At 39.5% G+C, this 60,948-nt stretch overlaps 1 protein-coding gene across 1 annotated transcript; it reads left to right on the top strand.

Annotated features, from left to right (window-relative positions):
• Positions 1 to 28,011: 28,011 nt before the first annotated feature.
• Positions 28,012 to 55,499, top strand: LOC121514189 (soluble guanylate cyclase 88E-like). The gene is made up of 18 exons (XM_041794290.1): positions 28,012 to 28,032; positions 28,411 to 28,467; positions 28,552 to 28,726; positions 31,102 to 31,234; positions 32,889 to 33,063; positions 33,392 to 33,483; positions 36,613 to 36,870; positions 36,950 to 37,094; positions 37,770 to 37,895; positions 39,380 to 39,500; positions 40,915 to 41,044; positions 41,439 to 41,585; positions 44,427 to 44,573; positions 45,040 to 45,196; positions 48,623 to 48,732; positions 49,577 to 49,666; positions 52,401 to 52,519; positions 55,130 to 55,499. The coding sequence occupies exons 3-18, from the start codon at positions 28,599 to 28,601 to the stop codon at positions 55,497 to 55,499; spliced, it is 2,448 nt and encodes an 815-aa protein (XP_041650224.1). The 5' UTR covers positions 28,012 to 28,032; positions 28,411 to 28,467; positions 28,552 to 28,598.
• The last annotated feature ends 5,449 nt before the right edge of the window (positions 55,500 to 60,948 follow it).

Genomic DNA, 60,948 nt, shown 5'->3' on the forward strand with positions numbered 1-60,948 from the left:
AGTACCAGATTTCCATACAGCCACCACAGAGTCACACCGCTGCTTGTGTCATCAAAATGCGAAGCATGGAGGCAAAAATAAACAAAGGCAGCAGCACTATCTCAGACTCTGCTCCACGATTAATATGGCATCTTCGTATGATCACTCAGAGGAATTTTATGAAAAGGTCAGTGATGATCCAGGTGAGAAAAATCTTACCTTTTTGTGTAAACTTTGCCCACCGGGTTTCAAGAAGGATATCATTTCTGAGAATATACTGTAGGGGTGAAAGCTGCAGCTGGCGACTAGTATGGACTGAATGGGTGGCAACAATAGGGAAATGCCAGTATTCTAAGGGTAATAGCTCGCAGCAACATATTAAAAAAAAAAAAAAAACTATGAATTAGTTCATTTTTGGAACTATGAACTTAGTTCAAAATTTTGAATTATGAACTGTGAACTGAACTAGTTCACTTAAAAATTTGTGAACTGAACTTTGAAGTAGTTGATGTAGAAACTGAACTTTCCCAACACTGTCCACGTTAATGTCTTCCGCCATAACTGCACCGGCCACTTGTTTACATCACGACTCCGCCCTGCCTGAAAGTACTGCCCTTCGTCGCCGATAGTTCCTGTCACTTTCTAACCGGGCCCAAATGGTTCATACAAAGACTTTGCAAGACGGATTCGCCAGTGAGAAACACAGAAACAGGCGTATCCATCTGCTTCGCAAAGTCAGACATATAAGGGTCTGAAACAAATATTAAACATAAAACTTCCTGGGTTAGAAAATCAAAGAATGTTCTTGCCTTTAAAATAAATTGATTAGGTTATGATGACCATTACACTGAATCCTGCCATAAAAACTCAATGACTTCATGCTTTGCAGGTGTTAAGGTGACCGTTTTAAGACTTAAATACTATGATCTGTGGCTTCTTTAGTGTTTCCTTTGGTGCTCATTTTCTCATTGAACCCACTAAAACTACCACTAAAAACCCACATTCGATGTTCTACTTTTCTGAAGTAATAACAGAGGAGCAAGCAGAGCCCGTTATTACCCACAAAGCATTTCATTACCATCATCATCGACCCAGTAGTAAGAATTCTCTGGTTTCAGGCTGTGAGAAGTGACAGTTTGTGACGAATGTGCTTAAAAGTGAGAGTGAAGTTCATCTGTTATTTCAGCGTAAACAATACCTCAGCCATGATCTCAAAGACTGCTACGTTGTTGTGTGAATGATGAACGATACACAATGCTGGCTGAACGGCTTCACCGCTGAGGGATTGTGTTTTTGTAACAATATAGCACACAACCACACTCATAATCCGGCCTACCACAGCCTCGCCACGACCCCGGTTTAAATTACCGCCTTCTGATGAAATTGCCTCCTGTGCTGCGGAGGGCGACTTTGGTTTTTTATTTCACCATCATTTGTTTTTCTGTGTGCGTTTTCTCTGGAGTTTCCTCACAAAGACGTCATGACCTTGTCTCCTATTTAGACATCAGCACCCGACTGTGCAAAAACGCACCCAGAGAGCAGGAGGGGGTCGCAATTGGGAACAATTCCCGGCTGAAAGTGGGAATAAGATGAGGAAATGGGATGTTCACTGATGTGTTGAAGGATGTGTGCAAGCATGCGAGTCGGATATATGAGTGTGTGTGCATGAGAAGAAATGCCTCCTTATGCACAATAACAACATGCAAAACAAACCAGGATAAACCATGACCCCTAGTCTGCAGCCCCAAATCCAAAAAAGTTGGGGCGCTGGGAAAAATGTAAATAAGAACAGAATGCAATGAGTGTCAGATATCCCCAACCCATGTTTTATTTACAGTAAAGCATAAACAAACAGACATTTTATAATTTCATAAAACTATTAGCTCTTTTTGAATTTGATGGCATTCAAAAAAGCAGGGACAAGGTCATGGTTACCATTAAGTAGCTTCCCCAGTTCTTTAAGAAACAGTATGCAAATGTCTGAAAAGTGAGGAAACCAGTTGTTGGAGTTTTAGGAGGCGAATGTTGCTGAAAGGTCTGGACCACAAGCAGGCCAGTTCAGCTCCCAGACTCCTCTACTGTGAAGCCATGCTGCTGTGATGGATGTGGTATGTGGTTTAGCACCATCTTGGTGAAATAGACAAGGCTGGATGGGAATATACGTACATACATAAAACCTCTATCTACTTTTCAACATTGATAGTGCCTTTCCTGGAGTGCAAGCTCACGACACAGGCATGGGGTGTCCAAACTATGGCTTGAGTGCAAAATGTGGGCTATGAGCCATTTTTGCCTGGCCCTCAACAAATTCTTAAAATCAAATTAAACATAGTTCACATAGGAGCATGAAGTTTATGCTAGACTGTTATTATTCTTCTTCATTTTGGCACAAGCGCTACCATGTTAATTCTATAATTAAACATTTTGACAAGATGTTACTTGTTTTTCATGACTAAACTGAGACCGTAGATGGTGAATACTGTATATTGGCAACCAAAATAATAGCAATATCTTGATTTATAAAATCCTGATAGATCATGGCAGCAAATAGCAGCCCCAGTGACACTCCAGGGGCAGAGCCAGTGGTATCCAGGGCTGACCTGAGCCCCTGAAGTCTGATTGGTCACTCCAAACTCCATTAAATAGCCATTTTTGTATGCCTAATCACTAAGCATACCTTAACCTACGTTAGATTCATTTTACTAACACTAATATCCTCAAGATGATGTATATGAAAGTGGCCCCACCATCCTTACATATTACTACGGGCCAATCAGAGCAACAAAACATGTGCGCGTGCGCAGCTACCGAGGAATCACGCGAAACATGGTGACTATAGACATGTAAGTACTCGACTGTTGAGATGGGAGAGCTACAGCTTAGCTAAGATGCTAACGCTAACGTAGCACAAACAGATCTGAAACATAAAAAATTTATTTTGTCAAAATTCGGATAAGTCTTAAGCTGATGTGTGGTAAACCTCCCATAGACTGAGTTTGGGAAAGGGCAGAGCCTTTGAAAAAAAACTCAGAGGCTGATTGGATGCACGTTCTGTCTTTCACATCTTTACGGACCAATCAGACGTCGTAGCCCCAAACCGAGGTGCGCCGCTACCGAGGAGTAAACTCCGTAACTCCAAACAGCATAACATGAGCCATGGCAATGGTAGGCCTGTCAGTACATGACTTTTGTCGTTTTTGAAAGAAAACAACTCACTGCTGTTCTTCATTCTTCTTTTAATGAACAATTGTTGTCACGTTCTGATAAAACTTACGCTTTAGCAGCATCCACGCTAAACTCTTCCACCACAATTGCACCGGCCTCTTGCTGCTGCTTGTTTACGTCACGACTCTGCCGTGCCTGAAAGTACTACCCCTAGTCACTAATTGGTCCTGTCACTTTCTAACCGGGCCCAAATGGTTCAGATGGGAGCTTAACAAAATGGATTCATCTGTAAAAAACAAGGAAATGGGCGTATCCATCTGCTTTGCAGGGTTAATAAGCCATTGAAGTGGCTCTGATAACAAGTTGAATGGTCCTCTTTAGTCCACAGGACACGGCATCCATGGTTTACCGGAAGAATTTCAAATTTTGATTCATCTGACCAAAGAACAGTTTTCCATTTTGCCTCAGACCATTTAAAAAAAAGTGTTACGGCCGCCGCCGTCTGGGAATCTTTACCTCCCTATTTGAGTGTGTGTGTGTGAGTGTTCTTGTTTGCCTGGTACTCTGCAGCTCTCAGGTTGCCCCTGCTGCATAGGCTTATTGCAGTGATTCCATACACCTGTGTAGAAGAAGCCTGATTGGCCTGGAGGTTCTGCAGCCTAATCCACCAACCAGAAGAGAGTGCAGAGGATAAAAGGAGCCAGCCACCAAAAGACAGCAGCAAGCTGTAACCAGCCATGCTCACGTGCCTCTTGCTAGTTGACATTATTGTTAAACTATTGTATCTCTGTAACTTTGTTGAGGCACTAGTCTTTTGTGGTTTTTGTATAGCCTAATTAGTTATCTCATACACACACTCTGTTTATCTGTTAGTTTGAGTGCTGTTTTGTGATTCTTTTGTTAATTAGGGTAGTTAGGTTTTTGGTTTCTCTTGTGTTGCTAAAAGTTTGTTTAATAACTCTAAGTTAGAGTCTCTTTTTGTTCTCGTTTTTCCATTTTGCACAGCACCTTTTTGTCCTTAGTTGCCTCACTTTTGTTTGTCAAACCAACTTTACTTTTGTTAATAAATAACTTTATTTAAACCTTGAACATCTAGGTTTTTTTTATGTTACTTCCCTTTCCCCTAGCGAGCTGGTTGTAACAAAAAGCTTTGGCCCAGAGGGGATGGCAACGTTTCTGGATCCTGTTCACATATGGCTACTTTTTTGCATGATTCAGTGTTAACTTGCTTTTGTGGATGGCATGGCCAACCATGTTGCCTGACAATGATTTCAGGAAGGGCTCCTGAGCCCATGCAGTGATTTTCAGTGCAGAATCATGCCTGTTTTTAATACAGTGCTACCTAAGGGTCCAAAGATCACAAGCATCCAATTTTGGCCTTCAACCTTGTCCCTTATGTAAAGAGACTTCTCCAGATTCTCTGAATGAATCATTTATTTTAGATGTTTGGATGTTCAAAGCTGATACAATTTTAAGCTGAGGGACTTTTTTTCTGATATTGTTCCAACATTTTTAGATGCATTCTTCCACATATTAGTAAACCTCTGCCCATCTTTACTTCTTAGATACCCTGCCTCTATAAAATGTTCCTTTTATACTCAGTCATGTTACTGACCTGTTGCTAATTAACCTAATTTTTCATTAGTACCATTTACTTTTCCAGCTTTTTTTTTTTTTTTTAGCCGTTTCTACTTTTTTGAGATGTGTTGCAGCCATAAAATTGAGACTGAGCTAATATTATTTATAACATGGTAAAATATCTCAGCATTTGACAGTTATGATCTATTGTGAATAAAACGTGGGTTTATGAAATCTGTAAATCATATTCTGGTTTTAATCTACATTTTACACGGTGCCCCATTTTTTTGGAATTGGGCGCTTTTGTTTTTTTGTGACTCACAAATAAGGTCAGTCTGTGTCAGACACTGGTCTGATGCAAACCTAATTTCCACAGATGAAGGTTGTGAAATCCTTTATGTAAGTCATCTTGTATGCACAGCTCCAAAAAGTTGTCATTTCTGAATTATATAATATGACATTACATCCTGATTGGAGCATAAAATCACAACAGAATAGTTGCCAGCACGGGCATAATTATCTGCTGTTTGGTTTCTTTCAGTCCAGTGTGGGCTGTTTGGCCCATAACAATCAGTGTGGGCAGATGGCAGATCAGTAAATTACATTTAAAATGCCAGTTAATGCTGAGTCCTGCTGACAGGACGCTGATAAAAGGAGCAGATGAATAAAGTAGTGATAGTCGTTATTACAATTCATTTATCACTTATGTAACTGGCTTCACTGTCCTCACTTCACCCGCCGTGTGAAACGTCTCCTGCCTGCTAATAACACCGCCAAGGTGTGAAATCAACACAGAGCCAAAGCATCTGTTAGCAGCCTCCACTTACTCAGACAATGAAAACAGTTCTGAAAGCTAGAAATACTATCGTAGCAACTTTTATTAGTCTTTTCTACAGGGCCTGGAGATATTTATCTGCCACCAACACTGTTTCAATTACTGCAATGTTTCTGACTGTATGAACAAACACTATAGTTTATTTTAACTCCTTCTTTTCAATCAGTGCCTTCCACAGCTGATGGTAGTCACCTTTAATAATCTGTTGGCCATTATGAAGGTATACAAGAATTAAATATTTCACCAGGATGAGACAGAAAGCTGGCCATCACAGCAATTAAAGAGCCAGATAACAACCAAGAAAATCTACTTTGGCATCTGTACTTTATTATTTTGTTTTCGGTAAAGTTTAATGTCACTACACTGTATAAGAAGGACAAGAAAGCTCTGATGAGACTATGCCCTTCACATGAAAAATACACTTTATTTTTCAAAAGCAGCATAAAAGCAAAGTTTAAATACTGCAAAAGCATTCAAACAATAATGAGTTTGGGAGAGATCGTTCTCTCCAATCCTGTGTTCTGAATATTGATCATGAGAGCTTGTTTACATTTGCAGTTTATCTTTAAAGACACTGTCTGGTTTTATAATTGTTTGGGTTGGTTTTTTTTGGTTCATTTTAAGCCGCTAGAGTGACATTTTTAAAACATAAAGGGCAGACATCAGTCTTTTGTGAGTCTGAGTTAAAAATAAAAACAACGGGTGTTTTTCTGAATATTCTATGATTGATTTAGATTTTATAATTCTACAAGAACAATAATTAAACAGAGATAAATACACCACAGATAAAGCACTTAACTAAGTTTACCAAAAACAGTTGCTCCAAGTGATAGTCTGTAGGGAGTAAAGCCTGATAAGTACTTCTGTGCTGAATCTATGTACGCCATTAATCCAAGTAGTCTTGAATTCCGTGCATGCAACCGTCGTACACCTCCCATTGTCTAGCATAGGGGTTCTCAACCCTCTCAGCCCCACAGCCCCTAAAATAAAGGTGCCGGAGACGGGGGACCCCTACTGGACCTTAAGGTGGTTTAACAGCCATGCACAATCAGACAAGGCCGCCTATAATGGGGGATAACTGGGAGAGCTTTCTGGAACCCAGCCAGACTGAGGGACCATAGAAGTCAGAAAAATCATGGACCATTTTAAAGTTAAGCTGTGACATCAATATTTCATATTTAACCTGAATAATAACCACTCTTACCAAGCAACAAATATCTTTGTTTAATTCTTTTGTGTCTTACTAAATAGCCTTCTTAAAAATTTAAATCCCTTTTCTTAAAAACACAATTAACATGGGGTAAAAATTGGCTAAACCTGGTTGAAAGGTGGTGCAATGGGATTTTGAAAGTCGTAGAAATAGGTTAGAGGTGGAAAAAATTAGATACAAGTGGCAAAAATGAGCAAAAATGGGTGGGAATTTGGTGAACTGGGATAAAATGTGGTGGTTTTGGTTTGCACTATTTTATTTTGAAAGGTCTGGTTTCCGTTTGTACTGCTGGTGTCTAACTTTGCTTCTCCTGAGGCCTTCCCTTCCCCCCTACGGTGCTGAGGTTAATGGACTGCACCCGTAGCTGCACCTCAAGCGCTTTACTTCTCAGCAGCAGACTGATGCCTCTGCACCAGAGTATTGTTTGCCACGCAAAGCGGTACAACGGCTCCTCTGCTACCTACCAGTGACACTCCTCGTATGATTGCAAATTTTCTTGTGCTTCCTGTGAACTCGCTTTTTTGACCATTTCTTGTGTCTCCTTTTTTCCAGTGCCTCCCTCTCGCCTCAAGCCAGCCCATAACCCAGCACTCTCTCTGAAGACTCGTTCCCACTCTCACTCCTCCTGTGGATCTCCTCACTCCCTGGACCTGTGGATTCCCCCTCCTGAATTGCACTGTAACCAATAAATCTGTTAAACCTTTGCAACTTCTGATCTGCATTCTGGGTCCACAACACTACTAACCATAATAGAAAATTTGTTTAAACAGGCAAAAATGGGTTAAGTGAAGCTGAAAAAATAGGCAGAAATTGGCAGAAATGGCTCAAACTGGCATAAATGGACATAATAGAAAGGTGAAATGTGGTTAAAATGGACAAACATGAGCGTAAAAAGCGGTTAATAGTGGCAATAACAAGTCAACAGAGGCAACAGTAGGCTGAAAGTGACAAGAATTGGTTTAAAAGTGGCAAAAACAGGCAGAAAAAAAATGGTGGGATGGGTTTCAATGGAAAAAGTAGCTTTAAGAGGCAAAAATGTGTTGAAATTAGTGGGGGAAAAATGATGAAAACAGGTTAAGATTTGGAAAATTGGTATAAAGTGGCAAAAGTCTTACATAAAAGAAAATATTCTTGTTGGATCCTCCTCTCTCTCCCTCTCTCTGGACTCAGTGATCTGATCCCAGGTCAAGTGATATAATCCCGGGCTTGGTTCGGACATTGTGGACAACAGGTTTCTATTTTATGGTTTTATTTTATCAGGTTTCTCTGCAGGTAAAATCCTGTCTAAACTAGCTTAGTAACATTTTATGCAGCGCTAATCAAGTGATACACGCATCTAATATTGACTCATTTATAAGGATAAATATTCCTGCAGCCAATTTAACTGTCTTTGATGTTGCTAAAAAGTAGTTTAGCCCACAGGACATCTCACTGGAGCAAATCCTGCCCCCTTTCCAAAATGAGTTTGACACCCCTGGCCAGGAGTGAAATAAAAAGCTGAAGACAGTGATGCAAGTAGTAACTTGTTAACATTCAGAAATATCAGACGAGTGTCTCTTCATCCTTTTCTCTCTTACCTTCAAAATCCACATAGTCCTCCGGTTCTGTGGTCCAGGTACGCTTTGCTCCAACCTATAGTGGGTCACCATGCACACTGGAAGCTCCCTGGAGTAAAGTCTTGGACCGTGTCGCACAAGTAAAAATAAACACAATGCAGGTGGGTGGCAGGTGACTACTATAAAAAAAAGATAAAGTATAATGCTTTATGACAATGATTACTTCCCTTGAAGCTTTGAGATAATTTTAGGCACATTTTTCCTCAGTGTTACATCACTATTATATCATATGAGCACTTATTCTTTGGCAAATACACTGTAGGAGCCTGAGGAAATTACTCTCAAAGTGCCTTTGTCATGCACTGTTGTAAGTTTTATTCTTTTGCAGTCTGTGGTTATACGAGTCATCGTTTTGACAGAAGCATGTATTCACTGGTGTGTGCAAGTGTGTGTAGGTGTGTGTTTATGTGAAAGAAAAGGTGCGGCTGTGAGCTTATTGACCATAACATGCACGAGTGTGTGAATATCAGGGAATGTGCAGTTCTGTACTTACTGTACAGACATTGTGCAGCAACGGAAAAATAAAGCACTTTAATTGAAAGTGAGTGGCTGTATGTATATGTTGTGTTTAATCACAGGTCAGGGTGGGCTCTATTATTAACGGGCCCAGGTGGATCTGGGTATTATTCCATGATCACCTTTCTTTCCTCCAGTGGGTGAATACAAGAGGCAGTTAGAAGGTTCATGTTTTCTTCAAAAAAAGATTGGTTTAAAATGAAATCCTGTGGTTTTTCACCTCAAAATTAAATTTTCTTCATTTACGGCACTGCTTTGTGACCCACTGACTTCCTGGTGACTTAGCCTGTGAAACAGGATGAGAAGTGATGATGATAGAGTGATGATTTGCAATCAGGACTCCATGTGTTGTGTTATTTGAAGCTGACCGGATTCTTAGCATGCTATTCCTGCTGTTTGGATCAATCTGGATTGACATGGATGGCAGTGGCCAAATAGACCTGGGGACAATACAGCGGTGTGGCGCTTTTGGGACATACCGTAGGTGGACCTAAGCACATGAAGTTGACTTGCATGTGTTGTTCAAAAACTCACTGAACAACACCGTGAGGGTGTGCTCCAAAATAATTGGGGTGCAGCTGGAGGACTTGCCCTCTCTTTGGGAAAAAAGGGTGGCCAAGAAAGCGAGGGTCATCATGGAGCAACATGACCACGTCCTAGCTGCGAACTTTCAGCTTCTGCCTTCAGGAAGGTGTTTTAAAGCTCCACTTAGGAAAACAAATTGTTATTCCAGATCTTTTATCCCCTCTGCCATTAGACTTTTAAATTTAGATCAGTCACTTGGGAATGAGCCCCAGATTTCTTATATATTTTAACCACTACAATTTTGTCCATTTTCTTTATGCATGGCAGTTGTTTTTGTGCATCCTTGGGAGACATAGAGAATACCTGTGTGTTATCTCTGACAGTGTCATTGTTGAGTGTATTGTTGAGTGTTGTGTGTTGGCTGCTGCATGTGCACTGTGTATTGCTGCCAAACTGAATTGCCTTTGTGACACATAAAGTTGTATTGAATTGAATCGCTAATGGGTTGTTTCCACTGAGCGGTCCGGTTCAGTTCCGTACGGCAGGGATTTTAGGTGTTTCCATATGGCAAAGTTAGAAAGGGTCCCAAAGAACTGACTCATACTGTCCCACTTTTTTGGCACCCTTCCCTAGGGATACCAGTCTTCCCTACCAGTCCTAAAAAAGGTGGAGCTACACACAACAGTAGGGGTTTGCACTGATGTCACGTCATCTTGCATCACGACTGCCCGGCTCTGGGCTGCAAAACACGCAAGTCTGCTCTGTGGGGAGCGAAAATGGGAGAAAAACAGACTAATATCTGTTTAAATATGGGATATTCAGACTTGACAGAGATCCACACTGATTCCTAGTCCATGGATATTGATATATGGGCACAAACTGAGATTCCCGATGTTTATCTGGACCTGATTTGAAGGACACAAATCAGGTCCAGATAGGTCCAGCCTGGTTTATCTGTGATGGATATGAAACTGAGTTAATGCTGAAGTTTTGTGATTTTTTTCTGATTCTTTGTGGACAGGCCAGGGGCACATATTTTTGCTAGAAAAGCCTAGAAAGTGTGTTTTGCATAATATGTGACCTTTAACAAAGGTGTATTAACCTGGCTTAATAGAACAGACTTGCATGCTCTTTTATCACTATACAGACAGTTGTTTTCAATTACACTCAAAAGAAATGAACAGAAACTCAAAATTTGGAACACGGAGGTTCCACTTTGACCTAAGGAAGACATCCATGAGTGTGCAGTAGTTTGTCTTGGCTTCTGGTGGTGAATATTTCTCAGCAGTCATCAGAAAGCAGACAGAAACATTGTTCGTACTGGTAGACGGTTTCTTGCGTGCAGCCATGTGTTGATATGTTCGGGTTTTATGTGTGAACTGTACTGTGCAGGACCATATGTGTGCAGAGCGGTTATGTCCAGGTACTGTACGTGACCTTTGGAAGTGTTCACACATCGCTTGTGTGGTCAGGTGTGAGAGTGCACACGGGAGGGGATGGAATCAGTACACAAAAACCACGTTAGAGCTGTCACAAGCCGAGCTGAAATTGGATTAGTGTCAGCCGTGATAAGGCGGAGGGGCGAAAGAGGGAAGAGGAGAAAATTGGAAGAAAGGAAACGGCTATTTCACCACCACTACCTCGCTCTCCACCTCTGCCATAATTTCATTTTAAATTCCAGGCACTGAATGCATAACCGCACTGCTATGCCGTTATGGAGCCGGCTGAAGTTAATGGAATATTTATATGCAGACTGTGGAACCCTGAATATCCTTTCTTTTCCGAACAGCGTGTAACCCCCCCCTCCTCTACCTTCCCGCTATCGCTCACAGTAGAACTGCCTTTGTTAGGATTTGACACTATTTTTACACCTCCAAGAGCACTGTATTTCCATCTGCTGCTGCTCAGAGGGCCCGTGGAGAGATAGAGTGAATGTGAGCGGCTTTTTGGTCAGGTACCATTAGCTTCATCACACTAGGCACAAAGAAATTAATGTAGAAGGAGTAAAAATGGACCACCCACATTCACATCTCTTTTAAATGTTAGTGCAAGGTTAAAATAGAACAAGAAGGGGGGGGGAATTATGTGACAAGTCATCAGGTTTGAGGAAAAGTATACTAAAGTTGTTCAGCAAATTCCCCATGCAGTTCAAGAAGTTTAATAACTTTTTTGCTTAGTTTTGTTAAACAGAAACTAAGAGTTAAGACAGGGTTTTATAGATAAACCTGAAAAAGTCATTAAAAAAGTATAAAGACCTCCTTCTCTTTTATTCAGCTTTATGTTGCAGCAGATGCTTGAGTCCTATAAATTCTTTATTTCTCATTAATCTACTCTTAGTACCCCATAATGACAAAGTGAAAACAGAACTCCAAATGTTTTAAAAAGAAAAAACTGAAATATCACACTGATGCAAGTATTCAGATCCTTTAATCAGTCCTTAGTTGCTGCTGAAAAACACCCCAACAGTATGATGCTGCCACCACCATGCTTCATTGTTGGGATGGTATTGTACAGGTGATAAGTGGTACTTTGTTTAAGAGCTTTTCATTCCGAAAACTTGCACAGTTTTTGTCTACTGTATTGAATGACGTAGCTGACTTGCCTCTGGCAACATGGTAACGACGTTGACGTCTGACCAGCCAATCTCCCATTGCATATTATGTCTGTGCTCAGTGATGCTTGAATTTGGATCATAAATCGACTCATTAAAATTAATGTTATGTTATCGCTGAAAATCATTTTTCATCTACTTGTACTTCCTTATGTGGCGGACTTACCTCTATTAAATCGATGGCGACACACAAATAAAACAATAAAGATGTTCAGTTCAAGTGACTTCTGGTTTTAGAAGTCGAGATATGGATATGCAATTTCCCGACTTCCGGTGTGAAGTTGAGGTCCTCGGCTACATCCAGGTACTCTTGCTTTCTAAGGCCCTTCTACCCCGATTGTTTGGTTGTGGGAGTCCAGCCTTTGGAAGAGTGCTGGTTCTGCTAGGCTTCCTCCTTTTGAGAATAATCAGGGTTTCTAATCCTGGCTCAGATTGAGGCAGAGGTGGTACCAATCTGGTCATGCGCACTGTCACCTTTCTAGGGGGGTCTTGGGGCTTGCTCCCCTGAGAGAAAAAAGTGTTCATTTTAAAGTTAATAACATCAAATGAGTGCACTTTAAGAGGCTAAATGTATAAAAAAGTTTTTGTCAATGTCATGCTCTTAGAGCTACTTAAACCAGAGATGCAACAATTCAAATTCAATTGACCAATTCTAATTTCTGTTTCCTGGTCTGACCTCCTGATAAAATTTTGGATGATAACAGTCCTTAAAAAAAACTTTTGTTTAAATGTAGGTCCTGTGACCATCTCTGATTTTAACTGATACTTATTTCCATCAGAAAATTGTGTCACACTCTATTTTATTTTACTTTTATCCCCTGATTAATCCTGGAATTGTTTTTTAAGTTTGATTTTAAATTATCTGTTAATTTCTATTAGATTATTCTTTTGAATAATGTGATTTAATTTCTCAGTTTAGTTCGCATTGGATTGACAGTCGGTTTATTCTTCTTTTTAGATATTACTCTTTGATATATAAAATAAATGACATTGAGAACTTTCCTGCAGCTGCAGGAAATATAGAATATATGACAAATAACTAGTTTATCTTTTGCTTCACATTGTTTACCTGACCTCCTCTCTTCTTCTCTGCCTCCTTAAACAGGGTTGTTAGGTGCAACAAGGCCTTATGTTTTAAAGCTGCTAATTAATAAAAGATAATAAGATATTCCTTTATCAGTCCCATAATCACAGTCCACACACTGCCTGTATGAACGCAGCAGCCCGGCACTCCATCACTAGCAGCAAAACAAAGATCTACACTTACACCAGAACTGACAGCGTGCCCATGGACTTTACATCTTTCCTGATGGAGATTATCCAGAGAATGGGGCACTCAGAGACTGACAGGAGGAGGAGGTGGAGCAGCACAACATCTACAGCAGGTGGGGAGGAGGCAACGATGGCATTGTGCAAGAAGGCGAACAAGCCGTTGCACACTTGGCTAAGAGCGGCTCCACACAAAGCTGTCGTACTGAGCATCTTTCTCCCGAATGCCCGCTCCCTCACTAGCAGGATGGATGATGTGAGGCTGCAGATTTCTAACCACCGCTTGGACAACTGTGTTTGCTGCTACAGAGGAGACAAACATAATTTCTTTGCCTTTTTACAATGCAATGACAATAAACGACTATCTATCTACAAGGGGAAATTCCAATTTACATCAGCAAAAAGTAGTATAGACAAAGCAGGTCACTGGCGACAATAACACGATAGAAATAGAGGACAAATAAAGGTAGTGTACACAAGAGCATTAATAAACACAAAAATATTATTAACATCTATCTATATTTCCTTTCAGATGATGCATCTGATTGATGCCCAACCTTTGTAATCACCTGCTTATGCAGAGGTTTCATAATTTAAGAAAAGGATAGTACAGAAATATTGATTAAATAAGCGTACTATGCTAAACAGCAGAGACAGCGGCAGTGCGTGCAGATATAGGGGCAGCGTGCTTTCATACATTGATTCTACAGTATTAACTGGAGGGAGAAAAGCAGAAAAAGTCTCCTCTAGTTTATGTGCATCTTGAGCTTCTGTGCTCTGCTCTTTGTGTCTTTAGCTCACGCACACACAGCAGAGAGTTCCTCTGTGCTATGTTCGTCTGAGACATCTGCTGTAGGAAAGAAAATTTAGGAAACCCTTGAATCCTTTCTTCCTCTTTGGAACTTTTGACAGCAACAAGGTGTGCTGTTTCTGATAGAGCGTCGCCACATCGGCGTAATCCCCCTCCACCAAACTTCACACTTGCCACAATGCAATCAGACAAGTACTGTTCTCCTGGAAACCGCCAAACCCAGGCTCGTCCATCAGATTGCTGGAAAGAAAAGCGCGATTGTTCACTCCAGAGAATGCGTCTCCACTGCTCTAGAGTCCAGTGGCGGTGTGCTGTACACCACTGCATCCGACACTTTGCATTGCAAACGCACTGTTCTTGAGCTAATCTGAAGGCCACATGAAGTTTGCAGAAAGTTGGCCACCTCTGCGCACTATGTGCCTGACCCCGCTCCATCATTTTACGTGGCCTATCACTTTGTGGCTGAGTTGCTGTAGTTCCCAATGGCTTCCACTTTGTTATAATACCACTGACAGTTGACTTTGGAATATTTAAGAGCGAGGAATACTGGACTTGTTGCACAGGTGACATCCTATCGTAATACCACGCTGGAATTCACTGAGCTCCTGAGAGCGACCCATTCTTTCTCAAATGTTTGTAGGAACAGTCTGCATGCCTAGGTGCTTGATTTTATACACCTGTGGTCATGGAAGTGATTGCAACAACTGATTTCAATTATTTGGAGGGGTGAGTGAATACTTTTGGCAATATATTGTATGAAGTAGGGATCACTCTTTATCAGAAACTCAATTGGGGGCATTTATACTTTTTAAATTATACGTAGATCTTTTTATATTTCTTACGCATTTATGAATTGTATAACGTGTCTGTAAAAAAACATAAAAGTAGTCATGAAATGACTGTGAAATTTTCTTAAGCAAAGTTTTCCAGTCTAGATTTTTCCCTGCTGTAGTGCAGCAGGTTCAAACTTTTCTTTCCAGTGTGAAGTATTCTGCTGCTTTCACCCCAGCGCTGATCAAGTGGCCTCCCCAACAGTGATCTGGCTCTAATAGCTTCATCACACTAAAAATGTAGGACTCAGAATGGTAGACACACATGCTTTTAAACATTTGTGGGAGATTCAATTAAGACTAATGCTGGGAGAGAGGCAGGAAGGAAGGATGAGGCTGCACAGCAGGTGACAAACTCCAACAATAATGTGCACCATTATCCCTAAAATGCAGCATTAAATAACACTGGAGCTGGCATTACCGGAGATTGGGAGCAGTAGTGAGAAGTGAAAAGTTGCAGGTGAAGTGAAAGATATCTCAGGAAAGATACGGATGCTGACAGGTGAAAGTGAATGGAAACAGAACGAGAGGAAGCATGGAGGCAGGGGAGAGAGGCAGAACTCACAGAGGAGCTATAAATACAGCCTGTGAGAGGGCCCTCGCTCCTGCATAAACCCACAATAAGATGCCCCCGCATTATTAGCATTCAGAAAGTGTAGCATTATAGCCCAGCTCCCACTGTGTCTACAGTAAAACCAATAAGAGGGAGGTATCATGGGATTGTGCTTTAGAAATATGGCACATTCTTCTTGCAGCAGAGCAGAGGGAGGCTGGGTGCAGAGGGGTGGGGGATTCAGAGATAGCAGGGCTCAGATACAGATAGACTCCCATTAAGTATTCAACCAGGAGGTCACAGCAGTTACAGCTCCTCCACAGAGGCTGAGATTTCCATTTTGCCATGTTAGAATTCATCCCTGTAGCTTTTGTGCAGTCACAGTCGTGCTACAGCGAGGGGATTTACAGTTTGTATCCAGAGGGCTGCTGCTTGTAAACAATAAGGAGCAGTTTATGGTGGGTGTTTGTCACCCAATAACTTCACAGTGGTCTGACTCAGCCAAAACACTCCTATAACCCATCTGTGTTTGGTACTGAAGCTTGGATCGCTGCCCCGAATACAGAAGAGTTAGCTCTTTTATCCTGCTTTGATGTTACAAAGTGATTTCACAAAACCATTATCTAATTCTGCCTCATTCTTATGGAGCAGGATTAACAGGGAACTAACTACTTCTAATGGTGACACAGAAAATTTTCTATTTATGATGTCTTTTAAACATTACAAAGCCAGGAGAGCAAGGCGGTAGCTACAGGTGGGGTTAGTTGTACTATGAACTGGTAAACCATGACCACGCCCACCCACAGACCTGGCTGGGCCCCTGGAAAATCCCCTGAATGGGCCCTCCCAAGGTTTGATTTGTTGATGATATAGATGCATGTGTGTTGGATCAGTAGCATTAGTGCTAGCATTCTGGCTAACAGTTACCTCATTTTGGAGCTGAAGGTGTGTCAAGCTATTATTCAGTTCTGATGTTGGAATTATTTATTTGTGGTACTTTTTAACCATTTCCACCACTTTTTTCCATCCATTATTCCCATATCTTTTTGCCAATTTTAACCAATTTGGCTGCTTTGTGCCAACTTGTGTAACATTATTGCCACTTTTATCCCATTTTTGCTGCTTTTTTGTCCGTTTCTGCCACTTTTTTAAGCATGTTTTGCCAATGTATGCATATTTTTTTTCCACTCTTTGTCTACGTTTGCCACTTTAATCCAGTTTTTGCCCCTTTTCACACATTTCTGTCCCTTTTTTTAATTTTGACACTTGCAACTTTTCACCTTTTCTGAAACATTTGTTTGCAACTTTTTGCCTTTAGCTGCTTTTTGGCACTTTCTGCCCATTTTGCCAGTTTTTGCTAACCTTGCCAAGCAGATGGATATGCCCATTTCCTTGTTTTTTCAATGGCAAATCCATCTTGTTAAATTCCCATCTGAAACATTTGGGCCCGGTTAGAAAGTGACAGGACCAATCAGCGACGAGGGGCAGTACTTTCAGTCGTGACATAAACAAGCAGCAGCAAGAGCTGGTGCAATTATGGAGGAAGAGATTAGCGTGGATGCTGCTAAAGCGCCAGTTTTATCAGAACTTGACGACATTTCTTCGTTAAAAGAACAAAGAACAGCAGTGAGTTTTCTTTTCAAAAACCACAAAAGTCGAGTACTTACATATCTTTAGTCACCATGGTTTACGTTATTGCACATGCGCAACTCGATAGCTGCTACGTCACGTGTTTTGTTGCACATTACAAGTTTTTTTCAAAGCCTCTGCCTTTTCTCAAACATTTCCTATTGAAGCTTTCATAGATGGATGTGTGAAGCAAATCCATCTGGCGTGTCAGGTTAAGTTATTTCTGCATGTAACCCATTTTGCTGCTTTTTGCCCAGTTTTGCCACTTGCTGTTCATTTCTTGCAACTTATAGCCATTTTTTGCCACTTTTGTGCCCATATTTGCACATTTTTTTGTGTGTTTTATTTTGCCACTTTTGCCCATTTCTTCAACATTTTTTCCCAACTTTATGCCGACTTTCACTGCCTTTGGCCATTTTTTGCTACTCTTTGTCTACTGTTACCACTTTTTACCAATTTTTTGCCACTTTTTCCAGTGTTTGCCGCTTTCACCCATTTTTGTTTTTAAATCTAAAATGAAAGACATGGAAGCAGATTCTATAGGATGTTGATGTTTTAGCTCAGCTGTTTTAGCAATTGATTCCCAGATATGACTCATAGATGGTTTAAATCCAAAATGTTGTAGTTTGTCTCTCTTTGTATTTGTATTTGTGTTTTTGCTGCTGCCTGTCTTGGCCAGGTCTCCCTTGAAAAAGAGGTTTTTAATCTCAATGGGACCAACCTGGTTAAATAAAGGTAAAATAAAATAAATTAAAAAATAAAATCTGTCTCCTTTTTAACCGCTTTTTAAACCTTTTTCACCCATTTCTGAAACAACACAAACCTTTTGCCTATTTTAGCAGCTTTACCACTTTTTATGCATTTTTTTTTAACTACATTTAACCCATTTTTGCAGTTTTTGCCACTTGCTGTTCATTCCTTGCCACTTTTTGCCACTTCTGTTCATTTTTTGCTACTTTGAGCCCATTTAAGGCCACCTTTTGCTAGTTTTTGCCCCTTTTTAGCCACTTTTAACCCATTTATGTCTCTTGATTATTTCATTTGCTATATTTCAAAAAAGGTGTCTCAATTTCCTCTAATTATTTTCTGGCTTCCTAACATTTGTGCACATCATGTCCTAGTTATAAATCCTGACAATACTCTTCCAATAGCTCCGTGTTTCCATCCACATTGTTAACTTTACCAATAAAAAGGTTATTCTGTTTGAATAACAGGGTTTTACATTTTGAAAAGAGCTTTATTTTACAAAAGAATTAATACATGAAATGTTTTGTTTCTTTGATAAGAGTGGTCTTTATTCAGGTTAAAACTAAAATATGGATATCACAGCTTAACCTTACAACTGACCCTGATTTGCTGACCTCCATGGGCCCCCCAGTTTGGCTGGGCCCCAGGAAGTTCTCCCCTTTATACTTCCTTATGGACAGCCTTTACCTAGTGACTGGATATGCTTGGATGCAGCTAAAGTGGCAGTTTTCATCAGAACTGGGCAATTTCCTGTATTTAAAGAAGAGCTAAGAACCACACTGAAAAGATGTTTTTGCTCTTTTCCTGACCAGCCTTGGTACTAGTTTGTGGTTCAGCTGCCTGCTGATGGAGGGATCAGAGCCTGAAAAAATCAAAAGAAATGTAAAGAACTGCACTGAAAGCTCCTCTTGGTTTAGAAGATGTCATGTCAACCAACTGGTTTTAGCACGGCTCTTCTCCCAAGCTGAAGTTATTTTGCCCTCCCGTATTTTTCCATATTTTGCTGCATTGATTTTACCCTCTACCTTTACAAGCCTTCCTGGGCCAGCTGCTGAGAAGCATCCCCACAGCATGATGCTGCCACCAATGTGCTTCACAGTGAGAATAGTGTGTTTGTGGTGATGTCAGTGTTTGGCATCTTGTCTGATGGCCAAAAGGCACTATTTTAGTCTCATCAGACCAAAGAACTTTCTTCTACTTGACCATAGAGTCTCCCACATGCCTTTTGGTGAACTCTAGTGGAGATGTAATCTGAGTTTTCTTCAGCAGTAACTTGGCTGGACCCTTGTTGAGTTAGGTCTAAAAAAGGGGTGAATATTTATGCAGTCACTTTCACGTTACATATTTTCATTTGATTGACATTACTTTGTAGAATTTTGTTTTCACTTTGACATTAACACATTTTTTTGAATATTTTATGCCTTTAAAACCAAATTACGTTCCCATGATTGATGTATAAAATCAATAAAATCAATAAAAGAGCTGCTGTACCTCACAGGACTATTCTTTGTGTAATAATGCTTAAATAATGTATAGAATAAAGAGGATAGACGTATCTCTGTGTGTTGGAGCTGAATGTGTCTGTCTCTGCTTGGTTTCCTCCACTGACCCCGATACTCCCCGGAGATTGGATCATCCCTCTGTTAGGCTGGCTGAGCCTGATAACTCCTTTAGCCGATAACAAGCCGGGACAGACGGGAGACATACAAGTGGGAGAGAAGAAGACCCACCTTCATGTGTGGTGGAGGAACGAGAATATTTGTGTTTAATTTGTGCTGATGTGTCTGTGTGTGCGTGTTTGTGTTGTTCACATCAAACAATGGGAGGGAGGTGTTCCTTGGCTCCCTGTTTGCGTTTGAAAAATGACATGAATGGACGCCTTTAGAAGCAGCGGCTCCTCTCTCTTTGTGGGAAGAAAGGGAAAGCAGGGTGTAATATTGGCGGAGTGAAAAGAAGATGAGTCATGTCGTCTTTAATGAAAGCACCCCCGGCATCTGTGTGGAGTTGTGGTTGGCACCATCAGCACATTGTTATCTCCCTCTGTTCCCCGACTAAGAGGCAGCGGCCGACCTCCTGGGGCCGACGTGTGGCACAGTCGCACTAGAGGCCATTAAAGACAGGCGACAGCACCTGGCAAATAGGAGGAACGGCAGAGAGACGGAGGAAATGGGAAGGAAAAAGGAGCCAGAAAGCCACATGAGAAAGAGAAGAGAGAGCAGCTCATTATCGCACAGAGAGCTTGTATCACAGGCTGCCTGTCGGCCATGAAATGGTTCCCTGGTGGAGAGGACGTGTGGGGAGGATGGAAAATTTCAGTCCGGCTCAGAGTGGTTTCCTAATTAGATTTAGACACGATAGGTGTGAGCCTCCTGACCTGCCAGGTCAAAATTATCCTGGTGTCACATGGACCTAGAATAATTGAAAATATGAATTTTTATTGAGGAAATTCAACGTGAATGCCCCCTGGAGTCAGAAAAGTGTGGGATTAATTTTGGGCTTTGAGTCTTTATTTGTATGTTAGATGTAAGGAGACAGGAAGCAAGAGAGAGAGAGATGCACGTAACTGTGTGAGACTGGAGTCAGATCAATGACCAGTGGAAGAGGACTAAAGGCTTTTGCACACTGAGTCAGTTTTTTGCATGTTAAAAAAGAAAATCGATCTTGTGTTCTAATTTTTTTACACACTGATGCTGAAACGTTTGTCCATTATAATTTTTTTCGGAATTGGTTTTGATTGAATGCACATTTTCTCCATTCATATTAATGGAGTATGATGATCCAGATCAGAGCCTGCTGCTTCCTGCTTGCTCACTCACAGTCCTCCCTGTCTCTTTCCCTCCCGACAGTTGTGTAAAGATAGAGGAGATCTTAACGTCAAAGGCCCAGGTGCATTGGTCGTAGAGCCCTGGATTGGTAAAAATGAAGCATGAATCAGTCTTGTATTGAGACATGTTTTTATTTTACTGTTTTTAATATTGTTGTAACCCCTTGTTCTCCTGTACTAACAGACATACAGAGCTCTGACTATCCAAATCTCCTTTGGATTTTTAAATTAGCTTTAACTTGTGCTTCTTGGGCAAATTTGATATTTTGTTTTTACTGTTATAGGATTAATAATGCCAATGAAGTTACAAGTACAGAAGGACAAAAATGTATGTACTAGTAAAAACTCACTTTAATATTAATCTTCAAACTATCAAAGTGAGACACCTTGGCATACGTGTGATGAAAACTCTCTTAAACATAATTTCATAAGGTTTGTACAGGAGGCCTGAGATTTAGTCTCTTTTATAAATAAGCTCAAATATGCTTATTATGAAACAATCTTGTTTTCCCCTTATCTAATTTTTGTTAGAGCATAAAGTTATTCTGATTCCATAATCAGATTGTACCAGATTGAATCATTCTGTATTTTAATAAATTGTCAGTGCATCGAATCGTAGCCTTCAGTTAGCCTGGGTTTGGAGGCCATATTTAGTGGGTCATGGATGACTACCTGGGGAAAAATGAGGCAAAAAGTGTATGATGTGCTTTTATTTTGAAGGAAATGCCCCCATCTCTTTGTTCTGTTACCTCTTCTGCTCCATCTGGAGTCCAAATTGTCCCATTTCAGTAAATGCATTTTGTTATGATTAAACATTTTCAGAGGTTTGGGTCACGATTTGTCATTATTGGTTAGTGGCAGTGGGTCCTGATGATAAACTAGTGGAGAATCACCGGTTTAAATGATGATGAGAGTAGGGATACTACATCAAGAACTAAATCTGACTCATGAGCAGAGTCAGACTCAGATTCACTGTCTTTAAACCTTATTTCAACGGGCTTCATGTTCTGAGCTTAGTAACGAGTGAAATCTCCATCTTTATATCACGTCCTCAGCCAAATAAGTCATGGTCGTGTTCGTTGTCATTGTGGTGAAGTTGTTGACTTGCTATGACTCAACACCATTAGTTTTGTTCATTGTGAGTGTTGGGGTTGTTCTCTATGGTGGCGTTAGAGGTGGTGACAGAGGTTTTTCGTATTTCTTCTAAAAGAAGCCACAGCTGCTCTGCAGACATATTGAAGCACTGTTCATTTTCACTATTCAGTCTTTAAAATCTACACATCTGTCCCGTCTCATCTGTCATGCTAGCTAATGTCTCTGACATACATAAATAAATCATTTCCTCTCTGCTTGTATTGTGGAATAGGTCCAGCAGCAGCTTGATGTCACTGAACATATAAACATGGTTTTAAATTGCAGCCAGTTACTCAGGGGGACTGTGTTTGCTACCTGACGCTTTATTGACTGGCTAGATTGCATACAAATGATGCATGATGGATGGATGCATGCAGGCCTGCCCACAGAGCTGGCTGGGCTCCTGAAAAACCCAGAGAAATGGGCCCTTCCCAGTTGTGATTTATTGATTATATCTATGTATGTGTGTTGGATCAGTAGCATTGGTGCTAGCTTCCTGGCTAACATTTAGCTCATTTTTGAGGTGAACAGTGTGTCAAGATTATTGGGGGTTCTGATGTTGGAATGATTTCTTGTGGTGCTTTTTAACCACTCTCGCTTTTTTCCATCCATTGTTGCCACTTTAAAACATTTTTGCTGCTTTTCATCGATTTCTGCCATTTTTTAACCACTGTTTGCCCATAATTGCTTTTTTGCCCCTTTTTCTGTTTATTTTTTGCCACTTTTTGCCAATTTCTTCAACATCTTGCTGCGACTTTTTGCCAACTTTAGTTGCCTTTGTATTTTTTTGCCAATTTTTGCCACATTTCCGTCATTAATGCTACTTTTTTGTCACTTATATCCTGTTTTTGCCCATCTCTGCTATCTTTTGTCAACTTTTTGCCTCCTTTAGATGCTTTTTGACAGGATTTTTTTCTTTATTAAACTCATTCTTGGCCCATTTTGCCCAAGATGTATGGTTTGTGTGTGGGAAAAGTGTATTTTTTTTACTAATTCATCACCTTTGAGATGCCATTTGCAATGAGTGCACATTGAGTGTACATTTTCATAGTTTGATGACAAGGAAATGAAGTTAATTGTTTAGTCTTAATTTAATTCCATTAAAAATGTTTTGGTAATTTTCTTGAGATCTTGACTTGTCTGTCTCCTTTTCTCCAAATAATAATGATGATTTTTATTATAATCATGTGTGGTTTTTTTTCAACCTAGTGAAGTAAAAATACTTAATGAATTATCACTGTAGGGAAATAAAATGAATGCATGCATGAATGGCTTCTGTGCAAACTGCAACATGTGGTCGAAGTTCTAGGGGAAATTTGGGTCTCAATTTTTCATCAAAAAGGTGTCAGTAGGTGCAGACTCTGACTCAGTCAGAAGCAGAAAATAGTCATAATGACTTCAGACCCTTTAGGATTATTGGGACATATGATCTATTGCCACAATATGCAAATGGAGCAATGATTTCTGATTATTAGGGAGACAAATTGGGCCCAAAATCTGACCTCAGGTAGTCTGCTGTGCAGCCTACTTTATGCTGAATAATGGGGGGAAAGATGAAGTTGTGTTGACAGCAAGAAGCCTTTATATAAGCCCGTGTTCTTTGTAACTGTTTTTGTTAAATGAGGATTTTTATCATCACTTGCTATATGCATAAAGTAGCCTAGATCAGTTCAGAGCAATATAACACAGTTGAGTAATTTCAACGTTTTTTTCCACAATCAGACTTAAATTACCAAACACAACAAAGTTTGGGGAAAACACTCGAATCTGGAAATCCTGAGCATCTGTGCAGCAGGAAGGCTGAATTAAAATGCAAGAAAAACAGCCAAGTTCAGTCACAGTTTCATTGTTTCCCTTGTTTGAATGGGGGCAAATTCTATCTTGAAGCAGCCTGAGCGATCTAAAAGGCCACACATATGATATAATAACTGAACACCTGACCTTCCTTTTAGGACTTATCACAGGCCAGAGTCACAAATTTCCTCTGCTTTTAAGCTCAGCAGAAGCTTTGAATAAACCAGTAATAAATCAAAGATGCTCTAACAGTGCCCCCTTGTGGACACAGTGAGAAAAGTGGCGCTTATCAAGCCTGTCTGTGCTGCTGCTTTGTATGTGTGGCTTCACTTTTAAACCCACAATGCAGCCAAACCAGTTCACAGTCATTTTAAAGTATCATCTCTTTTTCATGTGATTTGATGTGTTTATGGTGAGGAATGAAAAAGAAGCTCCTGCAGGTCAACGCAGACATCATACCAAGAGTAAAAACATGAATATTGCCACATCCCTGATGATGGTAGATAATGGAAACCCTGACAGCAGGCCCAAATGTTTTGAAAGACTTATCCAGCTTCATTTCACACAGCAGCAAATACTACAGAACCTTTCCAAATGCCAATCTCAACACAATGCCCGTCAGTCCAATGTGCACCTGGACATAATTATGCTAATTTGAAGTAATTAGCCAAGAAAGCTGCTCGTGCTAATGAGATGTTGCAGGAGAAAAAAAAGAAGGAGTACAGACTAATTTGGGATAATGAGCACGACAATGTGCAGCACAAAACAGAGAGTGAATGTCTTATTCTTTTTAGAGGATTCCTAAATGCAGAAACAGCCACCCACAGACTCAATCTTCACACACTCTGCTAATTCAACCCAGCGTGTTTGGCACTCAACTCTACCGTGGCCCTCATGCCAACTGTGCAAATATTCAGGGAAAAAAAAATTACCAATACATAAATCATGTCACAAAAATGTAAAAATTAATATGTAGAATAAAATGCAATACAGTACAAATTAATGAAATGTAACTACATTAAAGAAATCACTGAAAAAAAAGTACTTCCTGCAAAAAGGTACTTTACCTGATGTGTCAACTTTATGATCGTCTTTGAGAAATACTAAAGCTTCAGGAAACAATGTAATTGTTTTGAATACTGAAAATGTTGTGCTTTTTTTTTTTTTAAAAAAAGAATAATAGCAAAAACATTTTAACATCCCTGAATTTAAGACATTTCAGTGTGTGGAATTACCCTGCATTCTGCAACAAACATTCATCATTCTGATAAAAGAATTTAATATTCTGCTGAACAAAAGTCATCATATGTTTGATAAATGTTACTATTTTGTTTTTTTGTTTTTTTATTTCTACAGACATTTTGTCTTGTCGGTTAACTATGTGAGGTTCTTAAGAACTATTTTTAGATTTTCCAGAAAAAATTACATTGATATGTAAATAAATGCAATTTTTTGCTTAAAATATTTAATATTCTGCTGAAAATGCTTAACCTGACTTGTCAGATGGATTTGATTCAAACATCCATCGGGTAAACCTCTCATAGATGGTGTTTGGGAAAGGGCAGAGCCTTTGAAAAAAAAACTCAGTCTCTCTCTGTCTTTCACATCTTTATGAGCCAATCAGAGCAACAAAACATGTGACATCACTGCTACTGAGGAGTAAACTCCATAGAGAACTGCATAACACGCACCATGACGACTGTAGACATGTCAGTACACGACTTTTGTAATTTTTAAAAGAAAACAACTCACTGCTGTTGTTTGTTCTTCTTTTAACGAAGAAATGTCATCAAATTCTGATTAAACTTAACCTTTCAAAGCAGATGGATACACCTGTTTCCTAGTTCTTCACTGGTGAATCCATCAAGTTGGCATCTGAACCATTTGGGCTCGTCAGAAAGTGACAGGACCAATCAGCAATGAGGGGCAGCACTTTCAGGTGCGGCAGAGTTGTGACGTGAGCAAGCAGCAACAAGAGGTCAGTGCAGTTATGGCAGAAGACATTATCGTGGATGCTGCTAATTCGCCAGTTTTATCAGAACTTGACGACATTTAAAAGAAGAACAGCAGTGAGTTGTTTTCTTTTCAAAAACCACAAAAGTCGTGTACTGAAATGTCTACAGTCGCCATGTTTCGTGTTATTCCTTAGTAGCTGCGCATGCACATCTCGATAGCTGCTACATCACGTTTTGTTGCTCTGATTGGCCCGTAGAGATGTGACAGACAGAACATTCATCCAATCACACTCCAAGTTTTTTTCAAATCCTCTGCCCTTTCCCAAACATGTGAAACAAATCCATCTGGCATGTCAGGTTAGATAAAACCGGCGCTTTAGCAGCATCCACTGGTCCATTGGTCCTGTCATTTTCTAACCAGGCCCCAATGATTCAGACGGGAGCTTTGCAAGATGGATTCGCCAGTGAGAAACACGGAAACGGGCGAATCCATCTGCTTTGCAAGGTTAGAAAATGCTGGAATCCAAATGAAATATCGTATTTGACCTTCTGCAAAAATGTGTGAATTCTGCTTAAAATAAGCAGAATCTTGTGAGCACCAGAAACTTAGCTGCACTCAAACAGAACTTTCTGGTGCACACAAGAAAGTATCTCACGAGCAAGAGGAAGTGTTGTGTGCACACTAGAAACTACATTTTTCTGCCAGTGTCCCTTTGGCTGGAAGGAATTGAGCTAGAGAGCAGAAGGTCGCTGGTTCGAGTCCTGGTGGGAGCGGAGCCTGACCTTGGCCTGGTAGCTGGAGAGGGTCCATCACCTCCTGAGCACTGTCGAAGTGCACTTAAGCAAGGCACTGAACCCCCCAACAGCTCACGGCAGCACTTAGCAATGAGCAGCAAGGCCATCACTGTATATGTGTGTAATATGTAAAAGCAACTAAACAGTGTAAACTTTGAATTTCCCTTCGGGGATGAATGAAATACGACTTTACTTTAGAGCAGAGAGCATCAGCTAAGAGCCATGTTTTTCCTTGAAGGAACTTTTGGGGCTGGACTTTCAAATAATCTACAATAAATAGCCATATTGTTCTTATTAATATGTTTTTAAAATATTGTCTTTTCTTTCAGATGTATGCCATTTTTTTTGCCCTCTAAAAGTGAGATCAGCCACAAGGGGGCGATTGAGATATTTTTAGCTGAATATTTTTATGTTCTCTGTCACTGAGTTTGATGCTAATATGATTGGTGACAAACCTGTGCAAAAAAACAGGTCTTTAGTTTTGGTTCTTGGTCAGAAAAATGCCTGAAGTTGAAAGAAAACAACCGTTTTATTCAAGAATGAACTAGTAAGTTTGTGTTTAATGCATCATTTCTGCTAATAATGTCTGGTGGATTTCTGTAAAATGGATCAAACATTTAACCAATCTAGGCAATTCTTTCAATCTCATTTGTTTTAGAGGCTTTTTTCATCACTGCAGGGAATTAAATTTTTAAAAAATTTACATTATGCACATCAATTAATTTTTTTTCTGCATATTTCATGATTTAAAATGTCCTGGGGGGCAGGTGGGACGATGTGGGGACCCTGATGATGATTTCTGCTGTAGGGGGCTCCATAGAAATGCGTAACCTTCTGAAAATTAAGGTTATAAATTAAAAAAAAAAAATTGCATTCTGCTAAAAAATGTTTTAACTTATTTGTAAAATCTGCTACAATGTGCAAAAAATATTTCAAGTTTTTTTTTTTAATATTAAATATTTTGCAAACTATATTTAATCTTCTGTGTGAAAAAACATGTCCTCATCCAACATAAATTTTTTTATTACAAATTATTTAAAATTCTGCTAAAAAATGCCTCCTCTCTGAAATATATGATCTTCTGCAAATCATATTTTAAATTCTGCCCAAAAATATTTAAAGTTTTGCAAAATAGAAAGAAAAAACATCCACTGACGAATATTTCTGTAGCTTGAGGTGTAAAGTCTGCAAAAAAATATCCTTATTTCATAAAAGTAAGTAACTGTAAAATATTTAACATTTTGCACAAAAAACACCTTCTCCCAAAAACAATTATTCAAAATAATGTAAATTTATTTCACATTCATATTTGACACTCTTTGACATGTGTTAAACTTCATGATTTTTTTCTTTTGTTTTAAATTATATGATTCTTTTTTTAGTCTGGTGAAGTATTCGTACAGTTAACCTTCAGGGCCACCGTACATTATAGCTGTGAGCCTAAAATCAAACATTTTTTTGATCACTTTCTTTGCTACCTGCCACAAACATGCCTCCCTGCTGCTATTTTGGCTCTGTAACCCCATTGACCTGACAGACGAGTGTCAGGGAAGAGCCACATGTCAGCTGCAGGTGGAAACTCTCAGCAGGGAGCGATGCCGTACGACTGGACGGCTCAGTGTGAGGACAGGATAGCACGGCACTGAGGGGCTGCAGGTAAGAGGGCTTCTCTTTTCATCTTTGGAGCCTTTTCTACACTTTTAAACTTTATTTCACGTGTTTCCTCGGTAGGATAGAAGCAGAAGGTACTGCTTTGGTTCTCTGTGATGTGTTGCAGCTGCATCTTTTAGACTCTGAGGTGATATTTGGCAGGAAATGGAGAGTAGTGCACAGTAATTCATGCATTGATAGTATGCCATGCCTTACTTCATTAATTAATTCATGCATTAATGAATGTATCAAGTCAGGCATGATACATTACTGGTGGCTCCCATGTGTTTAAAAAGTATACTTTCAGTTTATGGACCCTAAATGCAGTCAAAACTTTGTTTTCTCAAAGACACGTCCAATGTTAAACTTTTGTTCTTTCCTCAGATGTAGCTGGCATCTGAAGAGGTAACCTGAGGTTTCATGAAGTTGTGTGAGAAAAAGGTAAAAGCAGAGCTCCATTTTAATGATCTGCTCCCTTAAATATGGTTTAAGCATGTGTAATATGTCCCCGTTGTTTCTCCTCAGGTTATCAGTTAACGTGGGCATCAGTTTGGAGGTGTAACCCTCTGAAGATGTACGGCCTGTACCTGGAAGCAGTCAACGATTACATCAACGAATCCTACGGCGAGGATGTGTGGAGGCTGATCGAGAACCGAGCAGAGATCCCCCACCTCAAGTTTGTCAGACATCAGATGTACAAGTAGGTGATTGTGTGTTTAAATCATGCACGTATTTTATCCTTTCTGCAGAATAGAAATCAGACATGCTGGAAATCAATCCAATCAAAGCAGTTAACCTTCTGAGACCTGACCTTGGAATGCATTTTTAGTTTCTTCGACTTATTAAGAACGAGTTGGACCTGAGAGGTTTCAATGCTCAGCCTTCTCTTTGAACAGAAATTAAATTTGGCCAAAGAAGTATGTTCATTAGCAACACAAATTCTCTAAAATTTCAAAGAAGCTACCTTAATTTTAGTGAAAAATAAAACGTAATTCATAAAAAGTAACCTAAAATTTCTTAAAACATTTCTCAAATTTTTCAGTGGAACTATTTCATAAAGTTTAAACATTCTAATAACTCCTGAAATTAAAAAAAAAAAAGATAAAAAATGAATCCGCAAAATCTCAAAGCAAATCCTGCAAATCTTACTATGAAAATGACTCAGACCTCCAAATAGATTCCAATAAATTTCCCCCCAAAATAAGGAAATTTCAAAGGGCATTGTCTTCCCCCAACTTCAGTCGAATTCCCCAAATCAACAAATATACCTCCCAAGTTTCCTTAAAATGCCAAAAATAAAATTAAAGCAAATTCCCCCATAAATAACTTGGATTAAATACCCCAAAATTGCAAATAAATTTCCCAAATTGTATGAAATGTCAAAAAATCTCCCAAATATGTATAAAAATTCCCTTTAGAAATGCTAAAAAAAAATCCACAGCAAAAAAAAACAAAAAACGCCCAGTTAAACTTTCAAAGGACACAAATATTTCACAAAATTTTCATGAAAATTCTCTAAAATTTCAAAGATGCTACCTAAATTTTTGTAAAAAATAAAATATACTCTTGAAGTTTCCCATAAAAAGTACCCCAAAATTTCTTCAAATATTTCTCAAATTTTTCAGTGGAACTATTTCATAAATCCACAAAATCTTAAAGCAAGACCCCCTAAAACTTCAAAGCAAATTCCCAAATTGTACCATGAAAATTACCCAAATATCCTAATAAATTCCCATAAATCTCCCCAAAAATTAAGGAAATTGTCTTCCCTGAACTGAAATTAAATTCCCCAAATCAATAAATATACTTCCAAATTTTCTTTGAAAATGCCAAAAATAAAATTAAAACAAATCCCCCCATAACTTAGATTAAATCCCCCAAAATTGCAAATAAATTTCCCAAATTGTATGAAAATTAAAAAAAATCCCCCAAATATATATAAAAATTCTTTGAAAAAATACTAAGAAAAATCCACAGCATAAAAACTTCCAATGAAACTGTCAAAGGACACAAATATTCACCAAAATATCAATGAAAATTCCTGAAAACGTTAATTAGCAAATTCCTCCAGTATTTCAACTTAATTACTTAAACTTTAATGGACATCCCAGACAATTATTTTAAATATTCTACTAGTTCAAATTATTTCTGTGTTGCAGGGAAGCCAGACTGTCATGTCCTCTTTGTGCATGAAGGATCTTAGGAGGTTAAAGCATCAAAAACTTACAGTTCTGCTTCATTCAATGTTCTGCTCTAAATGTTGAAAAATTAAAGGCCAAAGGACTGTAATATGCACCGGGTAGATTCTCCTCCCTTGGTAACATGAGGTCTAATTAGGACCTAAAGCCTTTTGTCTGCAGCTGAACTGCTGAGTAAGTGTGGTTAATTATGATGTTGCACTTTCTGAAAGTGGAGTAAAAAGTTCTATGGTGTTGCAGCATGCAAACTTGTACTGTGTAATTAATGCGATGGTTATTCAAAGGGGACCAGAGAAGAAAATTTGCAGCCAGCGCCTGCCAAACAAAGGCAAAGAGTTGGCTGAGACTGATAAGAATTCCATTTATGTTACACCATGCAGGCTGGTTGTGCTTCCAATAATTAAACTTTTTGTGATGGTTTAAACTTATTTTTTTTCAGCGGTAGAACATAGTTTGTATTAGGCGTTTAGGCTCTAAACTCCTTGTATTCATTTTAAAGCCTCAATCGGTGCTTGCAGGTGGATGCAGGTGGGGTTTGGGGATTTTTAGGTGCAGCACCTGTATGAGACAGGAACAAGTGGGAAAAGAGATGAGGAGAATGAAAATCTTGCAGCTTGAATAGACCGACAAAGTGGAGGATGTGCATGATAGACTGTGAGAATGACATATTTGAAATATGAGCCTGTGCACCTTGAGGTGTCTGATGAACTATCTCACAGGCATCGTTCCTTTTATCTTTTATCTCATTTGATGAAGAAGGAAGATCATATTTATACTAATATAATTGATGCTTTTATATGTTTTAGTCTTGAAAACAGCAAAGCAAATACACAACTAAATATGATATAAAAAGTGTGATTTTGCTCCTTCTTTGCAGTGATAACCTGATCCTACGGTTGGCGAAGGCAGCAGGAGAAGTTCTGGGAAAAACTCACGATGAGCTGATGTACGCCTTCGGTGTCTACATGGTAAAGAGGATCGGGAACTACGGATACGAGCGGATCCTAAAGGTGATACAGAAGCCTCCTCAAGTTGTCTTTAACCAGCTAGCAGTAGTCTCTCTACCAAAAGATCTGGGGTTCAATCCCAAGCTCTGGCAGTGACATGTCTATTTGTCCCTTAGTACTGAATCCCACCACTCTGTCAGTGGCATGTAAATGTGTACTTGGGAATGAATTGGATTAGCAAATAGCAATGGATGAACACTTTAAATAGCAGCCTTCACCATCATTGTGTCAGTGGGTTCTGATTGGGTAAGTCCACATAGCCCTGAACCCTACGCAGAAGCCTACACACAAAGCCAGCATGCACTTTCCTCAAAAATCTAACTACGTGTTGATGTGATGTAGACCACACCTGTGTTTGGTTCACTGGGTAGCACTGGCCGACTGTCAGCCTCTGCCTAATGTCTACAGGCAAACTGTGTTTACTCTAGAACAGGGTATTCAGTTACAAATTCAACCGGGCCAAATTTTAAAATCAAGAAATGTAGCTGGGCCAGACATGTTCAGCACCCAGTAAGCAGCTGGAAATGTCAAATTCGAACCAATACAGATCAATTTGATGAAAAATATGTACTTTTAATTCATAGTCTCCCTTTTAAATTTGGCAGCATGACAAAAGCACATGAAAAGTGCATAAAAACACAACAACAGAGCTGTATTTGAGCACAACCTAAGATAGAAGAAATTGTTTTTTCTCTTGAATAAAAATGAAATAAAGAGATTGAAAAAATAAAACGAAATTCTGTAAATATTGATATTGGTCACATCTTATCTTGGGGCTACTTCTGTCAGCATGGATAGCCACGCTTCAAAACATTGCAGTGCATTGACGGTAGGCTGTTGCTAGGCTACACGGAGTGTTGCAGTCACGGTCTGAAATACAGGGGGGATTTATGAAAACCTGCGAAACAGGTTGCCCTCTGCATCTCTGGCATGACCACAGGCTGGGGCACTTGGGGGTTGGTTTTGGGCCGCATGTGGCCCCCGGGCCAGTTATTGAATAGGCCTGCTCTAGAGAAAAATGGGTACAAACGGTGATGTAACAAGTCAAATTTACTTGCCAACATTTGAAAGACATCAGACGTGTACTTCCCTATCTGTATGCAAAAATCTCTGCAACCTGCCTGATTCAGCCGACTTCCATCTTCTCCAATGTCTGTGCACATTTCTTCTTCGCAATGAATGCAGCACAGTCATCTGCTGATAAATGTTCAACTCCAACATAATATGGTTGGTTTCAGTTGCAATACTTTCCAGTACTGGAGATCAACACAGAAACTAACACACAAGTATCTAGCACTAGAAACCATTTTGGCCACTATGGCGTAGTCATGAAATGGTAAAATGCATGACAAGTTTTCTTGACTGAAAATGAACCTATTACATGAGGTCAGTCAGGATCAATAATAGCTGATAATCTTAAAGATCTCATTCACTGATTCAGAAAAACAGAAAACTCATAGGGAGACATGACAGCATTGACAGTAGAGTATCTGTATCTTTGGCCGTGGCTCTGTAGGGCTGAAAGGAAAGCATTTGTGTCCTAGTTTAAAAAAAACACACATTTAAATAGATTAAAGTTAAGTAAATCTCTCTATTTAGAATTTCTAAGCAATAGACACCAAATCTTGTGAAATAATCTTTATTGTTTCTTCTGTAGGTGTTGGGCCGAAATGTCCGTGACTTCATCAATGAACTGGACAACCTGCACGAGTATTTCCGCTTCTCCTTCCCCAAAGTGCAGCCGCCCAGCTTCTGCGTGGAGGAGGAGTGTGAGACGAGCCTCACGCTGCACTATCGCAGCACCCGCAAAGGCTTCACTCAGTTCGTCAAAGGTAACGAGAACTACAGAGCAAGTTATGTTGGGCTATAAAAACAGCATTGCTTCTGCTTAACTAGAAAGACATACAGATATGAAAGCAAATGACAACAAAGAACATAAAATGCACCAAAGGTGCAATGACGGAGCTGCACAGTTGTGCAGGTATGAACATGATCAGGTTCTAAGGCACAGAGAGACAGAAAAAGGGACTCTGGTTGTGTCCATAAAACTTTCTAGTTTGCTAAGATGAAGCACACACTATCTAATTCTGACTGAATTCTTTCTTAGCCAGAGGTGACCTTCTCACATCCATGACCAGTCTGTGTAATTGACTCTTACAGGGCAGCTTTCTCAAGTGGGACGGCAATTCTACAACACAGATATTGAGGTGGAAATCCTGTCTAAAGAGGAGACGGAGAAAATGACTTATGTGGTACGTACTCGGGCTGAAGTCAAGTATGAGACGAGCTGTAGGAGTCTGACCTTGACCTATGGCGGCTCTATCAGTGTAGAAATAACTCCATCATATTCTAATGAGATTCCTAGAAGAGTTTTGTTTACACTCAGACACCCAGAGATTACTGATGGAGAAAGATTTAATGGAACAGGACTGAAGGTCAATTTACCTTTTTCTGTAGAAAGACTAACTTGAAAATATTCAACCCTGTCAATAAAAAAGCTAAATTCCTTTTCCTGATTAAAAAGAACTGGTGTTCATTTTGGCCCTGCATACTGTGTGAGCTTGTTAAGGTAGAACTGTTAATGCTAAAAACCAGGGGTAGCATGCATGCAAATGTCAAATTATTTACTTTTTTCTAAGAATCTACTTTTTAAATCTGCTTTGATGAATCTCAGAATCCTGTAGATAAGATGACTAGACTCTTGAATTGATGATTTATATAAAAAACAACAAAGACTAGTAGTCACCCATAGAGCTAAGCGCCTTTTCAGGGGTTAATTAAACACTTCTTATGGCTCCTTTTTGCTCTTTACATAGTTCCATAACCTTGGGCAAGCTTGGCCTTTTATAGTCAATTTGCTGTTACAACTTCAGATTGAGTTTCTTTGTGGTCTTTCAAAATAAAAGTCTGTTTTTATTCAAACACAATATTAAAGTGGTTCCAAACTGTGAAAAACTTGAAAATCAAGCATAACAAAGCACTGTTTCCTGAAAAAATCTTTAAAATAACAAAAATATGTGCCCCTGGCCTATCAGCAACCCCTCAAGTACCAGAAAAATCCATTCCCTCCCCCATCTTTTTCTCCACCTTCCAGAAAATAAGTGCTGAAACAAGCCTTCCTCAGATTTTCCCCTAATGATGTCATGTTGGGAGTTAGCTCCGCCCCCAGGTTCGGTTGGCCCTTGCTTGGAAGAAAGCTCTGCCCATCTCTCCTGAGGATCAGGAGAGCACAGCTGAGAGGAGAATCAGGAGAACCACATGTATCATAAATGTATCATAAAGATATTTATCAAATATGCAACAACAGGCTTTAAGGGGTTAATGTGATGATCTCAGAAAGATTTTTAGTTTCAGTTTGTACAATACATAAATTAAAGTTCGACATTCTTCTTAACACTGCTGTTAAATAATTTACCATACAGTAAACCAAAGACAGATGTTATTGAATGTATTTTTGCAAGTTTTGATACTATGAAGAGATTAACCTTCTCATTTGGGTCCTAAGCTGAAAAGTTTGGGAATTCTGCTGACCAAGTGTACTGTTCAATTGTAGAAAGAGGAAATAAAAGAACAATTCTACCCAACACATCGGCTTTAGACGGTCTCTAAGAGCAACAACAAAAAACTATTACATTATATCGCTGATTTTTGGCATAACTAAAATTTTGACAAATACACCTAAAAATTTATTTTTCTTTTTTTTGGGGTTGATATTCCTGAAAAAAGACATGTATGTCAATTTTTTAAATAAAATGTACCTTACTTATCAAAGTTTATAAGATAAACTTGTATCATCTAGCTGTGCAGATGATCATTTATAAATCTCATAACCCCATATTTTATTCATTATAGAACAAAAACAGTAAATATTAGCTCATTTTGAATTTGATGGCAGTAAAACATCTCAAAAAGCCGGGGAAGGGCAACAAAAGGTTGGGAAAGTAAGTGGTGTTGATGGAAAATAGTTGGTGGAGCATTTTGTTGACCTTGCAAAGCAGATGGATATGATTGTTTCTGTGTTTCTCACTGGCGAATCCATCTTGCAAAGCTTCCATATGAACCGTTTGGGCCAATCAGCATCAAGGGGCAGTACTTTCGGGCACGGTTGAGTTGTGACGTAAGCAAGCAGCAACAAGAGAAAAGTTTTATCAGAACTTGACGACATTTCTTCTTTAAAGGAAGAACAAAGAACAGCAGTGAGTTGTTTTCTTTTCAAAAACGACTAAAGTCGTGTACTGACATGTCTACAGTCGCCATGGTTCGCGTTCTGCAGTTTGGCATGGAGTTTACTCCTCGGTAGCGGCCATGACGTCACGTGTTTTGTTGCTCTGATTGGCCCGTAAAGATGTGAAAGACAGAACATATATCCAGTCACCCTCTGAGGGGTCTTTCAAAGCCTCTGCCCTTTCCCAAACACCGTCTACTGAAGGTTTCCCATCCATCTGGCATGTCAGATTAGCATTTCATAACTACTTAAAATAATTCGGAATAATCTGGAATTTCCCCTTGCAGGACTAATAAAGGAATATCTTATCTTAATTTGCAAAAATTCAGGAACACGACTGGGTATATAAGGAGCAAACTAGAGAGACAGAGTCTCTCAGAAATAAAAAAGGTTAACCAATCAACAAAAACTGTCTAAAAACTGTGGCGCACATATAGCCTAGCAGTCTAAGGTGCTACCCATGTATGTGGGCGGCCCAGGTTTGAATCCGGTCTGTAGCCTTTTGCCGCATGTCCCTCCCCAACTCTCTCCCGTTCTGGCTCTATCCACTGTCCTCCTATTGAATAAAGGCATGAAATGCCCATAAATAAATCTTTAAAACTGTTTAAAATCTATGGAACAATCAGTCCTCAAAGTAAAAGTGTGAAGACTTTGAATGCCTCACCATCTATGGTCCATAATATCATAAAAAGATCCAGAGAGTCTGGAGAAATCTCTGTGAACAAGGGATAAAGCCAAAGGTCAGTGTTGGATGCTTGAGATCTTTGGACCCTCAGGTGGTCCTGCATTAAAACAGGCATGATTCTGGACTGAGAATCACTGCATGGACTAAAGAACACTTCCAGAAAGAATTGCTCATTTAAAATAGACTGAGGAAAAATGGAAAACTGTTCTGTGGTCAGACAGATCAAAATATGAAATTCTTTTTGGTAACCATACCGCTGTGTCGTGCAGGAGCGAGACCATCCAGCTTGTTAGCACACAGTTCTGCAGCCCGCATCTCTGATGGTATGGAGTTGCACTGGTGCCTGTGGTGTGTGCTGCTTACACATCTGAAAAAGGAACTATCAATGCTGAAAAGTAGAGAGAAGTTTTAGAGGAACATTTGCTCCCATCCAGATGTCGTCTGTATTCCACTCTAAATCTCCCCCTGCAGGTTTATAAGATGAACTTCGACAACGCCGCTTTCAAACACCGCATGCCCCAGCAGAAGACTGCACCCAGCTACGAGAAGCTACCGATGAAGCGGGGGATCTTTTTTGACATGTTCCCCTTCAGCGTCATCTTCCGCCGTGACATGACCATGTACCGCATCGGTGACGGCCTCAAAGAGGTTTTCTCCGACCTCCAGGGTAAAAAAGTCAACGAGGAGTTCACCCTAGTCCGACCTATGCTGGAGTTCAGCTGGGATAATGTGAGTTTAATGAACTTTTTCCTTGTTTTCTGACCTTACTGCAGGATATCTAAGCTAGATGTATCTTTACTCTCATCAGATTTACACCCACTTGAACAACGTGTTTGAGCTGCTGTCTAAAGCAGTGGTGGAGAGCAAGCAGAAGGTCAACATCCCAAAGCTGAGCAAGGAGGAGCCGGACGAGAAAGAGGAGAGCGAGAAGGCAAAGAGGGAAGAAGAAAGAGGTACAAGTCGTTCTATTCTAATCATTATTTTATCACCAGAAATGCATTATGTATAAAAAGGGTTCATTGTAAATGTATGGGATCACCAAAGTGTCCGTCAAGTCACTCCCTTATCTTAGGCCAAGGTTATTGTGTCCGAACAGAGCAAAGTAAAATATTTATGCCACATTCAGGTGAAATGAATACTAAGCTGGTTGAAAATTCAAGCTTGTACTTCTTATTTTAATACAAAGTGAAATTTCCTGCATCCCTAAGGCAGGAATAATTATATTCTGAAAGAAAAAAGTGTTTTTTTGTGTTAATGAAAAAGGATGTAGAAGCTAACCAAACCAGCAGTCTGGCATAAACAAAATAAGGAGATTAATTTGTTGCATTTTGTCTGTTATGTAATTATTCCAAAGAGAAATGTCAGCAGTAATTTGTACTCTAATGCCATGTGTAAGAATGAATCATAACGGACATAATCCAAGACTTGAATGGCACGACTACAACAGAACAGAACTTTTAACAAGGTAATGAATTTGTAATATTCCTGCTATTCCCTAACTGTGTGACTGGAATCCACTCATGCTCTGTCTTCACACATTTATGCCCCCATTAACTGACTCTCTCAGCTCACAAACTGCTCCATCCATCCTCTCTCTGTGTCTGTCCCTCTCTCTCTCTGTCTGTCAGAGCAAAAAGCAGTGGAGGAGATGAAGGGCACAGACCAAGAGTACAGCAGCGCTCTCACTCAATACAACAGCTCGGCCAACTCCGGAGGGGAAGATATCGAACTGCTGGCGTTCCAGACTGTTACTGGTCAGAGCATTTTATATTTTAATGTCTTCGAATACGGCTCCGATTCTGGCCCAGTGAATTTCTACATTACATTAGCTGTTAAATCCATCCAAAACAACAATTTATATTGAAATAGTTTTAAAATGACCTAACATTTTATCTGTTTTAACAGAAATTTACTGGTCAGCCACTATTAGTAAATATTTTTAAAAATGGGTTTAGACTGGCAGAAATGCTGCAGAAATGGCCAGATTGAGTGATAAATGGGATCAGAGAGTGGCAAAAATGGGTGATAAGTGTCAAAATGGGTTGTAGAGTGGCACAAAGGGACAAAACTTTGCAGGGAAAGTGGTAAAAAGGGGTTAAAATGTGGCAAAAAATATGAAAAAATGGGTTAACCCTTTACCTACTGCCATAGCGCCGACGCCATGTTTAATATGTCCGTAGTATTATTACCGTAACTCCGTCAAAGTTTGTCCAATCAGAAAAATTCCAACAGTGGTGGAAAGCTGAGAATTGTGGGCATGCACACATATATGGCTCATTACAGTACTCCCAACCATATGAGGTAGGCATTTTTAGCAAAACATCAGTTTTGTATTGTTCTTCTTTTAAACTGCTGACAATTCCAACAGTACCTTGCTGCAGACAACATGGCCGGCATACATCCAATCCATACCGGAGTCTCAACCAGAAGTCCGCACATCTAAGATTAGGCTCAGGCATTAAAACCCGAATGGTTAGGTTCAGGATAAGGCAGTGGGGAAGGTGATATATTTGAGATCCAGCACCAATGGTTAGGCTTAGGCGCGAAAAAGACTGACAAACACTGGCAGCAGGGGCACAATGGGCATAAGTGGCAAAAATTAGTTAATACTGGTGCTATATCACAACTGGGGAGGGTCAATTCTCTGGGATTCTCAGGGGCCCAGGGGCAGGTTTGTGATAGGAATAGATTTCACTGGTAGTGCCTAAAAATTTACTGCGTTTTGAAAGGAAATACAAATGCTAATATAATAATAAATTAATCAGAAAAAAGAAATGGATCTGATTTTTGTTTATTTAAAAGTCTGACTCTTGACATCCTTTAAACAGCAGTGGGGATTGGCTCCAGCCCCACGATCTCAAATGGGACAAGTGGCATGGATAATGAATGGATGGAATATATCAATCGCCGCTCTGTGGCTGGTTGTGGTATAAACCATAGGGACTGATTTTAGAGTTAAAGGCTAAAAATGATAGATTTTAAGCATTTTGGTAGAAAACAAAAATATTTCAAATTTCATATGTTCATCAAACCTAAATGTCTTTTTCATTCAAGTCAATTTAAAAATCTAGCCCCCACTAGCTCACAACTAGGATCACATGACTGCAATATACAACCTTGGCGATCTGTAGAGACACATTCTTCATTATACGTTAAGGAAAAAACAGTTCAAACTTGTTGTTAGCTTTGTCTATGATTGCCATAATGTTGCCAACCCATCCCTTGTGGTTCCTCTTAGGAAAATGTAGTGAAACCATCTTTGAGGACATGCGGGAGCCTCCAAAGAAACCTCTCCACCTGAAGGGCCAGATGAAGTATGTCCCCCAGTGGGACTCCCTCATCTTCCTTGGGACACCTATGTAAGTCCACAACCTTTTCACCCTGCATTCACATACACGTCCAGCTGCAACCTTAGACTTCTTGTAAATGTATGTATGCATGCAACATGTGTTACTTGAGAAAACGCTGGAGGGATCGCCAGAGAGTTCAGGCTGTTTTCAAAGCTTTTAAACACCGCTGGCGGGCAAGGAAGGCTTCTTTCTGATGTCCACAATAGAGAAATTTGTGGTCACAGTTGCTACCTACACATGTTAGCTGGCTTAATTATGTTGTTTTTGAATGAAAGGCCTTATGTTGATCAAGTGTTACTGAAACCTGCCTTTATTCATGCATTTTGTCATCATACTTATTCAATACCCTTTTGTCTCACTGAAATTAACCTCCTAAGATCCTTCATGCACATATGAGGACATTACATTCTGGCTTTCCTACAACGCAGTAATAATTTCAACTATTAGAATATTTGAAATAATTGTCTGAAATTTCCAGTAAAGTTTAAGTAATTTAATTGAAATACTGGAGGAACTTGCTATTGAAATTTTCATTGATATTTTGGGGAATATATCTTTGAAATTTTCAAGTATTTTCATGGTAATTTTGGGAAATATTTGTGTCCTTTGAGAATGTCATTGGCAGTTTATTTGCTGTGGAATTTTTAGTATTTTTATACAGATTTTTATATATATTTGGTGGATTTTTTCAATATTTTCAGGAATTTTCATACAATTTTGGGAAATGTATTTGCATTTTTGGGGAAATTAATTTAGATTATGGGGGTTGCTTTAATTTTCTTTGGCATTTTCAAGGAAACTTGGGAAGGATATTTGTTGATTTGAGGAATTTGATTGCAGTTGGGGGAGGACGACGTACTGTATTTTGACATTTCCTTATTTTTTGGGGAAATTTATTGGAATTTATCTGGAGGTTTGGGTCATATCCATGGTACAATTTGGGTGAATTGCTTTGAGATTTTGGGGATTCTTTTTTTTTAATTAATTATTTTTTCAAAATTTTCAGGAATTATTAGAATGTTTCAACTTTATGAAATAGTTCCACTGACAAATTTGATAAATATTTAAAGAGATTTTGGGGTACTTTTTATGAGAAACTTTAAGAGTATGTTTTATTTTTCACAGAAATTTAAGTAGCTTCTTTGAAATTTTTGTTGCTATTGAACATATGTCTTTGACCAAATATGATTTCTGTTCAAAGACAAGGCTGAGCATTCAAACCTCCCAGGTCCTACTCGTCCTTAATAAGTGGAAGAAACTAAAAATGTTTTCCAAACAGCTCAGATCTCAGAGGCTTAAGGTTGCTTTCTCCAAGTGATATGAAATTTTGGAGATTGTGTTAATTTATGCTAATTTCTTGAACACATGCACATTCTTTCCTGTTGCAGTCTATTTAATCTGCTTTTTCTCCTTATGACTGCAGCATAGAGACAGTGGAGGACATGATAAAGATGGGGGTGTATGTGAATGATCTGAACCTGCACGACTCGAGCAGAGAGCTGATTCTGGCCGGGACACAACAGTCGGCTGAGCTGCAGCTGGCCCTGGATCAGGTGAAGTAAAACCTCTGAATCCTCTGTGTCTAGGGGAAAAGACATCTTACTGACAGGGCAAGTCAATTGTGCAAAATCACAGAGCAGTTTGAGGTTTATATCGTCTTAAAAATGTGCTGTTATAAGACCGGTATGATCCAAAGCTGAAGTCATAATGTCAAATGCTGAGCGCACAAAATGTAAGCGCCGCCAGTTCTTTCCATAAAAAGCCAAACCAGGTGAGCCCAGGTGAAAGCTTTGCCCCCATATTGATTTCACCCATTAAATCCACTTCAGTCATGCAGGAGAGATGTGGATTAAGAGGATTAGAGGAGGCTAAGAGGGATTCTTTTTTAGCTTTAAAAGAGGTGAGACTGTAACTGTAGACTCTCTTGTCCTATTTCTGATCCTCCAGGAGCAACAAAAATATGCTCAGCTGCAGGAAATCATCAAGAAGCTGGACGAGGAGAAGAAGAGAGGAGATTCTCTGCTGTACGCCATGATCCCTAAAGCTGTGGCCGACCGCCTCAGGAAGGGGATCACTGCCCTGGAGACATGCCAGGTTCAAAACCACAAAATATCAAAGCATCAGCCTCTGAAATATGCCCATCTATCAAAAAAAAAAAGGTCCTGCCCTATCAGAAATATGAACGTATAATATAAGGAAAAACTGCTTTCTACAAAGTTATGTCGATTACATAGAAATATGTCATGTCAAATGAGTGACTGCATAAATAGTCAGCCTCTTTGAGTTAATGTTTGGTAGATCCACCTTTGGCTGCAATCACAGCGCTGAGTCTGTGTTGATAGGTCTCATAAGGGCTTGCTAATCTGGACACTGCAGTTTTGGCCATTCTTCTTTGCAAAACAAACTCTGTCAGGCTGCACAGGGATTGGGCTTAACCAGCCCTTTTCAAGTCCAGCCACAAATTCTCTATTGGACTGGGGTCTGGGCTTTGTCACATACACTCCAGAACACTCACCTTGTTGTTTTAAACCATTTCTGTTTAGCTTTCTGTTCAGGTTATTGTCTCACTGGAAAGTAAATCTTCTCTCAAGCCATAGGTCTTTAGCAGACTGAATAAGATTGTACTCCGGGATTATTTGCAAAATTAATTTAAACCTCTACCTTTACAAGCCTTCCAGGTCTGGCTGCTAAGAAGCATCCCCACAAAATGATGCTGCCACCACCATGCTTCACAGTGGGGATGGTGTGTTTGTGGTGTTGTGCAGTATTTGGTGTCCATAGAGTCTCAGAGAGTTTTCTTCCACAGTGGCTTTCTCTTTGCCACTCTCCCACAAAGCTTTGACTGGTGAGGAACCTGGCCAACAGCTGTTGTCTGTAGAGTCTCTCCTATCTCAGCTGCTGCAGCTTGGAACTCCTTCAGAGTGGTCATAGGTGTCTTGGTAGCCTCTCTCACTAGTCTGCTTCTTGCCCAGTCACCTGATTTGTGAGGACGTCCTAATCTCGGCAGATGTGCGATATTCCATCCATTTCTTGATGATGGATTCAGAGCCTTGTAAATATTTTTGTATAAGTCCCCTGACTTATACTTTTCAATAACATTTTCTCTGAGGTCTTTAGGGTGTTCTTTTGTCTTCATAATGCAGTGGTAGCCAGGAATACTGTTGACCCATGACTGGGCCTTCCAGACACAGATGTCTTTATAGTACAATCACTTGAGACACATTAACTGCACTCAGGGGATCCCCATTTCACAATTTGTGAGACTACTAGCGCCAGTTGCCTGGATCTTTGTTGAATTAGGTCAGTCACTTTAAAGGGAGTGAATATTTATGCACTCACTTATTTTTACATCATTTAGTTCAAAGCAGTGATATTCAACGTGTAGCTCCAGAGCCACATGTGGCTCTTTTGTGATTATTTGTGGCTCTATTATGTCTGAATTATAAATATTAATCCCCCAGAAAACCTTAAAAAAGTGAAACTTGTTTCCCTTGTTCACCATTTTTGCCACTTTTTTCCCATTAAAGCTACTTTTTGCCATTAAATACCACTTTTTTTCCTACTTTTGCCAATTTTTGCAACCTTTTTTTCCAATTTTTGCCATTTTTATCCCATTTTCATCGATTTAAGCTACCTTTTGCCATTAAATACCATTTTTCCCCTACTTGTTTGCCCATTTTTCACTTTTCCACCATTTTCCACCATTTTCCCCCATTTAAGCTACCTTCTGTCATTTAATACCACTTTTTTCTTAGTTTTTGCCCATAATTTCAGCCACTTAACCTTGCAAAGCAGATGGATACGCCTGTTTCCTTGTTTCTCACTGGAGAATCCATCTGGCAAAGCTCCCATCTGAACCGTTAGGCCCAGTTAGAAAGTGACAGGACCAATCAGCGACGAGGGGCAGTACTTTCAGGTGCAGCATAGTCGTGAGGTAAACAAGCAGCAGCAAGAGCTGGTGCAGTTATGGCAGAAGAGATTAGCGTGGATGCTGCTAAAGTGCCAGTTTTATCAGAACTTGACAACATTTCTTCGTTATAAGAAGAACAAAGAACAGCAGTGAGTTGTTTTCTTTTCAAAAACCACAAAAGTCGAGTACTGACATGTCTATAGTCGCCATGTTTCGCGTTATTCCTCACTAGCTGTGCATGCACAGCTCAATAGCGGCTACGTCACGTGTTTTGTTGCTCTGATTGGCCTGTAGAGATGTCCATTAAGTCTCCACCTGGACAGAACGTCCATCAAGTCACACTCCGAGTTTATTTCAAATCCTTTTTTGCCACCTGTAACTCTTTTGTTTTTTACACTTCTCACCCATTTTTGTTACTTTCCGACCCTTTTTCCAGAAATTAGTGGTAATTTTTGCCCCTTTTCACCCATTTGTGTTGCTTTTTGACCATTTTTGTCACCTTTAACTTATTGTTATTGCTACTTCAAGCTGTATTTTGCCACTTTTCACCACCTAGATTGTAGCTCTTGCAAAGGTAGTTTTCAACAATTTGGCTCTTTGGTTGGGCAGGGTTGAGTAACACTGGTTTAAAGAGATTTTAAATCTTTTTTTTTTTTTTTTCATAAAAGCCAAATTAAATCAACCATGACTGATTTCTAAAATAAATGAAAGGGTGAAATATCCATGGGGGTGAATACTTTTTTATAAGCACTGTATCAGAATTATATAGGGATTTTTTAAATTTAATATTCTTAGAGATAACAGCCAATAATCATGCAAAAAGAGAATTGGTACCTGTACTGCAAATAAGTTTTGCACTACAGTTGCTGGTTCCATTTTTGAAGTATATATCTACAAAAAAACACTGCAGTACCAAACATATATGAGATGACTTAGTGAATCTGAGTCTGTAGGTGAACTTTGGCCACCCAGCTGTAAGTGTGCACTGTTGTCTTCTTGTGAATATATGGCTTCCTGTATTGCAGGTGTTCCCAGATGTCACTATCCTGTTCAGCGATGTGGTCAAATTCAATGAGATCTGCATCCACATCACGCCCATGCAGGTGGTGGACATGCTCAATGAGATCTACATCGTCTTTGACACTCTCAGTGAGAAACACAACGTCTACAAGGTCGGTCCGATGAACCTGACAAAACATTCATTCACTTACTAAAAGGTGTAGCTTAACATGTTCTAAAATTCTCCTTGAAGTGTTTAGAGTCAATATGAGCTACCTTTAAAGTTTTTTTCTTGTGTTAACTACACCTGGATTTTCTTAACATATAACTATTTTCCTCCTGGTTTCTTGCTGTGATGAAAAAACTCCCTTTACCAGCATTTTGAACCCTAGCTTGCCTATCACCTTTATTAGAATCTATATATACCGTCTTTGAACCAGCTTATTTGGAAAGCTCTGCAAATGTACTATATTGGTATGTAAATGCAGCCTGTGGGGAATCATGGGAGTGATTCTCTAATACTCCATCTGTCATGCACCAGTGAAATGAGAAGGGGTAAAGCTGAATTAATGCTGGCCATTATCAGAGTCATCTTATAAAAAAAAAAAAAAAACGTACAATGTCCTCCTTTCTGTCCAGGTGGAGACGATTCGTGATGCCTACATGGTGGTGGCTGGTGTGCCCAACAAAACCACCTTTCATGCCCACCATATCTGTGACATGGCTCTGGACATGCTGAGCTCCATCGACCACCTCAAAGACCCGTCTACTGGAGATAACATCCAGATTAGAGTCGGTGAGTGGTGCGAGTCTCTGGAGCTTCGGCGGCACAGACAGGAAAAGATACAGACGATCATTTTGATGTTTTGGGGTTTGGATTTTTGTTCACTCTCAGAGGGTCAGGATTCAGGGTTCGGCCACGGATCACTCACTCTAGATCCTTATCCACTTAGCCACAATGAACTCTTAAAAAGGTGACCTAGTTTGGGATTTCAGGGTGCAACAGAAATGTTTTGTTTCTGAACAACAGCACAGACAAAACTAGTCAGTCTATCTGCCACAAGGGGGCACTGTTTTGTTCAAAAGCATGGAGTAGAAAGCCATTAAACCTCCCCATTAAGGATACTGATTTTAGCTTTTAATAGACTTTTTGCAAGACTAACCAACCAATGTGAGTCCACAGCACTACTGGAAATGGTACGGCCTGATTTGATGAGCACATCTTTGTGCAAAGAGTGCATAACATGAGTACGCATGTAAATAAATGTTGCTACTAATCTTTCATATATACCAAGCTGCAATTATCAAACCATAAATAATCCAGTTTGCATGAATTATATTGAAAATAAATAATTTATTGTGTTTTTTAGACCATAAAGAGTCATATCATGACAAAAACTTGGGAATGTAAGGGCTAAAAATCATTAAATTTATTCATATTTGATATGTATGGTTAAGATAGATGCTAGTTTAAAAAATGAAAGATATAGTTTAGAAAATAGTCAAAGCTTGCTTTTTATGAGTTCATTTTTGTGCAAAGGGACATTAACCCTTTAAAGCCTATTGTATCATATATGAAACACACTTTTATGATACCTCTATCTAATCAGTGGGATCAATAAATGACTGTAAAAGCTTTTAAATATAATTTTATTAAATTATTAAAATTTCCTTCCAGTGGATTATCAGTTGACAAAAATGCCTGATGTACTAACTGTGACACACACAAAAAAAGTGAAATTTTATGGCATTTTTTGGGGGGGTATTTTGGTGGAAGTTTAAATAAACATTTCAGTCCCAAAAAAATGGGAATTTTCTTACTAATATTTGAATTATTAGGCTTTAAGGGGGTTTAATGTGACAATTTCAAAGGTGAATCAAAGGGTTAAAAAGAATAAAAGGGCATTTTCACTCCTATAGTTTGTTGTCTCTGGTCTGAATCATGTAAAAATGTTACATTGTAGAAAAACTGTCACCTTTTGTCTTAGTTTATATGGGAGCATTAAGGGACAAAAATATGTGAAAATGCTCTCTGATTGGTCAGGATTTCTTACACTCCAGAAATACATAGACAAAGTAGGCTTAATCTGTATGCAACTTTTGTATTTCTTTCATAGATGAACAAGTCGACATATGAAACAGATACTTAAAATAGATCAAATAAAATGACATGAGGAGGAAATTTTAATTAACCATCAATCAATAATGGAAAAGGGGCGGGGTTAAGTAAGTGTGCACTTACTTCCACTCCTTTTCAGATATGTCAACCAAAATTCTGCACTGGACACCTTTTACTTATTTCACATACTAAAAATCATCTATGGTCGTAATGTAATCTATGTGGTAATGTTATCATCAGTGTAAAAACATCATTACATTTTTTTAATCTACAACCAGCTACACTTACTAAACAACAACAGAAGACTACGTTTACCAAGAATAAAAGCTGGGTGTACACTGTGCAATTTTCCTCTGATTCAGCCACAAATTTTGAGTCGCCTGACTCACTCTGAAGTTGGGCCGACTTTCAGTCCGATCAGGCATCGTTTGTCGTGCTGTGTACAGCGGTACGATGGCCAACCACGGCCCGACTACGACCCCACAACCTGCTCCCGACTGGTCGGGAGGATTTCTGGCATGTTTGATATTTTGGTCGCATGACTCCAGACACTTCACAGTGAGAGCAGAAATGCGAGCAGAATGAACAACTTTGGGGGATTATTTTCCTTTGTAAACTGTCAGACAACGTCCTTAATAACCATGACAATGGCTGGAATCACGTTCTGACGCACCCCCTCTTTGATATAGGAAATAAACGAGCAGGAAATATTCCTACCCGCCGACCTGGAGCTGACACAGAGATGATGCTGTTTGTGTGTGTGAGACAGAGAGAGATAGCAAGAGAGGGAGAGAGAGAGAGAGAGAGAGAGAGAGGAGAGAGAGAATATGACTGGAAACACTTCACCCTCAATGTGTGTGAATTTTTAAAAAGGAAACTTCTCAGGTTTCTGTCACAGTCTGTCACTTCAGTCGCACAGTGTGAGCACTCAGGTCATGCATGACCATCTGATCATACAATGCGAGCGCACCACTCATGCAAGATGGTCGTGCATCATGAATGATTCAATCACAGTATGAGTTGACATTCTACCAATATTGTCGTATGGTCAGCTTGAAATCGCACAGTGTATGCCAGCTTTAGCTGATATGGTCGTACCTGGTCAGAGAATGACCGGACCAGCTGGTGGTATTTGAGGAGAAAGAGGCGGTAGCTACAGGTGAGGTTCAGAGTACTGTAAGCAGTGGAGAGAGTACCATAGATGCAGCTGAAATGACAGTTTTATCAGAACAGGACCAGCTTTCAGTTTGACTCAACAACTGGCTCCACTGATAGTGAACAATGAAAACAGTTGCCTGTTGAGCTTGCATTATATAGTTTCCTCGTATGCCTGTGCATGTCTACTCCATCACAGGTTTTGCTGCTCTGATTGGCCTGTAATGGATGTGACAGAGCATTTGACCATTTTTCTGCCCTTTCCAAACACCATGTTACCCAGATAGATGTGAAATCCATGGCATGTCATGTTAATATTTATCGTAAAGACAGAACTCTGATGGTAGGAAAAAAAGACACTTCAACAGTTGCTTTTAAAACTCCTTCAAGTCCACCTGTGGTTTTTAACTCAATAAACAACATCTGTGACAATAATTACAATATTAATGTCTGCATACAATGGTTGTTAGCCAAAACACTATAATGGAGTCAAAGAAAACAACAAAAAGCAGGGATCCAGTCTATGCACAAACTAAGAAGGCAGAAACTGTACAAAAAAACACATTTCCCCATCTGTTCTAATCAGTGTTGTCTCTGACCAAGAATCGCAATTCCTCTTTTTGCATCAGAATCATTCTTTATTTGCAGAAGTCATCATCATTCACTAATTAATCTGTATTATTTGTACTTTTGCTTCTTTCTGCTCTCCTAAACATGAAACGTAATTAAAGTTTGAGAGCAACTGTTGATTTATTAGTTGTTATCAATAAGCCTACTAATCTTGCAGCCTTAAAGGCTGGAGGGACAAATGTAGCTCAGTAAACACTGAAAGCTATGTGACTACTCAGAATGTAAACCAGATTTAGTCTGTAAGGAAAACCAAGAAATACTTTACGATTGTGTTGGGTGAATCTGCTCATTCTTGGTCCTTTGTTTGTCCTCTCTCAGGTATCCACTCAGGTATGGTGGTGGCTGGTGTGGTGGGTCTGAAGATGCCCCGGTACTGTCTGTTTGGTGACACGGTGAACACAGCATCCAGGATGGAGAGCAATGGAGTGGTGACTACACTAATATACAAACACATGCATGACGAAGTGTTCAAATGTGTCAATAACCCATGGCAATAGTATTAAATCCTGCAAAAACATTCATGACGTTCCTCTTTAAATTCCCGTAAACTTGTACAAAAACCATTTTCTGTATAATGACAGCACTGTGCACGCTGCTTCACAGCGAATGCAATAATCTAATCACTTCATTTGCATCCCATTATTCTGAGCAATAAAATTTAATGTTATGTTTTTGGAAAATCAGCCCCATGATGAGAAGACAATTAGAAAGGAGAGATTCAGGCTTATTACCTTACTGTACAGACCATGAATGAAGTCTCATTTCAGAGTCCAGTAAGCTAAACAGCTTTAATTTACCGTAATGGTTCAGAACGACTAAAGCTGTCTTTTTTTTTTCAATCAGAGAGGCAGAGATGTGAAAGTTAGGGCTGATAGTAACAGGAACAAGTAACAACTGACCTATTTGTAGATACCAATAATTGTTATATCTTCTTTTGGTGTTAGACTTGTAGTCTGACAACTTCTGCTTTAATGTTTGACCATGAAAACAGATCAGAGTTTGTCTAATATTTGATTCCTTCTGCCTGGTAAACTTTCTTCTGATTTAGCAGTGAAATTTGGCACAAACTAGCAGTATGTGTCCTGCTTTGGGTATGCTGGATGGCAGCATTTAATTGATTTGCTTCTTGTGTCTGTTCAAGCATAATTATTTTACAATAGCTCTTACTTTTAAATAGGGCCTATACCGATGTTTAACCATTGAATCAGTGCATCCCTAATTTCACTACTCAGCTTTAGCAGTAGTTTTGTTTGTGTTTGTCTGTCTGAGCAGGGCATGCAGATTCACATCAGCCAGACCACCAAAGACCACCTTGAACATGAGCCGTATATCATCGAGGAGAGGGGCAAAATCTTTGTAAAGGTGGGTGAATCAAAGCAGCCATAGACATGTTCTCTATGCTGATTTCTGTCAGAAAAACATCACATAGTAGAGTCCTCTTGCCATGTAGCTACGTGACCTGAAAAATTTTGTTGGTAAGAAAAAAGCACAATATGAAAATTTGGAAACCTACTTTGCTTTGAGCCAGCTGGTTGAATAATTGTCTCCTAGCACTTGCAACCAATCACAGCTCATTTTCTCAGTATTCAAAAACTTCCTACTCATTAATTTGCGCTTTATTGACACCATCTCCACCACCCTAGCCTCTTCTTTTCTGTCCTAAAGCTTCTGTTGCACCCAAGGGCAGTTTTGAGTCTTGGCAGCCATGAGACCCTCCTCCGTTTTGCTTACAGCAATCACAGCTTGTGAAGAAATTTTTTTTGCATCATTTGCATCATTAACAAAACCACTAGACTACAGAACTAAAAATATGCAAGCAGCACTTGCATGATCAGGAGGCTTGAGAGAGGGTTTGGCTGCAGAACATATATTTCTGACAGCCACTCTCATGCTACATTCATGAAATAACCCCATTACAAACAGTAACGACCAAGAAATATTTCATAAATAGAAGACAGAAAAATGTCAGAGGTCTAAGTTATGCATGGATCCATTTTATAGCTAGTTACACAAACAGTAGCTCGCTTTAGCTCCGTTAGCTTAAGCTACAGTGCTTAATAAATTTATTAGACCACCATCCAAAGTAAGGATAATGCCACAGCTGCCCTAAATTAACAGCATTGGTAATTACCAAAATCATGTGTTATGTTTCCACAATGGTTAATACACCAATATGTAGATGCTCTTTAACCCAAATGATATTTTTAATGCTAAAATATAATAATTATTGTTATCCATGAATTTTCAAATTTACTGATTTACAAAAAAACTGAAAAAATAGTAAAGCACATTACTAATTCTTGATTAATATGTCAAATTATAGTTATTTACTTGCATTCCTGAAGAGAAAAATTAGTTTTAGTGTTTGAATGTTATGCTTGATTAATTTCTGATTTCTCAGTGAAGCCCAGTGAGCCGGCTCAAATTTGGGTGAATTCAGTTTGAAATCCCTCATTCCTGTTCAAAATGGTGAAACGTGGAGAGCTCACTGAAAATGAAAGAGTCCGCATTAAAGCACTTCATGATACTGGATGGTCTTTGAGACAAATATGATGGGTGGTCTAATAAATTTGTTAAGCACTGTATGTTAACATAGCTAAAGCTAGGCAAGGTATCTAAGTTAGCTTTAGCATCATAGCTAAGTAGATAACATAACTACATAGCTTACATAGCTGCTATGTAAGCTTTGCTTTGGCGATAGACAGGTAGGTAGGTAGGTAGGTAAAATACACACATTTGAAATCACATTTCAAACCAAAAGCTTCCATAGGCTATGAAGCTACAATATAAAGCTACAATAGATAGCTCTGTTATCTGTAGCTAAGTTATCTTTAGCAATGTGAGCTTTTGCAAAGGTGTGTAAAGATCACGCAGCTATGTGGATAAGTAGCTTACATGGCTACTTTTAAAGCTTAGCTTTAACTGCACTAGCTATGTCGCACAACAGGAACCTTAGCTACATAGCTCTGTTATGCGTAGCAAAGAAGCTTTAGCAACTTGAGAAGCTAAATTAGCAATGCATACAATGTAGATACATAGTTTACATAGCTGCTTTGAAAGCTTAGCTTTAGCTGCACTTGCTATGTTGCCCAGCCAGTCTCTTAGCTATGTAGCTCTGTTATCTGTAGCAAAGTAAGCTTTAGCAAATTTAGCTTTAGCTTTAGCTAGTGTTGCTAAAGCTAAATTAGCAATGCATATAATGTAGATATGTTTATGTAGCTGCTTGGAAAGCTTAGCTTTAGCTGCACTTGCTATGTTGCCCAACCAGTGCCTTAGCTACATAGCTCTGTTATCTGTAGCAAAGTAACTAAAGCTAAATTAGCAATGCATATAATGTAGATAAGTTTATGTAGCTGCTTGGAAAGCGTAGCTTCATCTCTTTAGGTCCACAGTTCCATTAGCTATGTAGCTTATGCAGCTAACAGAGCTATGTAAGCTATTCTTTCTGTGTTAGAATGTTTTCATGGAGGAAAGTTTTTTCCCTGTAAGCAGCCTGTTTACTTTACTTTGTTATATATTTTATAATTAGGTTTTGCAGGTCAGGTTTTGACTTTTGACTCCGACCTTAACCCTAACCCTAAGCAGAAGTTTAATATGGTTTTATTTAAGAAGCTTCAGCATGCATTTTTGTTCTGAGGTATTCGCTCAGATAAACAGTCATTAGAGTGGCGTCTAGAAATGAACAGGCTGCAGCCAGTCTGCCATGTGGGAAGCGCTCCCTTGGTATTCGAAACCCGAGGGGACCACCCATCTTTGCTTGCTATTAAAGCTGCCCATCGTTGTATCTTTATACTAAAATTTTATGCAGCTAAGGAGTGGATTGATGCCTCTTTAAATTCAGGAAAGTCAAAGCTGCATAGCTAATCCAGGGAACATCTCATTAGCAGAGCCCTCATCACCAAGCAAAAGTATAGATCTATATCAATTTTATAATAAATGGTTAAATCTGTGAAAAGGATGTTCCTCGGAGATGAGGCAGTTGAATTATTTGGCATGAAAAAGTTTATTAATGCTGCTAAATTACTCTGGACTAAATGTTCTATCATATTAAACAGCATTTCTGACCAGAACACCGTGCCTTCCTAACATCTTTCAGGGTAAAGGCTACATGAAGACATACTGGCTGAAAGGAAAGAAAGATCTATCATTCAAGACCCCGGCAGAGCTGCGCTACAGCAGTGAGCAGAAAGACTCTGAGGACAAGAGCTCTAATGGGTGAGTAGACAAAAGGAGAGCAGCCAAGCAACTGAAGAATCTCCTTCCTTCTGCACACAGTGTGGACTCACGATGCCCCCTGTTGATTCAGCCCGAGCTGTGCTTATGGCCCCCCTGCTGCAGCAGGCAGTAGAGACTGTTTGAGGGCCTTTTGTTTGTCTGGAAGAGTTGTGCTGACCATAAACAAAACTTTTACTCAGATAGGGAGTGAAGCCCTGAGGTAACTGAAGCATCACAAAAGTGAGATAAACAAGGGAACAAAGAACTAAAAACATCTCTGTGAACAGTGATGTCTGAGGTGGAGTCTCAGAGACTTACAGTGTGATTCTGATGACTAACAGAGCCAAAACACTGACTAAATGGTCTTAATGATAACTTTTTTATATAGCACTTTCAAAAATAAGTATTTACTGATCGCTCTGACATGTGCAGAAGCACATGAAAAAGCAAAGCATTGAAACCCAAGCAACGACAAAAAAACCAAGACAACTGAACACAACAGACAGCAAAAGCACTCAAACAACCTTAATGGTCAAAGAACCAAAACAAAAACCCAACCAATATAATTAAACCAAACATGAGAATCCAGGCAACACTGGAACTGAGCACCGAAAATGAGACCAAAGGGATGGGAAATTAGGAATCAATGAAAAGAGACAGAAATGAAAAGAAATAAACAAATAATTACAAATAAAACCCATAAATGAAAGGGGGCGGCCTGCTGTTGACCTTGTGCTCTATTTTATTCTGTAAATGAAGATAAGAGGCTCTGAAATGAGTTGAGAAATAAAAAAGAGAAACTATAAAAACATCATTAATGAAGTAGAGAAAAGGCAGTAAAATGTAGAGACAATGCAAATGCATTTTTGCATGCATGTTTTACTGATGGTCTGCACGGCAGCGCAGGGGTTAGTGCTGCTGCCTCACAGCACGAAGGTCCCTGGTTTGCGTCCCTATCAGGGCCTTTCTGTGCAGAGTTTGCATGTTCTCCCCGTGTACTCTGGCTTCCTCCCACCACCAAAAACATGCTCGTTAGGTTAATTGATGACTCTAAATTGGCTGTAGGTGTGTGTGAGGGTGCCTGGTTGTCCGTCTCTATATGTCAGCCCTGTGTTTGACTGACGACCAGTCCAGGGTGTACCCCGCCTTTGCACAATGACAGCTGGGATAGGCTCCAGACCCCCAATGGGATAAGCGGTATAGAAGATGGATGGGTGTTTTACAGGTGCAGATCTACATGGTTGCTGCAGTTTGTTATGGACCTAGTCATCTTAAGGTCATCTTTATTCAACTGGATGGAAAATACCAAAAATATAACCGATGTAAGAGCTAAACAAAAGAAAGGAGCAGATGAAAATGATAGCCAAGATTGTTTTCCGTGTGATGCTTCTAATTTCTAAAGGCACAATTCAATGGAACCTTTCAGTGGCACTAAAGAGCAAAGACGCAACTTTTTAAGGGGGAATCAATTTACTTGGAGATTGTTGAAAATGTTCATTTTGGACAGTTCATGGTCATGGGCATACAAAGTTTGAAATAGAGAGCAGAGAAACTTCATTTGAAAGTTTTGAGCAGGAGAGATCCTGCGCATGGGTTCGCATTTTCCACACCTACACCGATAGGTATCTCGGGAGCTTTCCTGCTAAAAGCTCTCTCTTTCTGCCCACTGACTCTTCATGTGTAGATGTTATTCTTTGGTGTACTCTGGTTCATACAAATATCCTCTCTTATCCACAGTAAGTGGCACATCGTCATCACTCGAGTCATAATTGCTCATATAATTTTGTTTTAGCTTGGTGTGGTGTTATTATCCCTGTAGACACCTGCAGACCCACACAGCTGATCAGAGGATCAGTGCGTGGTGAGAGGAGACAAAATGCTGAAAGCTGAATCGTAAATTAGTGCCTGACACAGAGAAATGAATCACTTTGTATGTTTTTGACACAATGTACTGACGAGCCAATATATTTTCTTGGCCCATTTTAATGTAAAACTCGTTAAACTACGTGGACAAAACGTTCCCATCTGCAGCCATTATGCCGCGGATCTCTCTGAGCTCATAATAACCACAGGAGCAACTTTGACAGAAATCACTGGAGGCTAATGCCACGACCATAGTCAAATACCTCATATGACACAACTTCAAAAATCCTGAAATATCCCTTTAAGTTTCTCAGCTTTTGCAGTTTTGCTCTTGTTTTGTGTCAGAATGTGGGGATGAGCCGTCAGTGCCTTCCCTCTCTGCGTCACTCTCATCCTGACCAAGGGTGGATCTACTGGTAGGCCCCCTTTAATCTGATTGGACACCCCAAAAACCTTCATAAAAATTGACTATTTGCCCTCAGTCATGTAGAATATCTTACCATAGATTGGATTAGTTTTACTGCCTTTAATACACTAAAGATGAGGTTTACCAAAGCAGCCATCCTTTCTGTATGCAGCCTTAAGTGAATAAAGGTTGGACACCCCTGCTTTACATGTAATTTTTATTGTATATATGAAAGTTTCATTTTGCTTTTAAGGAGGCCTAACTAAATAAAGATAGTTTTATAACCACTACAAATTTCTTATAGCTGCTCTAAAAGATGTGTTAATGTCTGCCTACAACAGCTCCACCAGCACCAACGCCAAGCGCATGGCCTCCAACCTCCACATCAGCGGCAACGACGAGCAAGCTGAAGGGAAGCCGAGCCCCAGCGACCTCCCTCTGGACACCTTGCCCCCACAAGAGGCCACCAACGAGCCCCGCTCCATTTCAGCCGAGCCTCAGGAGAAGGAGAAGGCCAAAAAGACTAAGAACAACAAGGGGGCCCGGCTGGAAGTGCCCCAGGGAAACTTATTGTCAGAGTCCCCCAACCCTGATGACGGTTTGGAGAACACGGGTCCTTTTCTCAGCAGCAAGAGAAACAGCTTCAGGCAGCAGTATGTCAAGCTGCCCACCAACCTGCCCATGCGCAGCGCCGCCTGTGTCATTCTGTGAGCAGATGGTGTGAGTGTGAGATTACAAGGCAACTCTACTATTTGACATTGGTGTTCACTCAATTTTAATCTGGGAAAGGAAGAAGAATATCTAGGTTTATACATGCAGAGTTAACAGTGATCTGCTCATTTCCTGTATTGCTAAAAGTTGGGGACAATTTTAGCTTTTTTGATCATTTTGAGTAAAATCAGACTAAACATTTAGAATTCAAGAACTACAGCCTGTTGCACCAGCTATGTGAAAGTTCTACCTTAATGAATAGCTCACATTAAAACGTGTAGAAACTAGTTTCGCATTGGCTTAAGAAGCTACAGACTGAAAATGGCATGCCTGGGGGCGCAGATGGCCTGGCGGTCTAAGGTGCGACCCATGTACACGGGCGGCACGGTTTTGAATCTGGCCTGTGGCGCTTTGCCACTTGTCTCTCCCCACTCTCGTCCCGTTTCTGACTCTATCCACTGTCCTCCTCCATCAAAAAAGGGCCAAAAAGCCCAAAAATAAATCTTTGAAAAAAAGAAAGTGGCATGCTTAAATCTCTGTTAATTAACATACAGAATCATAGAGTCAGTGTAAAATAACAGGAGCTACAACAAGAGTTAAAATTGTCAATAACATTAGGTAATGTGACAGTTGTCTATTTCTGGACTGATGAAATTATGACTGAAAATAAAAACACCAGTCCAAAGAAAGTCAAACCTGGGACTCTCAGCATTGATGCATTAATCATGAATAATTAAGGTCCATTATTTGTGCATTAATCACCATTAATCACAGGATTTATGTCCCTTTCACTACACTTTGCCACTGCAACATCTCCCTGCTGCCACAGATGAAAAAAAAAAAAAATTCATTACTGCTCCTTAACCCTTAGAGCTCTCAGCTGTTTTTCAGGCATCTGGACTTTTTGTCTTAAAAGCTTGTAAAACATCAACGCTGTGGTGCACAGAGGAGCTCTAAACATCCAATTTTTAAGGACAACCTGGGCTTTAAGAATATGTGTGCGGTAGTAATGTCACTTAAGTTTATGAAAAGTTATGGAACTATAAAGACAAAAGAAAAAACTAAACAGAAATTCAAACTCAAAGGTTTTATGTATTAAACAAAATATGAGTCATTAATTAAAGTGCAGTGATTCTGTGACAAATTACAGCCTCCTTGTGTCTTTTCTCTCTATTATGAGTCTTTCAGGCTCACTTCTTCAGTTTCTAAGTCCATGCATGTGTGCCTTTCAGCAAGGCATGATGTGATGATGGAACAGCCTCCCATTGGTTGTCACAGCCCAGTTGCAATGCATTCTAGGGTATGAACACACAATATGGCAGTAGGCTTACCAGCTTACTGCAGGAATGATCTAAATATGGATTACAATTGGATAAAATAACGTCCAATATTGGACTTACTGGTGTGGATTTAAAGACCCTGGAAAATGAGCTAAGTTCCAGGCTCACTTGAAAAAGTTCTGTAAGAGCTATGAAGGCATGAAAGGTGGCATTTGAATGGCACAACAGAGGCCTTTCTGAGGAAAAAACAAGTAGGCTAAGTGACAGGTTAAAAGTTATCTAACTTATTTACACTGAATAAGACAGGATCATTCTTGTCATACATGACAACGCTGTCCTTGAGTTAAAAAAGTATTTGATTTAGAATTTATCATAACTCTGACTCAAGAACTAGATGAAAAAAACACATTTTGAAAGCCTGAAGATGTGACCTATAAACCTACACCCCCAGGATGTCCATATAGGAGTTGTTTATTATTTCCACTGAATTTGATCTGTCCTGCTTAAACTCTAAGGTTTAATGTCTTATTTCATTTTTTTAAAAATCACAGACAGCTCAGTGGACAACTCAAAAGACTTCACAAAAGACCCCAACCTGTCCTATCCCTATGATTAAGTTCATGCCGTAATCTTCGAGTTTTCTTATTTTCTTTCAAAATAAAAGCAGGTCTTTATCCAATCAGGGAGTCTAAAAGTACAAAATGAAACAACAGATGCAAAATAGTGGAATTTCAAAATGCAACAAAAAGGGAGATTAATCACAATTAAATACAGGTATTCTTAGATAAATAGCAATTAAAAAATGTAGTCAGGCATATATATTTCTAAAGGATGTAATCCATCCCAAGGCTGCAGCCCCAAACAGCATAAGAGCTATAGATACTGGTGGATGTAATCTATCATGGAGAACACACTCTCTAAGACTCTCTGCGTTATCTCACATTTCAAAACAGCTATAGGTGTAAAATTTAAGGTGTAACTTCATCCTACATTAAAAAGATCTGAGCTGATGCAACAGTCAAGTTGTGACTTATGTTCAAGAGGCTACATTTGAACTTACACATAGCTGCTGCAACCCCCACTGTTTTATCACGATAACTGTCAGACATTTAAGAATCCACAAACAAAACCTTTGGGTGCTGCTCACCCCTTTGCAGTAACTAGTCTACTTCAAAGGGATGTCTCTAATGGGTACGGATTAGTATCTTTTATGTGTATGTTGTAAGAAGAAAGACGATAGATTTCTATATTTTGAGAAGATTAAAAAAATAAATTCATGTGCAGGCTAGGATTCTTGTGGTTGCATTGTTCTTCGTCTCACATCTTTGTGATTGTACTCACCTTGATCACCATTGCAGTAACATCTTCCTTACTGTGTTCTTCACTAAAGGTGCACAAATGTTAAAATGATGAGGTCTCTAACCCCCAAATTACACATACTCCACCTGTGCTGTGTTCTGGATGCACAGCGCTTTTTTTCCAGCCAACGGCACACTGGAAGTGTTGATGGAGCACAGCTGAGAACAAGAGGATAGAAGGTCACGGGATGACTACAAGTTCAAGTGGGAAGAAAGTCTAACCAGCAGATAATTTTGCCTTTTATGGGTTGATTTCCTGTTCATCCTTCTATGATTTTCTTGCTTCTGCCCTGGGTGAGAACATTATGAACTTACAAGGTTTATGTTTGCTAAAAAGGATGTGTGGTTTCATGCAAAATTCTGTGCAGCAAAACATAAAAAAGAAGAATAAGTTGAAAAATGGCAGCACTTCACTCCAAGTTTTTGAGGAAATATTCCTGAATATTATAAGAGTTTTTAGAAACTGCAAACAAATATATGATGTTTTCTCACCTGGGCACAGAGACAGACAACTAAAACAGGGAAGTTACACAGAACTTTTCAGCCTGCGACCCCTAAAATAAAGGTGCCAGAGACCGGGGACCGGGCACCTGAAGGTGGTTGAGCATAGCCATGCACATTCAAGAATAGTCATATGTAGACAAGGCCATCCATAAGGGGTATAAAGGAGAGAGCTTTCTGGGGCTCAGCCACAAAGTCAACGAAATTATGGTCCAATGTAATACTAATCTGGGATAACCACATTTACTTGATTTTTACCTGAATAATAGCCACTATTATCAAAGCAAACATTTTCTCTTTTTTCTTCATTTTTGCTGTAGTATGTAGTCATCTTAAAAAAGCAAATCCCTTTTTTAAAATCTGAAATAAAATGGGTTAAAAATCACACACACAAAAAAATTGGTGGAAAAGGTGTTGAACCGGGAGTTTAAAAATCATAGAAATGGGTTTAAAGTGCCAAAAAAATAGGAGGTAAAGTGTGAAAAAAGGGTTAAAGTGGCAAAACTGGCATAAAAACTGGTAAAAAATTGGTAAAAAGTGTCCATATTGGCTTAAAAGTGGCAGAAATGGGCAGAAAAGGTGGTGGAAAGGGATTACAAGTGGAAAAAATGGGCTTAAACTGGCAAAAATGGGTTAACTAAGGCAGAAAGATAGGCAGAAAGCGGCAGAAATGAGCCACACTGGCAAAAATGGGCACGACAAATAGTGAAATGTGGGGAAATGGGCAAAAATTGGTGTAAAATGTGGTAAAAAAAAAAAAAAAGGGTGATAAAAGTGTCAATAATGGGTAAACAGAGGCAACAATAGGTGGGAAAGGTATTGGAAAGTGTTAAAAGGTGACAAAAATGACTAAAAAGGAGAAGAAATGGGCAAAAAAATAGTGGTGGAAAAGGATTAAAAACTGGGAAAAATTGGGTTAAACTGGCAAAAATGGGTTAACTGAGGCAGAAAGTGGCAGAAATGAACCAAACTAGCAAAAATGGGCATGACAAATAGTGTAAAGTGGTTAAATTGGCAAAATTAGGTGTAAAATGTGGTGAAAAGGGGTTAAAAGTGGCAATAATTCCTCAACAGACATAACAATAGGCAGAAAAAGTGATGGAACAGGTGTAAAGGTGACAAAAATTTCTTTAAAGTGGAAGAACTGGACAGAAAAGGCATTGAATTTTGGTTAAGAAGTGGCAGAAATTGGATTAAAGTGGCAAAAATGTAATTTAAAGTGTCAAAATTGGCAGGAAAAAGTGATGAAAACAGGTTTAATTGTGGCAAATTTGGTGTAAATTGGCAAAAATGGGTAAAAAGAAGCAAATTGTGCAAAATTGATGACAAGTGGCAAATAATTCTGGCGAAATCGGGGGAGAAAAGTGGTTAAAAAGTGGCACAAATAAATACTTACAACATCAAAACCCAATAATGGATTGAGACACTTTTGAGCACCATAATGAAGAAACTGTTAGCCAGGACGCTGGCACCAGTGCTGCTGATAAAACACACGGTCCATTCTCTGGCCTTGTCAGGGGCCCAGGCAAATCTGCGGGCAGACTTCTTTTAATATTAGTTTGATTTTAGCATAAATCTCACCATATGATTATGTTTTTATTTTACATTTAACTAATTTTACGCATATATTTAAAAAAAAAAATGGGTAAAATATGGTTTGAAATCATTTTTAAAAACCCCCAAGGGGGCCAAACCCCAACATTGAGAACCACTGACGTAGAGGACGGAGCAGCAGTGAAGGAGTTGTGGGGGTTTGTGTGAGACAGCGACCTTTAATGTCCACCTTGACATTAACACACGTACGTAAGTATGTGGGCAGTGATGGTTGTATTATTTTAAATGCATGCATCAATTTCTGTTTCTAAATGAGCCTTAATGATGACACACCATAGGAAAAGATGTAGGAAGAAGAACAGTGCAACCATTTAACATGATTCACCAGAGGGTATTGCACAATGGCGGCCGCTTACATGTGAATTTATGTCACAAGTTTTTCTCAGAATGTAGAAATCTCATCTGTCTTTTTGTACCACATTAACAAAAAGACACTAAAGTGAATGTCATAAGCTAACATGTCTGATAGACTAGTTAAACACTGGCATGGCGTCCCTTTGTTCTTCATGCATCAGTGGAGCAAAGTTTCTATTTCAAAAGCATCTTCCATGTTAGTTTAACACCCGGCAGAGTTACATTCTACAGGTTTCACAACGTGCCTTCCCACTTCTAAAAAAGGGAACTAAAATATCCTCTACACGCCGTCTGCACAGAAACAGAGGAACAGAGAACTCCAAAATTGTTCTTCAGGTCATG

The sequence above is a fragment of the Cheilinus undulatus genome, linkage group 8 (genome assembly GCF_018320785.1).
Source record: "Cheilinus undulatus linkage group 8, ASM1832078v1, whole genome shotgun sequence".
NCBI classification, from domain to species: Eukaryota; Metazoa; Chordata; class Actinopteri; order Labriformes; family Labridae; genus Cheilinus; species Cheilinus undulatus.

Excerpts from the sequence above, each read along its gene's own strand:
- LOC121514189 (XM_041794290.1), top strand. The coding sequence starts at position 28,599 with ATGTACGGCCTGTACCTGGAAGCAGTCAACGATTACATCAACGAATCC. Across the intron at positions 39,501-40,914 it reads ATCTTCCTTGGGACACCTAT|CATAGAGACAGTGGAGGACA; the intron begins GTAAGTCCACAA and ends TTATGACTGCAG. Across the intron at positions 41,586-44,426 it reads CTGCCCTGGAGACATGCCAG|GTGTTCCCAGATGTCACTAT; the intron begins GTTCAAAACCAC and ends CCTGTATTGCAG.